Consider the following 72089-nt stretch of genomic DNA (forward strand, 5'->3'; position numbering starts at 1 on the left):
GGTTGTAGTGAAGGTTGAGAATGAGGATGAAGTTGAGGATGTAAGTGAAGAAGCATTGGAAGTGGATAATGAGGCTGAGATTGAGGTCGAAAGTGAACAAGTAGTTGACGTGGACATTCAGGATGGAGGGGAGGTTGATAGTGAAGAAGAAGTGGAAGTGGAAGTGAACAGTGATGATGAAGCAGGAACGAATGATCTGAGTGATGATGAATACGTGGATGAAGACAGTGAAAAAGAAACCCAACAATGTAGGGGTTTGTCAGATGATGATTGAGAGTTTGATAAGCTTTTAATTCATGAAAATAGTGCAAGTGAGGAGGATGACAATGATGATACAATATATGTAGGTCCTTTCTCAAAATATGCAAAGCAAAAGTCCATGGCAGATTACAAGTAGGAAGTGGGCACTATTTTTACTGATAGGAAAGAGTTTAAGGATGCTATTAGAAGGTATGTTGTTCATGTTGGGAGGGATCTAAAATTTATCAAAAATGATAACCGTAGGGTGAGGGTGACATGCATGGATGGCCAAGGTAAGTGCCCATGGCTAGCTTATTGTGGTTATTTGTCGTCATGAAAAATTTGGCAATTGAGGAAGATAATTGATACTCATAGTTGTAGTAGGCAACTTAATATTAAACTGATGAATGCTAAGTGGTTAAGTCAGGAAATACATAGATCTTTAGTTGAGAATCCTAGTTTAAAGGTGAATGATATTCGTACTAAAGCATTAAGAAAATGGAATACAAATGTTTCAATATCCAAGGCAAGAAGGGAAAAGTTAATTGCCACAAGACAGGTTGAAGGAGATTTCAAAGAACAATATAAAAGGGTGTACGACTATGGATATGAGCTGTTGAGGTGTAATCCAGGGTCAACAGTGCAGATTAAAGTTGACTCTCATAATGGTGACCCAATCTTTCAAAGAATGTATGTTTGTCTCAAAGCTTGTAAAGATAGTTTCATAAGTTGTAGGCCCATTATATGTTTAGACGGATGTTTTTTGAAAGGTGTTTACAAGGGGGAGCTGCTGACTGCTGTTGGTAGGGACCCAAACGATCAAATGCTACCCCTTGCCTATGCAGTAGTAGAAGTGGAGAACAAAGACAGCTGGACATGGTTTTTGCAATTGTTAATTGAAGACCTCGGGGCCACTGAAGTATGTAGAGGGTGCACATGGATGTCAGACCAGTAGAAGGTATAATATGCAGCTTATATTCCTTTTTAGTTAATGCTTTTGTATAGGATATGGTTTTATTACTAAATTTAATCGGGCAGAACAAAGATACTGTTTAAGGCACCTCTATGCAAACTTTAGGAAAAGGTTTGGTGGACAGGTATTAAAAAATCTGATGTGGAGTGCTGCAACCCGCACATATCCCCAGGCTTGGGAGAGAGAAATGCTGAAAATTAAAGAAGTCAATGTTGAAGCATATAAATACCTCATAGGCATTCCCCCAAGGTAACCCATTAGCCATTATATACACTTTAGTGTCACAGATGCATTGTAACCCATTTGAGAATTCTTTTGTGCAACAGGTTTTGGTCAAGGTCTCGCTTCACAGGTCAACCAATGTGTGATACCCTTGATAACAACATCACTGAAGCTTTCTCCCAGCATTCTTCGTAGTTCTGGCCACTTTGATTACTGCAATATCACCACAGTAACAAGTAGGGATTAACCCACCTCCCCTACAAGCACCACCATGGGACGAATGAGAAGATCCTTTGGCCCAGCTTTTCGAAAACGAAGAACACCCTTGGGAACCCATTCATATGTCTCCTCAAACACTTCCCAATCCTCAAAGACCAATTCGGAGGAAACCAAACCCTAAGTCTTTATTTAATGAAAATCACTGCCACTACCACGTGAACTTTAATGAAAAACACTATCACTGCCACGTTATGAAGCTAAACAGCCACGTTGCACAGATCACTCCATGCTGTCAGCTGGATCGTTAAATATTTAACGCCGTGACCAAAAAGGATTTAATTGTACACTTTTTTCATAAGTTGGGACCACATTGAACTTTTTAAAAAAGGTAGGACGAACTTGAACATTTCCCTTATAAAGAGAGACCAAAACAGGTATTAAGCCTTATTTTTTTTTATTTTTTTTATTTCTCTTACTTCTTTTATTTGCTTTCTTCTTTTTTTTCTTCTAAAATTTTATGGGGTTTTTCTCCCTCCACCACCACCCCTTTCTCCCTCTACCATTCCATTCGTGTTTTACCCCTCTCTATATTTTCTCATTCCTATTTTACCATTAGTAAAATTTTAGGGTTAATATTTTTTAACCTTTACCCACTCCAATCTTCTTTCTCTTTATCGTTCATCCCCTCATTGTTTCATTGTGCTCTTCTTCCTCTTTTTCACGTTTCACTTCTTCCTCTCATTCTTTAATTGTGATAGGACTTTCATTAGCTGGTGTGTTTAGTGAGAGATTGCAAGTGATGGTGGAAGCAATTAATCAGCCGTGTCAAGATCGGTGTGTGGTGGTGGTGCTTGAAAGATTCGTCGTGAAGGTGCGTAATAAACCCTAAAAAAATAAACATATCATCTTTAAGGGAAAACGGATGTCGATATCCGTTTTGCCTTAAACGAATGTTGACATCCGTTGACGGATGCTCACATCTGTTTAAAGTTACATGTTTATTTTCCAGTTTATTTTTATTAGTTTATTTTTTATATTAATTTTGGAGATATTTTAATAATGTAATTTATGTTTTGATGTATTATTTTTTAGGCTTAATATCCTATTTTGTCCCCAGTTTCGCTCGAAAATGTCAAATTAGTCCATCCTTTAAAAAATGCGTCAATTACGTCCTCACTTAATAAAATTTGCATCAATGAGATCCCTTCCGTTAAATCCGTACAAACGGCGTTAATTATCTAAGTAGAAAAAAGAGAAAAATAATTAACGCCGTTTGTACGGATTTAACGGAAGGGATTTCATTGATGCAAATTTTATTAAGTTAGGACGTAATTGACACATTTTTTAAAGGATGGACTAATTTGACATTTTCGAACGAAACTAGGGACAAAATAGGGTATTAAGCCTATTTTTTAATATATTTTTGATGTATTTTAATAATGTATTTTTGAAGATCTTTATTGTTATTAGTTTATATTTATATTTTTTTGTATTTTGCAATTATATATAATTAGTTTTTTGTTTTGATGTTTTTGTATAATATATATTTTTTATATATGGTTTTTGTATTTTTTAACAATTTTATAATTATATAAAAAATTATTTATTAGTTTAATTATATGAAATATATAATTTTATTATATTAATATTTTTGTAATTAAAACACACGGATGTGGTGGAGTTTCAGAGGTGGAAATCTAAAAAGAAAGAGAAGGAGAGTTGAGAGGTGAGACTGAGTGAAAAGTAAAAATGGATAAAAAGATAGGGTTTGAGTTTAAAGTAAATAAATAGATTAGTAAAAAATGTTAATTTTGTAATTAAAATTCTTTTTCACAGTGGGGAGGTGGAATGGGGAGGTGGAGGGAGAAGTGATGGTGTGAGGGAGCAACAACCAATTTCATGTGCTGGTACACAGAAGCTTCTTCTACGGGCCTGGGTAAGGGTTTATCATGGGTCTTACTATGGCCTCGAAAGCCCAGAACACTGAGGTCCAGATGAGATGTTAGGAATTAAAACTTAATAACGTATGCAAAAAAAGTAATACATTTTTCTTAAAAAGGCAATTTTAGTTTCTGTAAAACGACTGAGTTTCTATTTTAATCACTGTAAGAAATGTTATATTTTATTCTTTAAAGATTTAATTTATTTGGATGCCGTGAATTAAGGAAAAGGAAATTTGAAGATAAATTAGAGGATTAATACAATTTGTATGCGTGAATTCTTCAAAAGTCAGATCCTTCTTCGAGATCAGCGAAATTGAATGGAAATTATTGATAATTTTATTTTTGATTTTGATTTTAAATTTTAAGAATCAAATAATTAGGCCGTAGAACAATGTCCGTCATTCTGGACCTGAGAGAGAAGACGGAGATGCCCAGAGGGAAGGAGGGAAGGAGGGTGGTCATGGTGACGGTGTTGGATGTCAGCCTGTGATAATTTATTAATGTTAATTTAATATAATATTTTTTTATTAATTTTATTTAAAAAATATATGAAATCATACGAGTAAAAATGTGATAGGAGAAATTCCTTCGTATTTCTAAATATTTATACTGTATAAGTTATTAATATATATAAATTGATTAAGTTAATATATAAAATAAAAACAATAAAAATAGTAAAAAGTAATTGAATGTTAATGTATCATCCCAAAAATACAGTATAAATTATATAATAGAATAATTACATTTACTAATAATTCAGATCAGTCTTACACTAGAGTTGAGCGAACGCTTATGGCCGAACGACCTTACCTAAAAGAGTTACAAAATTAACTAAACAGGTTAAGGAAGTTTAACCGAACGGTTTACAAAACTTATACCAAACGGTCAAATAAAATCAAAATGGGAGGTGATCGAACGACCACCTTACTATACTAGACTACTGACCGAACGTTCTATTGTTCGGTCTTCACTTCTACCTCTACCAAATTTTCTTCTTCCAGCACATCTTCCAGCAGCTCGTCTCCTTCTGCTCACATCCACACGGATGATCATTGCAATGACAAAGACGGACGTACAAAATCAGACAACACAGGAAAAACACAGGGTAAGCTTATGTAATTTAATTCAGTTACAAACATACAATTAATACCATCAACACACAGAATAGTTTAGTCATACTTTCATACAAAGCCTAATACTAGACTGACTGTCCAGACTGTATGAAATTTGTGTAGCTACGACGTTCGTGCACCCGGGTGATGTAGTAACTGGAATGTTCTCATCAGCTGCCACCTGAGGTTAGTCCTATCTGTCTAGAGTACCCTTAAGGACTAGGACCTCCTGCCATTCCCACACATGACCTACCCTCCTCTACGTGAGGACGAGTACTCACGGAACACCAGGATGAACCGCCAGCTTAGCATAACCACATTCATACTTTACCCAATTACAACATTCATTCATGAGTCGTTCCTCCCCGGAACGCTCGTTCAAAATTCACAACATTTCATCCATCTCATAATTTTCTTCTTTCATTATCAATCTTCTCAATTTCATTTTTCATTACTAATCATTTCAATTTCCTCTTTGTTCAAAGATTATTAAGAATACCCGATACCGAACGTTCAATCCTCACTCAGAACGAGGACGAACACTTGGAACGAGACAGAGAGGTCTCCAGTTCCATAGTAGAATAAGATCAAGGGGATTACTATCGATTTGAGAAAGAAATCGAGTACAATTATATAACATAAGAACGAACGTTACTTACAACATGAATCAGTTAAATGAACTGACTCTTGTGAGCTCAAACCAACACTTCAAAGAACATGTCAAGTACTAAGGCTCTAGGCTGGAACCAATGAATGTAGACACGTCAAAACATTTAAAGAACCATACCTAGAAGAATTCACATACAAAAACCTAATGCCAGTCAATGACCAAACACGATAGAGGGAAATTCTACTGAAGTTGGACGAACGTTATTTTCATCAAGATAGATCAAACCATAAACGAGTACAAGCGCTTGGTATAAGACCGAGCACTACTCATTTCGAGAGCTTGGTGTGAGACCGAGCACTACTAAACTTATAATAGAAAGCTTAATAAATATAATAAGATACTATTGGAATTGTGTTTAAAAATGACTAAAATATACAAATACATATATTTACAAAATTTAAGTTTATCACCGATACTCAGATGCAACTTTGCTTGGTCGAACGCTCAAGCATAGTATTACCTCACGAAGACGCTCGTCCTCAACTAGGATTCTTTCCAAATGTAAGAATCCAATTTTAACTAAGGTTACTAACATTACCGAACGGTCAATGACCGTTCAATGACGAACATACACTATCATAGGAAAATTTCATATCAAATCATTTATATTCAAACTCATTTCTCAGCTTATAACTTCATAACTTTATACATTCATATCCTAATAATTTTCATAAGATTAAACACCCATAACATAATTAATCATACTTCATATAATCAAACATATCAACAATCTTCATATCATTCATCAACTCAACACACGTACATGCCATTCAAACATCATACAAATTAAATCATATAAGCTTCCCTTACCTCTGAGCGTGAACGAACGTCCTAAAGACAAAAATTCAGTTCGCCGAACTACGATTCCTTCTACCCTCAACGACTCTTTGAACCAAAATCAAACAACAAACCAAAATGGTTCAGAACGAAACTAAGAACTTATGCAACCAGAACTTGGTTTGCATGTGTACAAGAACGAACGACTAAGGACAAGAAGAACTTACCCGTTCAGAACTCGAAACCAATCAGTTCAAACTGAAGCTTGGGACGCCGGAAGTGCTCCTACGGTGCCTGAATGGAGATCGGAGTAGAGAAAGAGTGAGTTTTGGTAGAGAGAAGGGAGGGCTTTTTAGAGAGAAGGCGGAGAATTTGAGAAGTTCAGAGTTTGGAGAAGAAGATGCATGCAGAGAGAGTGTGATTCGAATTTCAGAAAAATCACTTTTGTTAAAACCGAACGTCCGCTCCTTTGCTGACACCTGCATTCCACTATCTGATTTCTTACTCTCCTTAGCTTGACACCTGACATCCGTTCAGAGGAGTTTTTGGTGTGTTTTTAATGATTCTGACAGTTAACAATAAAAACTATAGATATAATAAAAACAGAACTTGTAATATTTTATACAAAATATTTCAAAATAAAAATTTTGTACACATGTCTTCTTTATATATATATAATTTATTCATTTAAAAAATAATTTTAATCAATTATTCTTTATCTATTCAAGTTGAATTGGTCATATATATTACTAAAATAACTGTGTATATAATGCTCTTTCTTTATGTATTAAAAGTAAGAAACATTGAAGGAATAACTATGGTATTTGACACATTGAGAAAAGAATAAAAATTGTAATTTGGATTTTGTTACCTTTAGTCACTGCACCCTTTACACGTTCCACACTCCACCAATGATGTTGCACGCCGTTAGTTGCACGCCGTTAGTTGCACTTGCACATATATTATCATGGAAAAATGTTTTTTAACAACATTTTTTGATAATATTTTGACAAAATAAATGTAGTGACTTATGATTGGTTGATTTCAAATTTTTGACTCTCTCGCAACAGTTTTGATTTAAAATTTTTCCATCTTGGTCTCTCTCATTCTCGTGCTCCCACTCCTTATTCCAATTTCCTCTCTCACAGCAATGTTATTTTAATGATTTTAGACTTTAATTAAGTATACAAACCGAAGTCATTTCTTATAATATAAACTTCAACGGGGAACTGTAGTCTTAAACCCTCTTTTCTACTACCACTAGATATACTACGATTCTCTAATCATAATATATCATTAAAAATAACCAAAGCCCTTCACTGCACGTATACAATACAAGGATAATGTTGTCTATCTCTAAATTAACATAAATATTTATTTTATATAACTGTTATACTAACATTTTTATTAATTTAAAATTATAGCTTATACGTAAGTTAGACTAGGAAGATTAACAGAAAGATAAATTATTGTACTAATTTGTGATAAAGTAACTTTGTAGAGAACATTTAAAATGGAAATGAATGATAAGGTAATGAAATATAAAATTGAGTTGATGAAATATAAAATTGAGTTGAAAAGAAAAACTATAAAGATTATTAAAAGTGTGTTAATGAACCCATCCCCACTTGAGCAGGTGAGTCAGCTTTTAACATCCAGAAAGTTGTCTAGACCATAGATGCCTACTAAATGTTTTGAAGCATTAGACACTGGCATCTTATCCGACATATCATGCTTTTCGATGTAGCTTTTATTAACTCACTCTTTTTTTTTTTTTTTCTTATATCCAATCTTAGAAAGATTAATCCATGTCTAGCTGGATGAAGATTAGAAAAGGAAATAGTCATAACACTTTCACTATTTTAATTCACACATAACTAAGGAACAAGATGTATAACACTTTCACTTTATTAAGGAACAAAGTATTAAGAAAATATGCAGCAATGTATAGTTGAAGTATGAGAAGTGGGGCACAAGTGGGGTTAGGAAAAGCATTCCGGGTTGCTTGGGGGCTGACAAAGATAATGTCTTTGATCTTCCTGTCTCCGATGGCTTCGGATGCTCATCAACTCCTCAAACTACAAATATATCTTTTATTCTATAACATTACCTTACACTCAAACATTACTAACCTCCACTTGTCAATAAGTATGGGAAAACATGTATTACAACTAATTTAAAACTGATAGATTTCTGAATTAAATCTAATATTGGTCACTTGTTGGACACTTTCCAAATGTTCTCTGAGAAAATAATTATAATAAAGGTAAAATAAAATAAGTATGATATTTAATTTGAGTGAAATAAAATATGTGAGCATATTTCAATATCTAAATGAAGGCATTGGTTTTCTACTTATGTTTTTCAGTTTAATATTAGACTTCATCTACTTTATTATAATTAATTGTTATCAAGTTAAGTATAAGTTTAGTTCTTCAAAAAAAAAAAAATAACACTAAAAGGTAAAAACAACATTCAACACTCGTTTAAGAAATTTTAACTTTTCCAATATGGAATATATATTAATGACACATTCTACATTAATTTCAGTAAATTAACGTGGACGACAACAATGATACAATATCTCTCTCAAGATATTCTGCGAGTGATGCAAAATTATTGGCATATTCTCAAGGTTGATGTTAATTCTTTTTTCTCATAAAAATAATGTCAACAATTTTGTCCTATGTACAGTTTAATTCTAGAAGAGTTACGTAACTCATGAACACCTTGACTTTTCACCATTTGAGCACTGCCTGTTGTTTCACTAAATGAATTAAAATTGCACCCTAAGTCATAATAACTAATTAACAAATTCAAAATTTCGTTTGAAAATATGTCATCTATTAACATGAATTACCATATGCAATTATCATTGAAAATTATAAATATTTTATTGATAAATAATTTGAATAACTTCTTCAACAACTTAGAATCTAACATAAGTATACGAATCTCCTTACACAAATGCAAAATCAAAGTCTTGTAACAAATTTATATTTAATGGATTGAAAAAAAAAATTAAAACTATAATATTTATTTTGTAAGGTAAAGTATTTACTTATATACTAGTTTCGGTAATAAGTGAATTTTAAATTTAATTTAATTTTATAAAATTTACTTATAAAGAGAACTTATAAAATGAGTTTATACCAATGTATATGTTCTAAATTAATTTTATTTTTAACTAATATAAGATTTTTGATAAATCAAAACATTAAATTTTATTAATATAAATTTTAGATGGTTCTTGTATTGACCGTCCAGCAAGAAAATAACAACCGATCTGGAAATTAATCTGAGCAATCAATGAAAAGTTAATGAAAATAATTATCATTTATTGATAATTAATAAGAATAATGTCATTTATTGGTGATTAATGAATCAGACATAATGGTAAGCTCATTATAATATTTATAAATAATGAAAAAACAAGTAATTTAACCCTAATTACTAAAAGTAGATTTTAAACAACTTTGAACCTAATTTAACTTTAAAACTAATTTGTTAGAGACATTTAAACCAGTTGCCCCCAACTTGAGATATACTCTCATGACTGTTACATAAATGTTAACCAGGTAAAAGAATTTGGTGGAGATGGTGGAAGAAGGAGGGACAAGAAACGGGAAAAACGGTGAAAAGGAGATGGTTTCTCTGTATCAGTCTTCCCCTACTTTAATTTTAATTAAATGTTATGCACCAAAGTTCCCTAGAACCTCTTACTTCTTTCCTTCTTTGTTTAAACTTTAAACATACATAACCAACGCACTCAACTCAAATTTCTATTCTCACTCCAAACCTCCCCACATGCTTTATTTTCCATCTACTACCACGTATCATCACATAATAGCTTCAACTATTCACTCCACTTTTCTTTTATTCTGCCAGATTATATATATTTATATATATATATATATATATATATATATATATATATATATATATATATATATATATATTTCAATATAAGCTTTTTCATTCATTTTTTTTCTTATTATTATAAGGTTATTACATTTCAGTTTATTACAGGTGTCAGAATCCTTAAAACTTCAACTTAGTGGAGTACATGTCTAAGCAAAAGGGGTGTTTGAAATTCAGAAAGTGGAAAACAGGTGTGTGATGCAGATTAGATGAACGGTTTATATGGTAGGAGTAAAACTTAAACTTTCAAATTTTCGTGCCACTTCTCTGCATGCACCATTCATCTTCAACCTTCTAAATCTTCTCCTTCTCTCTACCATCTCCACCTTCTCTCTAAGAAAATCTCATCTTTTCTTCTTCCAATCACCCTTCAGGCACCGTTTGAACTCTCTCGACGTCAAGGGCTTTCATTTAAACCGATCGAGTTGTGGTTCTAAGCCGGTGAGTTAATTTCTCCTTAGCACGTTCGTTTCATTTCACATGCAAACCTAGATTTCTGGTTGCATGAGTGGACCATCTTATTCTGAGTATTTCTGGTCTTTTGTTTGGTTTAATTTCTTAAAGCATGACTGTCGAACGCTAAGGTCTCTGGTAGTGGTGAGCTATATTCTGCATCTATGAGCGTTCGATTACGTTTAGAGGTAAGGGAAGCTTATATAATTTGATTAAGATTCTTGTTTTGAATGGTTGTATGTGTGTATGATACTTTGTTTGATTATTTGATGAATATGAAATATTCGTGTTACTGCATGTTTGGATGTGTGGATGGATGATTGATAAATTGTGTGAACTAAGTTGAAATAGGGTTTGATCTTCAAACTGCAGTATTCTGAGTAAATTCTGTAATTGTGGTCGAGCGTCATTCGTGATCGTTCGATTCTTCATGGAAGTGTAGGGTCTTAACTGAATTCTCATGCTTTAGGGATATTGTCTGAGAGTCACTCTGTAATACTCTGCAGACTTATGTAAACTATAACCGAGAGTCAGTATTGACCATTCAGTTTTCCTTTGAGTGTCCGTCTAAACCAAGTTCTTATTCTGTAGAGAATTTAGTTAATGACAATCGTTTTATATTATTAGATATATGTAAATGAGCGTTCGGTCTAAGTATAGTTCTTCTTTAGGTTTCCTAAATAGTTTAGTTAATGTTTTCTATACTACTTAAAGTCGTAGATGTTATCGTTATTTTTCATTAAAAAAATAAGTGTGGTGTAATTGCATATATATATATATATATTCCTTCATTTTATTTAAGTTTAGTAGTATTCGGTCTTGGACCAACTCTTGTTCAATAGTGTTCGGTTTCTACAGTGTTCGGTCTTAAACCAAGCGCTCGGTCTCGTCTTAGTAATCTATTATTACCGTTTTATTTTAAATAAGAGCGTTCGACCAAACTCAATAGCGTTCGTTTCTTCATAGTATCTCGTCAGTTATTAGTATTTGGTGTCAAACAATATTGGTCTTTAAATGGTGTTCGACCTAGAGTCTTAGTACACGGCCTAGACTTCGTGGCGTTTGGTTTGAACTCTTAAGGGTCAGCTCATTGAAGCGGATCAATTTATAAATAATGCTCAGTCATGTTAGTTTCTAAGGAGTGTTATTCCATTGGGACTTGTGCTATGATGTGAAAGTGTGATCTTATTTCAGTTGAATATATTGATGATGAATTATAAGGAAATTTGAAATGTGATACGAATGAAATAGTTTGGTTATGAAAGAGTGTTCCAAGGAGGAATATCTCAGAAAGTGGTTATTGAATGGTAAAGTATGAATGTGGGCAAAGCTTAGCGGGCGTTTATCCTGATATTCTGTGATTACTCATTCTCACGTAGAGAGGAGTAAGTCATGTGTGGGAATGACAGGAGATCCTAGTCTATAAGGTTAACTTGGACGAAACGGATTAACCTTGGGTGGCAGCTGTTGAGGGTATCCTAGTTACTACATCACCCGGGTGCACAAACGACGTAGCTGCAAAGGATTCATACAGTCCGGACAGTCAGAGTAAAGTGGTCAGTCCTTGCATGCCATGATGTATGAATTATGATTTGGTTGTTGTTTGATTTAATCACGAACATTGTATGTTTTATTGAATCACTTAAATTACATAAGCTTACCCTATTTATTCTCTTGTCTGTGTTGTATGTTCGGTTGTTTGTCTTGTTGCAATGATCATCCGTGTGGATGTGAGCAGAAGGAGAAGAGTTGCTGGAAGAAGCACTAGAAGAGGTGGAAGTGAAGGTCGAACCTTAGGAACGTTCGATTATTATTGCTACTTATGTTCTGTAGAACCGTTCGTTATTGACGTTTTGGAAACCGTTCGTTTTAGGCGAAAGAATTTGTAAAGTTTTAAATTTTGTAGTATTTTGTAAGGCCGTTCGGTCATAACTGTGCTTCCGATCTTTTGTAAGACTAATCTATCATATTATTAATATGTGATTATTCTCTTATAGGGTTTATACTGTATTTTTGGGATTTTACAATAGGTGGGTTAGGAAAATAATTCATAAAACATTTTCGTATAAAAAACTAAATATAATAAATAAAATTAAGAAAAATTAGAGATTAAAATTATCGATTTCTAACTATAACAATCAAAATTATAATTAAGTTTATTTTTTATACAGTAAGCGTAATTTCTTTTCACAGGCACAAAAACTAAAAATAATATCTTACGAACAAAATGTAACAACATTAGTGTACAATTTTGGTATGATAAACCCTGAATTGCTTTTAATTAGCGTTAGACATAATAGGTTTGTTAGTCAAAAAGCGAGTATAAACCACTATTTAATATATCGTGCAACAACAAGAATATTTTATCATCATTAATTCGTTACATTAAGTATATTTAATGTAATGCATAACCCACACCTACTGTCATAATTATTTGAAAAACAAAACTAATAAAGTTACTTTTGCATACATAAAGTCAAATAAAACCATTTTACTCAATTCATTAGGCAGTATTTTTGACTTTGAAAATTATTTCTGTTCCAAATCTAAATCAGACCAATTCTAACACGCAAAATAAAATTAATTAAGATAGGGAATGTTATGCTCTGAATAATTATTAGTGGTAATGAAAGAATGCAAATTGATTACCTCGTAGAGTAGTTGGAGAAAAGCTTTAGTTCAAAAGCCTTTATAAAAAATAGAAAATATCATATTTAATTTATAGTAATTCATTTTATTTTAACTAAGATTTATCTATGTTATAAACTAGAAGCAAGTATGTTATACATTAGAAGCGTGCTATGGTTAAGAGGACGAAAATGAATAAATATTTTTTTTAAAATATTACTAAATCAAAATTACGAAGAATATTCATTCCGTACAAATATTTTTTCAGGTGATTACTGAGTGGGAAAAATAGTTTTCTTTTAATTATCATTGAATGCATACTATACAATCCATTTATATTAAGAGAAATTAGTTGAAATATAATATGATATTTATTTTGATTTCCTACTAAAAAAACAACTTTTTCCTTGTCCAAACTTACAAAAATAACTAAAAAAACAGAGAAGGGGTAGTGATGTTCATATAATTATTTATATTATTTTTATTTAGAGAATTTATATTACTTTTCAATGACATCTACTCCTTCCAACATTGAACACGAGGCATACAGCTCAGAAAAAAAAGATAATAATAATTTGTATAAGATATTTTATAATTTTGTTGAAACATTAAATGTATATTTTTCTTATTTATTTTTATTAAATATAATAAACATATGGTTTTCTATTAATAAATAATGACAAAAGGTTAGCATTGATGAACAATAAAAACAAATTTAACACATTCATAACCATAGTTGAAAAGTTCATGATAAAAGAAAGTACATTAAGAGATATACGGTGAGGGGGCAATAATTACTGCATGAAAAAAAAAGGAGTGAAGCAATTTCCCAAACTAGTTCGGTGTGTGGAAGTGAGTTAAAAGACGAAAACGACAAGAATGGAATCACAACATGGGAAGAAGAGAGAAAATAGAAAACAATGAAATGGTTGGTTTTAAAAATGGGTTAATATAGATTTTTTACAATATTTTGAAATATTATACATATTATTTATTTATTGAATTTTATGTTAATATAATAATAAATAAATAATAAAGGTATGTATGTTGTAAAAAGAAAAATGGTGATTTTGTTTTAAAAATTGATAGATAGAGGACAAAATGAAAAGGGGATAGAGAGAAGGAAAGGGTGGAGAATGAGACGCAATTAGTAGGAATTCAGCATGTGTTGATTGCAGTGTCACTCACTCTTACAGAACATGACACTGAAAACTGAGAACAACAGAACAGAGTACTGCATAGAAGAAATTGGGGAAGAAAGTTGGAGGAGGGTAGGAGGATCATCATTGCAACACACCAGATTATTCTCTGTCATGGACCACCATCATTCCTATACCCCAACACTCACATGTCACCACTCTCTCCTATTCTTTCATATTCCCCTACCCTAATAATAATAATAATAATAATCATCATCATCATCATTCTTTAATTCCCTTCTATTCTCATTCAATTCACTCTTTCAATCAAACATCTTACTTTAAATTCCTCTTATTAACAATTTATCTTCTTAAACCCTTCAACAAGTAGAAAGATTAGAGAAGCTTAGCACCCACTAATGTCATCATAATCATATTATGCAAGCAATGTTGAGAATCGTTTCCGAGGAAAAAGAAACACGAGGCCGTGTGTGGATCACATCCTTCAAGTTTATTTACACTCTGCCAATGATAGCTGATTGGTATGCGTGTTGTTGCATTGCATCTTGGTACTTTTTATGGTTTGTCTATTTATGGTATCCCTAAGTGTTGTAGTCTTATTTAACTCAACTCTCTTTGTACACACTATGATAATAAACAATAAAGGGTCGAAACAAACATACTATTGCGCATTACAATTTGAATACATTCGATATTTTTCCCAATTTGACAGAGCCACATGTGCTAGCAGCAGATGTTTAGACAATTCTAATTTTTTTCTTTTTTCTTTTCTTTTGTGTGGAACTATGCCATAAGGTCAAATTCTGACTCTATAATGACCTCTATTTTGTACTCAATATGTAGTTAAATGTATTTGCTTTCCTTTTTTTTCCTGTTGTTTCGATCCTGTGCTTGACTACATTTTTTAGTACATTTACAACAAAAAAAGTAAAGTAACGTATGAAGAAAACAAAAAACAAGTCTTTGTCTGTGTATGTCATTGTCCATCTAGCTTAAGCTGAGTAACATGTTTGGGGGGAGAGATCGTTTTATAAACTCAAATTTGTACTATTATTTTTCTTGCCACAACTTTGCCCCGAATTGCTCCAGTGAACAAATTATATAAAGGACTTACATGTCTGTCATTCATGTTAACAGTTTTGTTTTCTGGTTATTTGTCTAAAACTAGTGAAAGACAACCATAATTTTTTTTGTAATAAAATAATGTTAATTCTTAATATCACCCGTTCAGTGTTTTTTTTTTCTTGTTGTGTACCATGCGATCATTTCGAATACAGAAAACTATTTATGAAGGAAGTGACAATTTGTTGATGTCGTTATGTTACGGATTGGAATGGAAATGTATTTGTACAGAAAATTCATATAAAACAATTTTGCAATCATATGAACATGTTCTTTGATAATGAAATTGCCTGATTTTACATGGACGGTTTATGTTTCATATAGATGACATTTTATAATAATATTTTTTATCTTTTGGGAAATTCATATTTCACATGTAAAAGTTATCAGGTGATGATGCAAATATTGTAGGTCTAGAAGTTTCGAAGGGCATAGATGAAATTTTATAATCGTGTTTGGCAGGTAAAAGAAGCCACTAATCTTGCCACCAATTGCTCCACAAGCAAATATCATTCATAGTTGAAAAGTAAGACAAAATACATTAAAATCAAGGAAAGAGTAGTAACGTAAAAACGTACGATGGAATATATCGTCTATTATTATTAATGGAATACTTTTCCTGCGAAATATCTTCCGTTTGTGACGAAATCTGAAAAGTAGCACAAAGCCACCACGTATTGCAAGTCCTGAGAGAGACCGTGAGGAACTAGAAATAAAAAAAAAATTAAGTGTAATATTTTCATCAGTGAAAATTTTGAGTTTTATTTTAATAATTAATTTCAATATTAGTTTTAACTTTTGCTTAATTTCTTGTCGAGGTAAAATTTGAGTTTCAACTTAAAAAACTACATTTAAAACTCTTTATTTAGGTTTTATTGATTAAAGAAACAGAAAAATGCAAAACCAAAAGACACAGACCATACTAGAGTTTGGCCAAATTTATTACCTTCTTCCAAAAGCAATATATATATATATATATATATATATATATATATATATATATATATATATATATATATATATAGTTCAAATGTAGATTCATTGTGATTTATTAAAAATTACAGCACACACTCGGCAAGTTAAATTATATTTTCAGGGGCTAATATCAATAGCAAAAATAAAAAATAAAGTTACTGAGGTTCAAGTTTACTTAAATTTAATCTTAGTATATTATTATATGTCAATAAAGGTTAACATAGTGCAAGAGCTGGGAGGATGACGGAAAGCAAAGTTATGGATATACAGGTCTTATTTGCAGAAATAGAAAAAAGATGAAGACATAGAAAAACATAAATAAGATAATTAACCCAAAAAAAATAATACTATATTCATAACCTAAGAATTATAGAAAAGCAGCAGCCACATACATATCACGTAAGTAACAGTGGTGCAAGAAACTAGACATTTTTGCATTAATTTTCATTACCCTCACGTCAAATAACGACCAGATTGGGATTACGAGGCATTGAACATTCAACAAAACCCGGAAGAGTTCACATTGGAGGGACACGTAAGAGGTAGAAGAAACAGAAGAGAATGAAAGACGAAGACAAAAGTTGAGTACAAACCTTTAGAAAATTTCAGATTTCGACAACAAAGACAAAGAGAGATTGCACCCAACATTTCAACCTTGGGACAGTAACTAGAACCCGAAATACAAGGGAGCGTTCTCAGCAACATCAACCTGAAACTTTGCAAATTGCAAACACAATCTCTCTCTCTCTCTCTCTTTCTTTAATTCTCTCTGCTTTAATCGATGATGCTCCTCAGTTGATGGCAGCACTCGGCCACTCACCGACTTATCTATTCGTGAATAGTGTGCTTCTTAATGTTTTCTTATAGTAAGCACTAGACAAGGGTTCGTACGAGGAACAGTTTTTCTTATTATTGGGGATTTTAGCCGCAGATTCGCTTTAGCATTAAACTATACTAAACTATGGATTCCCAATAATCATAATAATAACCTACTCTACAATATAGTCTTCAAGTATAAAATTATCACCACACCCTTATAATTACCACGATCAGCATCATTATCAAGCACTAATCAAAGTACAATCATATGCTACAACTAGCTACCATTATGTTTCTGCAATGACATTAAACATCATTTGGTCATCATCGATTCTGTATAGATTTATGTAGACATATATATTAAAGGAAGTATATATTTAATTTACACATATATCATACATGATTAAATTAATCTCATACCGGTGGCTACAGAAATTTTTTGACAATATCAACATATTTAAACAAAAGGGAGAGAAAAAAAGAAGAAAGGAAAGAAAAAGGAAAGGTAAGGAAAAGAAAAGAAGAAAGATGTTAGCTGCAAATTCTAACCACCAACACCCACTATCATCAACATCATCATGATCACGATCTTAATTCATTGCAGCATCATATTCTACCGTGTAATGATAACAAGTTTCTGTACCGGGTTTAGTCTAATCAGAAGAACAAATCCAGGAATCCACGGTACCTTCCCCTCTAGTTGTAGGGTTATTATTGTTGTTGTTATTTGGTAAGGTGCTATTCTCGCGGTTCAAGCTAGTGGACGCAGAAGCCACAGCGAAGTTCAACTTGCAGCTACCACCACCATCCAATGACCTTAAAGAAATATCTCTTGTTCCTCCTCCGTCGTCGTTAACACTCCTCAGTGGCACCGATATCCCACTTGCAACAAAATTTGCATTATTATTAACCTGGCCATGGCTCATACCCAGATCCTCAATGGATGGTAACTTTGCACTAAACCCAGCGTGGCCAAAAGGGTGAAGAGCGGGTGGAGGAGGGTTGAATGCAAGGGTGGGGTGGTTCTGCATGCTCAGCATGATGTTCTGTGGATTATGGTGATAGGGTATACCCAAATCAGGAGGAAGTTGTTGTTGATAGTTGATGGGGTTGTTGTTGTTAGATGAAGAATTGTTGTTGTTGTTGGTGGTGGTGGTGGTGGAAGTAATAGCATCAACCATGTTATTATAGGGTGATGATGAGGAAGATAAAAGCAATGGGTTTTGATGATGATTATGATGATTTACCTTTTGGGGCGAAGGACGCAAAGGGTAGAAAGGACCGGTTGTTGCGTCTAAGTGAGAGCTGCTTCTGAGGGAGGAGGAACCGGTGAGAAGATCGAGCCTCCGAGAGTAGGAGGAAGAAGCCGAAAACGGTGGTGCAGGGATTCCAGTGAACTCTTGAACCATGGCTCTGAAATTGGAAGTGTCCGTGGTGAGAACCGTGGTCGGTGCTCTCCTAGAAGCTCTGGTTCGCTTCTTCGAGTTACGTCCTACGTTGTTAACCGTTCGACCGGGTTCAAGCAAGATTGCATCTTGCGATCTGGCATTGTCAGTGGCGAGGCTTGGTTGAGGACCCAACAAGCATTGGCTTATGTGTGTAGTGGTTTGAGGGGAGGAGGTAACGTTAATGTTAACGTTAACTCCGGAAGGGTGGGTGCAATCGGGTTGAGATCTTGGAGGGTGGGAGGAGGAGGAGGTGGCGGTGTCCAAGTGTAGGAAGGAGTTTGGGTTGGAGGAGTTGGGTTGAGAGAGGGCGTGGAGGTAGGTTGAAGAGAGATCAAACAAAGAAGGATGAGGGTGGTGGTGGTGGTAATGAGAAGAAGAAGAAGAAGAAAGAAGAGGGTGTGAGATGGAGCCGAATTGGGAAGGGTGATTGTTGAGGAAGGTTGGAGGGAGCAGTGTGTGATGAGGTCGTGAATCGTATTCTTCATCGCCACTTGAAGAGATACTTCCACTATTGGCAGAATTCATAGCTTGGAAATTAAGCAAAAAGTGGGGAAGAAAGAGAAAAAGAGGAGAAAGGTTGGGAAGCTAGGTGGTGTCCATGAACGAAGGAATGAGTGAGAGAGAGTGGGAAATAAGAAAGGGTTTTTGAAAAAGGGAAGAAGCGTATCTTTGGATGGAATCCCTGATCTGAACTGCAATGGAAGGAAATCTTTTCTCGGTTGTCTTTCAGTGGGGTTATTGTGTTGTATAAAAAGAAGAGAAAAAAACGCATAGGCACATGACATGTAGATCTCGCAGGTCGGAGGGGAAGGAGGGAGAGGAAAATTACAAAAAGGGGAAACCTCGAAGGAGGAGCAAAGGAGAGAGAGAATGATGATTTAGGGTTTTGGAAATGGAAAAAGGGGAAAGGAGTTGGTTATTTAAGGTTTGTGATGGAAGATGAAGATGGTGTGTGTGTGTGTGTGTGTTGTGTAGAGAGAGTGAAGAGTGGATGGTGGGGTAGGGAGTGAGAGAGGTGGTGGCGGTGGCTGGCAACGGGTCAAACTCAAAGTGAATGGTGAGAGGGACAGTGTGAGAGGCAGGGGGTTGTGAATATGAAAGCCCGAAAAGGATGTCTATGTGTTATGTGTTGTGTGGATGCAACTATGCAAACTTTTACCCAGACAAGGCTAAAAAGCTATCCTCACATCAATTATTTTCCTCTTTAATTAACCATTATTTTTAATAATAATAACCTCATTCAAATTTATCACCCTAAAATTGAAAGGAAACCAGAACCAAACAACAACCCGTATCAATATACTCTTCTTTTTAAACATACATATTCCTTTCCACAACTATTTATTATTACTTTATTTCACACTCCCATTTCTTTTCAAGATCTTCATGCAACACTCCAACGTCCTTAAATCTAACCTCCGTAACATGTGTTTCCGGGAAAACATACGCCTATCTATCTATTTATTATCTGCACATTTTCATTTTCTAAAATACTATTTAATTTGTTTTTCTTTCAATATTTGTCTTTTTAGTCATTTAGTATCATTAGTGTGACATTTGAGTCTCAAAGAAAATAATGAAATCAGTGGGTGGCTTTAAACCTATTAAAAGATAAACTTGTCTCATGAAATGTGCACACTTTATTATTTTTATTCATTTTATTCACAAATAAATATTGTAATGGTTGGATTCATTGAACCTTTTATTTAGTAAATATTGTAATGGTTTGCTTTCATTTATAAAAAAGAACGGGGCTGAAAAATATGAGGAAACGAGAAGAGAGACCCAAATGAAAAAACAAAAGTAGCCCAATATTTTCTGCCCAAAAGTATGATTAATTATATTTGTGACAACCATCTACGTTCATTACATAATCAAATATTAATGATTATATAATACTAATAAGTAATTATAAAAATAATAATAAAAATCATTATTAATAAATATAATCATTTTATTATACTCATTTTCACTTTTCTTCCTTTTTTTCTCACTCTCATATCGCTATCCAACATGTATATGTAATTTTAAACATTTATGATTATTGAAATATTGTTAGATTGAACTACTCAACTTATATTTTAAGTAATTAGTTGCTTTTCTAGTTTGGAATAAGTAATTAACGTAAAATTGGGTAGAGTTGTTTGATAAAAAATTTACTCTAACTCAATTTAATCGAATCATATTTCACTAAGTTGAATATTAAATTAGATCAAGTCCATTCAAACTCTGCATATTTCATAAACACGATTTTATGTAATTTAAAAAATAAAACAAAACTCACAGAATAGTAACGATATTTCATACTCTCATCTCATAATAAGTGTATGATTTATTAGTGGAGTTTTAGAATCTTTAATTAGTTTAAAAACTATAAAAATATTTTTTTTTATTTTTGGATATAAGCACTTTTATACTGACCATCAAACATATATTATAACTTTATAAGAATTCAATTATTTAATTAATGAAAAACAGCATTTAAAAAAATTGATTAACGGTAAGTCTTTTTAAAATATATAATGTGTTCATAAAATTTTATTAAGCACGTGCATTAAGTGTGGGTTACTTTTTCTTTTTCAAAACTAATAATTTTCTTACATTTTTCTAACTAAGTGTTTGTTGCAAAATTAATTACTTTTCTTAATATTTAATAAAATAAATAAAATGAATAACTATATAATAATAATAAAAAAGAAAAAGAAAAAGAAAAAACAACAACTAGACCAAAAATATAATTCCTCGGTTAATCAAAACTTATATTCAAATTAATTGACAAGGATTTTAATGTGGAGTCTGTGTGGGCCCCAATCAAATTTATTTATACATTAATTAACATCAGTAATAGAACTTTAATGATTAGAATAGCTATCTAATTAATTAATCATTTAACTGATTTACACATAATAAATATATAGTAACTGATTAATATAAAATGTTTACATATTAACGATGGAACAAAATTAAAATCATGAAACAATTTAATAATATATATTGCGTAAAGGCATAGGAACGTTGGAAAATTTTGCTTAAAGGCTTATGGTAAATTATATTTCAACCTTGAAGAAACCGCTTGACTAAACATATGATATGTTAGTTTGATAATTTGTGAATGAATTATTACAAAAATTCCAATCTTGCTGCCAATTGAAGTCACTAACTTTGCATAATTAAAATATTTTGAGGTAATCAATATGCAATAAGTTGCATCATTTTAGGTCTAAATAGTTAAATGTTTGATAGGACCGTTTGGAAACGGAAGTTCCCAATCTATATCAAATTAAGGGTCATTTTGATGATGTTTTGAAAAGGAAAAAAAAAGCATTTATATTTTCAATTTCCAAGAGAAAAAGAGTTTATTTAACTTAGCCTTTGTTCTATATAGTGTCTTGTTATTCGACCGTTAGTGATACCAAAAGACAATAATAGAAGTTGCGTTTGGATCAAATTAAAAACATATATATGCGAACTTCAAATACATTCTCAAATTTGAAGACATAATAAAGATAAAAATAAAAAACTGTATTTACAAGTAAAAGTATTTTTAAATTCCACAATTGATATTCAAAACATACACAATGTAATGGAAAAGTAGCCAATGCCATCTGTTCTTTTCCCTTAAGCCAATGCCAAATAGTTAACCTAATGCACAAAGAAAAATTTTATGTTTTACCCTTTGAACCTTGAGCCTGAATATGAAAACCTTTTGAAATCCTTGCCTTGAGTTGAGTTGAATATGTTGTGTGGTAGAGGAGAATGGTTCAATTTTGGGGTTGATGGGAAATTAGAATTTTTTTAAAAATAAATAGAAAATAAAAAGAAAAGAAAAGGAAAAGAGCATTGAGCAAAGCGAAAGAAAAGAAAAAAAAAAGAGAAGAATAGAAAGGATATGCTCAATGAATAGAAGTTGGGAATAGGTTGAGAAGTCGTTTCTCATATGAAGAAGGAGAAAGAGAGATTAGTGTTGAATTATGAAGAAATTGTTCACTCTCTTAACTCAAGAAATTTTGTTGTCTAGAAAAACCAATTCTCTTCTTAGCCCAACCACATTACAAGCCTTGAAAAGTCCTTGAGATGATAACTTGCTTGTGAATATGTTTTGATGTGTTTAAATGAGAGGAAAAGTTGATTTATGAGACATTGTGATAGTAGAGTGAAAGAGACATTGACACCTCATTGTACACCTGTGAGCTTGAGTGAAACACTTTCTTTGGTGAGGAATGGTTCCATGCATTACAGTGACATTCTGCTTGGTTGTTGATCACTCATAAGGTTTTTGCATCTGTTGTATGTATTCCTTGTTATGCGAGCACCATAGTTGAGGCTTGATTGGCTAAGACATCATTATATCTTGATTGATCTTTTTATGATGAGCATACATGAGTGATTTACTTGTCTAAGAAGAAAATTCTTTTTGATTTGCTTGACCATTGTAGTATGATTATTTTATTTAAGCCAAGTTGCATTTTGCTTGAGGACAAGCAAAATTTCAAGTTTGGGGTTGTGATAACGGTTGAATATACCATTATCTGTGAGGCAATTTTGATACTAAATCAACTCTTTTTGACTTAGAAGCTTGCTTGAACTCTTGTTTTTAGTTTAGTTTTGTGAATAAGTGAATCGAGGCTATACTTTATGATTTTATCACTAAATTCCCTTAATTTTGTAGGTTATGGGTATATTTTGGAAGGGAAGCAAAAGTATCAAGGAGTCAGAACACAGGAGGGACAACAAAAGCATCAGAGAAGAAGGATAAAGAAGGCGTAGGGCGTCTGGTTGCCCTTTTGGGGGCGCTATGCGCCAGTTTGCTGCACCGTTGAACGTCTGCTTGCCCTCTGAGGGGCGTTGAGCGCTAGTCTCCATGTAGTAACGCCTGCTTGCCCTTAGTTAGGGCGTTGAGTGCCAGCGAGGCTTATAGGCCAATTTTTATTTATCTATTTAAGGATTTGATCGTTCTAGGGTTTGTATCTTTGGAAGGATAAAGCGCAGAAACACACTTTTCGACCCTTTGGAGGCAGATTTAGATGCGGGAGCTCTCCTCTTCATTTTCTAGGGTTTTTATCTCACTTTCGTTCCATTGTAAACCAAGGTTCTGCATGACGATGGAGAACTAAACTCATTTGTTGTTGGGGAAGATGTAACCTCTAAACTTTCATGTATTTGAATATGATTTGAATTATTTTATGCTTCTTTCATTAATTGTTAGTGATTTCTTGATTAAATGGTAAGACTCCGGCAAGTGTACCAAATCGTATCAAGTAATAAACATGGTAAGACCAAGTATCGTTTCCCTAGAGACTCACGACCTAAACAGTTATGTGATTTCTTGATAAAATAAGACTTGAAAACAAGATCTTTTGGTTAAAAATGCAAATACGAAAAAGTAAATATGCATGCAACTTGATCAATTGGACAAAAGTGCAGAGATGAACAAATTTGAGATTATGGGATGAATATGTTGTTGGGGTTAGATTTCACCTAGTTTACTCTCATGTATATATGAATTCTAGTTCTTCATTAATGTCAATGTCACTATCTAAAATACTTAAAACCCGATTCCTCGGCGAAGAAAGCCTATCCTTAATTATAGATCATAGCATCTTTCGTCATCCCTAATAATTAATTCTTACGAACAGAAGCTTAAGACATCCAGAACCCCATACCCCCACTCCTGAGCAAAACTGCTTCTGCAAATAATTCTCCAGAACTTGAATTGTAAGATACCTTCCAGAATCAAGAATCAATTCAATACATGAGAGTTTACAAAGGTTTACATTATTCCCCAACAACAAATAGAGTTTAGTTCACCATTGACATGGTGAAACTAGATGAATAATAGAAAAAGAATGAAAGATAAAACCTTAGAAGTTGAAGATAGGAGCTTCTGCATCCAAATCCGCCTTCGAGGGATCAAAAAGTGTGTTTCTATGCCTATTCCGTCCAAAGATCCAGTCCCTAAGACGTCAAAGTCCTTAAATAGAACATAAAAATAACAGAAAACAGGTCCAAGCCCACGAAACTAACGCTCAGCGCCCCACTTAGGGTGCCCAGGCGGCATACGAGATCATATGACGCTCAGGGTCAGCTTAGAAGGCAAGAAGGCGTGGCACGACTCGAGGAAGTGGCGCTCAGCGCCCCTAAAAAGGGCGCTCAGGCACGAGACAGAGACTTCCTGCGCTGAGGGCTCCAGAAAAAGGGCAGCCAAGCGTGAGACAGTGTAATCTGGTTCCAGCTCTTCCTGAGTTCCTGATGCTTTTCCAGCTCTTCCTGAGTTCCAACTCCTTACTACTTCAACTCTTCTTCCAAATCATCTCAATTCCTGTTGAAAACAAGGAAATCTAGCATAAAATCATTAAATTCACCTTCAACTCTCTTATTCACACAAACTTATGATTTCAAGCTAGTTTCTAAGGCAAAAAGGTTGTTTTTAGTACAAAAGTTAAGTATCAAATAACGGTAAATTCAACCGTTATCAATACACTTGCTGGAGTCTTAACAAATTTTTGGCGTCGTTGCCGAGGACTCGTGGTTTAACTATTCTATTTGTGTGATTATTGATTAGCTTTGACTTAATTTTTTTTATTATTTTGTTTTTGTTTTGTACTAATAATTATTTTTTAGGGTTTTGTTTTCTTGTGTATGTAGGATACGATTCGTACTAGAAGTAAGAAAAACTTTGAACCTCTTCTTGAAGGATTGAACAAGACTAGAAGGAGAAGGAGAAATAGAACGTCCAGATAATTTTTTCCTTCTCCAGAGACACTTTTACAACCTTCACCTCAAGGATCTGACCAGAGCACTGAAAAGATGGCTGGAGAGAATAATGGCAGACACACCCTGGCAGATTACACAACAGTTGTTGGCCCTCATCATTTTAATAGCATTGTAAGGCCTAGGGTCAATGCTACAAACATGGAAGTAAAACCAACATTGATACAATTGGTGAAGAGCAACCAATTCAATGGATTGTCTCATGAAAGTCCATATGAGCATCTGACCACATTCAACGAGATTTGCAACACTGTGACGATCAATGGAGTGTTGGATGACGTTATAAAGCTTAGTTTGTTTCCTTTCACATTGGGAGGCAATTCTAAGTTATGGTTGAATTCTTTCTCGGAGGATAACTTTACTGAATGAGAAGCCGTGGTTGCAAAATTTCTGAACAAATACTTCCCACAATCGAAAATCAACAAAGGTAAACAAGAAATTTCTTCTTTCAGGCAGGGCATGGAAGAAAGTTTAGGTCAAGCATGAGATAGATACAAGAGTTTGTTGAGGAAGACGCCCATGCATGGTTTTGACGAAGCAATGATAGTCATTCTTTTCCTTGGAGGTCTTGGCTCACAAACCAAATTGATGCTAGATGCCTCAGTTGGAGGTAATATCAAGTGCAAGACTTCAGATGAAGCCTATGAATTGATTGACAACATGGCTACCAATGACAATGAGATGCATAGTGAAAGAGGAGCTCCACCTCAATAGAAGGGAGTCCTACAATTACAATCTCATGATGCTTTGCTTGCACAAAGTAAAATTATTACTCAACAATTAGAGAATTTGACGAAGAAACTCTCTCAATGGCCACAAGAGATACAAAATGTTTCGCAGGTTCAGCAACAACAACAATAATGGCAGCAACAACCTTTTTCCATTTGAGAAGACTACAAAGCTTAAGGAAACTTTCCAGCAATTTATGTAAATGAGCATTTCTTAATATAAAAATACGGAGGCTACATTTAAAAGTATGGAGATGCAAGTTGGGCAGTTGGTCAAAAAGATGGAGGTTTTTGAGATGAGTGCTAAAGGTAATAAGAGGGAAAAGTGTAAGACCATTGTTACTAGAAGTGGCAAGGTGTTAGATGAGAGAAAAGTAAAGAGAAAAGAGACAGAGAATTTGAGTGAAAAAGAAGAAGTTGAGCGGAAAAAGAGAGAGGAGGAAGAAAGTGGGATAGAAGAAAAGGAGAGAATTGAGGGAGAAAAAAAAAGAAAGAAGAAGAGGACGACAGAAAAAAAGAGAAATTTTTTGAAAAACCCCTTTCTTATCCAAAGATTTATTCATGGAAGGAGAAAGAAAAACAATTCGAGCGTTTCATGGAAATCTTTAAGAAGTTAGAAATCAACATACCTTTCTCTGAAGCATTACAACAAATGCCTTCATATGAAAAGTTTTTAAAGGAGCTCCTCACGAAGAAAAGAAAATACATTGAAAAGGAGATCATTGAAGTGCAAGGAAACTGCAGTGCAATCATACATAAATTATTACCTCCTAAGTTTAAAGATCCAGGAAGCTTCACCATTCCTTGTACCATAGGAGAGTTAGTAGTTGGAAGAGCATTAATTGATTTGGGAGCTAGCATTAACTTAATGCCTTTCTCTATGTTTAAGAAGATTGAGGGTGTGGAACTCAAGCCTACTAGAATGACACTCCAATTGGTGGACATGTATCTTAAATACCCTAATGGGGTGGTTGAAGATGTGCTTGTGAAAGAGGAAAAAATTTTATTTCTGGTGGATTTTTTTACAATGAAGATGGAGGAGGATGGAGATGTGCCTCTCATTCTTGGAGACCGTTTATGAAGACTGCAAGAGTCTTAATTGATGTGGAGAATGACAAGCTTAAAGTAAGAGTGCAAGATGAAGAAGTGAATTTTGATGTGTTTGAACCCATGTCACATCCCAAGGATGATAAAGCATGTTTCCAGTTGGACACGCTTGATGAAGTTTGTATGGTGTAAGAGAAGATGGTACATTGTTCTTCCCCTTTAGAGAAGATGCTCATTGATGCATGTGAAGATTTGAATGAAGAGGAAGAAGGACTGATTGATGAGTGCTTGACTGACTTGGAGGTGTTAAAAGAACTCCCATTGCATGAGGCGAATTTTGAGAAGATTGATACCAAGGAAGAGGTCAAGGAAAAGAAATTGGAGTTGAAAATATTACTACCACATTTAAAGTATGTTTTATTAGAAGAAGGTAGAAAGAAACCGATCATCATTAGTAATTCTTTATCTTCCATAGAAGAAGAAAAGTTGGTAGAAGTATTGAAAGCCAACAAAGGAGCTATTGAATGGTCAGTTTCAGATCTTAAAGGTATAAGCCCAACTTATTGCATGCACAAAATATTTATGGAGGATGATTATAAACTAGTTGCTCAACCACAGAGAAGACTAAATCCTGTGATGAAGGAGGAGGTTAGAAAAGAAGTTATGAAGCTTCTAGAGGCTGGCATTATATCCTATCTCTGACAGTGCATGGGTAAGTCCATTACAGGTAGTGCCAAAGAAAGGTGGAATGACAGTAATTTATAATGAGAAAAATGAGTTCATTCCTACTAGGACAATTACTGGGTGGCGGATGTGCATTGATTATAGAAAGCTGAATAAGGCCACAAGGAAGGATAATTTTCCTCTTCCTTTTATGGATCAGATGTTGGAAAGATTGACAGATCAGACTTTTTATTGTTTTTTGGATGGATATTCTGGGTACAATCAGATTGTGGTAGATCCAAAGGACCAGGAGAAGATGACATTTACACGTCCATTTGGAATATTTGCTTACAGAAAAATGCCATTCGGATATATAAATCTTTTAGTTATTTGGAAGATATGAGATAAAATATTCTTTCAACTGAATATTCAGAGTCCAAGCCCAAGCAAGCCCTATATTAAGAGACCCAGGGGACTTGACTTAATGCATTCATTCTCTCATACTCCTCTCACTTTTCTTTCATCTTGTATTCAACTCCATTCATGGAGAGCTAAGCATCTAGGGCTATTCTGTTGTAATTCCATGACGGATTCTGAGGTTACGTTCAGCTAATGCAATTGTTTACTTTGATTATTGATTTAAGTTGTTCTCTCTATGTCTTTCATCTCTCTATCTTGTTAAAAGCAAAGATTTTTGCATCATAATATGTTTGAATCTACATGCATATTGATTATATGAGTTTTAGGGTTTCTAGGTTTAAATTGAGAATCTACTTTGATTTAATTTAGGAACTTTCATATGATTAAATGGTTTTTACTATCAATTGAGAATGTACTTTGATTGATTAGTAATAATTTCAACTATAATCAATTGAGAATTTACTTTGATTGATTGGCTTTTAATTTGGTTAGGAGATTTAAGAATAGACATGCTTAAACACAATAGAATTTGATTGAGAATGTACTTTGGTTGAATTTATTGTGAATAATCTAGAAAGGTTTTGCATTTGATTGAGAATTTACTTTGGTTAAATGCATGATCGCCCTCAAATTAATTAAGAATGTACTTTAATTAATTTGAAACTTAAACAATAATCAATTGAACAATTATCCGTGAATAACCGATGATGAATCTATCTTGGAAAAGCAGTGGAATTAGCCTATTTCATCGTAACTGTTTTTAAGTTTCTTATTCTTTAAACACTTTTCAACCATTACTTTTATTCATAAGCATTGCATAACATTCGTAAGAGTCACAGATATTCAAAAGCAATTCCGTGTTCGTTGGGAGACGACTCAAGGTTACTTCAACCCTGTCTACTTTCTTGAATATTACTTGGCAATACTGAAGTTGCCTTGAAAAGTAGTATTAATTTGATAGCTTCAACGACAACCTATCAAATTTGGCGCCGTTGCTGGGGAATACGGTTAGTATTTTAAATATTTTGATTCTTATTTTATTTTATTTTATTTTATTATTTTTTTTTTATTTTTTTTTATTTTTTGTTTTTATCTTTATTTAGTTTTTTTTAACACACATACATTTAATTTAATTTGAGTTATTTTGTAGCCTTTAGTCATTCTTGTTTTATCAAAAATATTTGTTCTTGTTTCTATTAAGAATTTCTCTTGAGAAATACTTGAGGCTAGTTTGAATACACTCTGGCTAGGAAAAACTTGGTACTTAAGTTGTCCATTGTGACGCACCTCTCTTTCTTGGGAGTGGACCCAACAAGTCTCTCTTATCTCTTATTTGAAATCTTTATCTAAAGCAAGAACAAAAGAAAAAGAGAAGTAACAGAGAAACAACTTCAAGCAAATTGCGTAATGCATGACCAGAGCTAACCCGGGAGAATTTTATCAAATTAACCCGGAAGTCGAAAGGAATTTGCGTAAGCTACGGAGAAGATTTAAATTTGGGTGTTCTACTGAGGGAACACTTCCTACATCCGAAGTCATATCACCTTCATTATCTCCCATCACAAACATACCATCCAATCCTTTGCCTGATCCTAACCCAAACAATATGGCACAAAGAACCATCAGACAGTTAGCCACCTCCCACAATACAGTTATCCGAAGTAACATTGAATACCCTAATGAGGAGTGGGAGTTGAGACCTGATCTGTTAAATGCGTTACCAAAGTTCAATGGGTTATCAAGGGAGAATCCACACAAGCACTTAAGACAATTTCACATGTTGTGTGAAAATTTTAGATCTCCCAGGATCACAATAGATTGCCTTAAAATGAGAGTTTTTCCATTTACTCTTCAAGGAGCAGCTCAAGATTGGTGGTATTATCTCTCTGCACAAATTACAAATTGGGAAACTATTGAAAGACTCTTTCTTGAGAAGTATTTTCCTGCATCTAGATTATCAGCTATCCACAGAGAAATTCAAGATATAAGACAAAGAGATAGAGAGAATCTTAGTGAATATTGGGAAAGATTCAAGAAACTATGCTCTTCATGCCCTCAACTCCAAATGGAAGATTTTATTCTAAGCTTTTATGAAGGCTTAAGTCCTACTGATAGGTCATGGGCAGATGCTGCAAGCGGAGGATCTTTTCTTTGACAGGTCACCAGAAGATGGTATAGATCTAATAGAACGAAAGGCAGTAGACAATCAACAGTATGGCATAAGAGAAAATTCAATGACTTTGCTGAATGAAGGGAGTGCATGAAATTGAAAATTGTGCAGTTGATGGGAAAAAGATAGATGAAAGATTAAATAAGCTAGAAAGCAAACTCGATCACATTGCAAGCTTGTTCAAAACCTCAACTCCACAAATTGTTAAGAAGTGTGGAATTTGCATTTCAACTGACCATTATACTGATGAATGTCCTAGCTTGGTGGAAACCACTGTGGAAAATCCATCTCAAGTTTTTGCTGCAAACATGATTGGAGGAAATAGACCATACCAGAATTATCATGACTCATCCTCCAATAGGTATCAGCAGAACATGCAACCTTATGTTCCACCTCAACAAAGGCAGCAATTTCAACCTGAAATGTCACTACAAGATTTCATGAAAACAATACTTGAGCAAAATTCAGAAATCAAGAAATCAATTGTAGATTTGACTTAGAGGGTGGAAAAATTAGAGGCTAAGGAATCAAACAAACTACCTGCACAAACAGTGATCAACCCGCAAAATGTAAGTGCTATTACTTTGAGAACGGGTAAGCAAGTAGAAAGCCCTGAAGGAGCCCAAGAGGATAAAGATAAGGAGAAAGAAGGACCGCAAATTGATGACAATGGAGGACCGAGTGAACCATCACCTGAGACTACCACTGATAAATCCAGGTTAGTATCTTCTAACTCTTCTTCTAAAAATTCTTCTTCATCTTATTCTCCACCTCCTCCATATCCAAATTGGTTGAAGCCGAGAAACAAAAAAATGGAGGAATTAGATCAAGAGATCTTAAATACTTTCAAAAAGGTGGAGATCAATATTCCCTTGCTAGATGCTGTTCAACAAATCCCTAAATACGCCAAGTTTTTGAAAGAAATTTGTACAAATAGAAGGCGTTTTAGGGATAATGAGGTTGTGAATTTGGGAAGGAATGTGTCAAGCTTGATTAAGAAGCATATTGAAATACCGCGAAAATGAAAAGATCCAGGTATGTTTTCTGTTCCATGTGTTATTGGAAATTCAAAGTTTGACAATGCCATGCTAGATTTAGGGGTTTCCATAAATGTAATGCCTTTATCAGTGTTTACTTCTCTATCTCTGGGACCTCTTAAGACTACTGGTGTGGTCATTCAACTGGTCAACCGTAGCACAGTTAACCCTACAGGTGTGCTTGAGGACGTCCTTGTCCAAGTAGACAAATTAATTTTTCCTGCAGATTTTTATATCTTGGACATGAAGGATGATGAAGGAATCAGTCCAACAACCATTATCTTGGGAAGACCCTTCATGATGACAGCACGAACCAATATAGATGTGCATGCAGGATCATTGACAATGGAGATAGGAGACGAGAAGGTGCAGTTCAACGTGTTGGAAGCTGGGAAGCACCCGATTAAAGAACATTCTTTGTTTTGTATTGACTTATCAAGTGATGTTGTAAACAATTTTTCTTTTTCAAATATGTCGTCCCTAATTTTGGACGAAAAAGGAAACTGTAAAGCAGGTGATATTGAGGATGCGGTATTAATAGATGATACCTCTGTGGCGTCCGAGTGTGATGTTGATGTAGCTGAGAATACCTTAAGCAGTAAGATGTTGCCATCTGTGGTACAACCACCCGTTTTGGATAAGGATGCTAAACCAGTGAGACAACCTCAAGGAAGACTAAATCCTCAACTGATGGGGGTTGTAAAAAAGAAGGACACCAAGTTGCTACAAAAAGATCTTATATATTCAAATTCTGACAGCACTTGGATGGGCCCTATACATGTGGTTTCCAAGAAATATGGAATCACAATGGTCAAGAACAAGAAGGACAAGTTGACTCCTATTCAAGACAGAAGTGGGTCACATAATGTAGTAGTTGACCATCTTAGTAGGATTGAAAAGGGAAAAGATAACATTCCTATCCAGGATGATTTTTCCAATGAAGTCCTAATAGCATTCCTTCCACCATGAAGGAGGTAAGTTCCCTCATACTTTTTCTTTGCATTTTATATATAAGGCATACATTGAGGACAATGCATAGTTTAAGTGTGGGGGTGTGGGGAAACAATTAATTTTGTTCCCTATTTTGTTTTTTTTTTAAAAATAAATATTTGCATTGGATTTGAGAGTTTGAATCAATAACTAGAATGATCATGAATTCAAGAAAAAAAAAATGAGTCATGTTGATATGAGTGGATTGCTTTTATGGTTTGCTGATTGAGTTGACTTGAGAATTTCCTGATTAAATCTTTTGTGAAAGAAATTTGAACCATGTAAGTTTTGAACTTAATGTTAAGGATGGACCACCATGTGCCATACTTATTTTTCTTGAGTGAATTGCCCATGTTTTGTTGATACTCTAATAGTTAGCTTGATTCTGTGTTGTGCAACTAAGGAGAATATGCATGATTTGATATGATTGAGGCATTTCTTGTTTTATCTACTTGGCCAAATAAACTTGTCCTAACATTAATCCATTGGAACCCCCTTTGACCCTTAAGCCTATTTTTCTTGTTTCCAGTCATTGTCAAATGAGAAAAGAAGAATCATATGTTCCTTACCTTAGGAAAGAAGAAGGAGTAATGGATTCTGTTAGAAGTAAAGTGATGAATAAGTGTGTGGGTGAGTACCTCACCCACAAAACAATAAAAAGGGTAAAAATGAAGATGAAAAGTTGAAGTTTTAAAACAAAAGAGAAAAAAAAAATCTTCCTTAAAAGAGCAAGAAATAGAGTTGTTTTTGAAATCAAGTGTCATTACTCTTTCTATATCAATTTCAAAAACTCAGAAATTCCAGAAAAATTCCCTACCTTTACCTTGGCCTCAATAAAACCTTAAAAAGCCCTCATGATCAATAATTGCATGTTTACTGAAGTGTGTGAATGTTAGAGTCTTGCTAAATATCAAGGGTGTCTACTTACATGGGTATTTTGAGTGTAAACACAAGCCAAAAACACTGGAGAGAAATAGATACATGTTGACTTGAGTGTTGTCTTTCATATTTGATTTTCTTGGGAATTCAAAAAGGTTAACTCATGTGTGAAGAATAAAGTGATTCCATTTGCATGTCCATGACAAAGTAATGCCTAAATGATTGATCTATGTCTAGTGCTACTCATTCTTTTGATCCAAATGCAAATATGAAATAAAATGATTCCGAACAAAGTCTTGGAATTAATCAATTTTGCCCAGGAGTGCAAAAGGATAAGTGTGGGGGTGTGATGAGTGCATATTTATGCCCACATTTATGCTTCAAAATTCAAATTTTTGATAGAATAATTGTGCTTAAATGATTGATTTTAAGTGAATTTGTGATGATTGGAATTGTTGGGTTTGGGAATTAAAGAGACGTAAAAAGTGAGTTTTAGCGCATAAAATATTCTTGGATGTTCTTACGTTTATTTGTGCAGCTGAAATTATAAGTTCTATTGGTCCAAATGGCAATTCAAGGCCCAAAATCAGATTTTATTTGGAAAATAATGTACAGATGGGCCAAAAGGCAACTTTTACCCTTGCACCTCCCAATTTCCCTACATACACCCATCTTCTCTTAAACAGGCCCAATACTAAGCCAAACAGTAACCCTATTCTAAATACACCTCCTAAATTTCCCTACCCATACCCCTCCTAAGCCAGAGTCCACCAGATCATGCCACGTGTCCAAATCCTACCCACACAGACCTAGCCAACCACATGCCGCCACATCACCTCTCTTGCCACATCATCATCTTCTCTAACAGAGAAACCTTAATTCCCAACCCTAGCCGTCAACTGTCGCCGCGCCGCTCCGCCGTCAGCAGCACCACCATGACCACCACGAGAGCACTTTCTCCTTCATCGCGCAACCTTTCTTCTTCCTCGCGAGAGGCAACCACCATGTCGCACCGCCTTCCCCAGACCGCGAGCACCTCCTCCACGCCAGCCGCCGTGACACCACTCTTCTCACGTGCAAACCATCGAACACGCACCAGCCACCGCAATCTTCATCGCGCCTCTCCTCCATTGACGCAAGCTCGGCACAACCATCTTCATCTTCTCATCCAAACTTCGTGGACGCCGTGCCTCATTCTCAAACCTGCATAAAAACCAGACCTGCAAAGAAGAACCCAGCAATCGCAAATCGCGCACAGAGAAATCCTCCATCAGCGCCGGCGTTCTTCTCCACAGTGGCGAAAGCGGGAACGTAGGGGAAGCCCTTTCCCCAATTCTGAACCCTAATTTTGGGTAGGGAGGAACCTGACACGTGTCGGTCCTTATTTGGCCACGACCTCTCTGGTCAAAACTGGTCAACTGAGGGGTTTTCTTGCAATTTAAGGAATTCTGAAGGGGCAAAAGTGCAGATAGAGGAAGTTTAAGGGCATTTGTGCAATTTTGAAAAGTCAGAAAAAAACTAAAAAATAAAATTCAGTTGTTAAATTAATTTAATTTGTGAATATCAACAGAAAATATCTTTCAAATAATCCAAAAATGGATAGTGTACTTTCGGGTCGGGTGAATTCAAAATATAGACGCCTATTGGCATTCCAACCTTTCTTCTCCTTTCAGGGCGTATCCGAAAAAAAAATAAAATTCAATTCTTCTTGGTTGTGAATATCTGAATAGGACAAACCGCCCCGTGGATCTCTTTGCTTCGGAACAAAACAATTCGAATTAGGCTCGGTCAACTGGAATGTGTATTATCGATATAGGGGATCTTTCAAGTGAGAAGATCCATCGACCTGAGACGAAGAGAAAGAAAGGTCTATCTATTTTTTTTTAGTTATTCAGTTAAACCAATGATTCGTTATTGGAACAGCTAGCAACAACTAGCTCATGTTATAATTATCTAAATCTTTTAGTTATTTGGAAGATATGAGATAAAATATTCTTTCAACTGAATATTCAGAGTCCAAGCCCAAGCAAGCCCTATATTAAGAGACCCAGGGGACTTGACTTAATGCATTCATTCTCTCATACTCCTCTCACTTTTCTTTCATCTTGTATTCAACTCCATTCATGGAGAGCTAAGCATCTAGGGCTATTCTGTTGTAATTCCATGACGGATTCTGAGGTTACGTTCAGCTAATGCAATTGTTTACTTTGATTATTGATTTAAGTTGTTCTCTCTATGTCTTTCATCTCTCTATCTTGTTAAAAGCAAAGATTTTTGCATCATAATATGTTTGAATCTACATGCATATTGATTATATGAGTTTTAGGGTTTCTAGGTTTAAATTGAGAATCTACTTTGATTTAATTTAGGAACTTTCATATGATTAAATGGTTTTTACTATCAATTGAGAATGTACTTTGATTGATTAGTAATAATTTCAACTATAATCAATTGAGAATTTACTTTGATTGATTGGCTTTTAATTTGGTTAGGAGATTTAAGAATAGACATGATTAAACACAATAGAATTTGATTGAGAATGTACTTTGGTTGAATTTATTGTGAATAATTTAGAAAGGTTTTGCATTTGATTGAGAATTTACTTTGGTTAAATGCATGATCGCCCTCAAATTAATTAAGAATGTACTTTAATTAATTTGAAACTTAAACAATAATCAATTGAACAATTATCCATGAATAACCGATGATGAACCTATCTTGGAAAAGCAGTGGAATTAGCCTATTTCATCGTAACTGTTTTTAAGTTTCTTATTCTTTAAACACTTTTCAACCATTACTTTTATTCATAAGCATTGCATAGCATTCGTAAGAGTCACAGATATTCAAAAGCAATTCCGTGTTCGTTGGGAGACGACTCAAGGTTACTTCAACCCTGTCTACTTTCTTGAATACTGCTTGGCAATACTGAAGTTGCCTTGAAAAGTAGTATTAATTTGATAGCTTCAATGACAGCCTATCACTATAGGTGCTATAATTGGACAGAGAAGAGAGAAGGTGTTTCACACTATTTATTATGCTAGCAAAGTTTTGAATGAAGCCTAGTTGAATTATGCAACTATTGAGAAGGAATTTCTGGTTATAGTTTATGCCCTGGAGAAATTTAGATCTTACCTTATCGGGTCTAAAGTGATCATCTACACGGATCATGCGACTATAAAGTATTTTCTAACAAAGCTGTACTCTAAACCATGTTTGATTAGATGGGTGCTCTTGCTACAAGCATTTGATGTGGAAATCCGTGACAAGAAGGGGAGTGAAAATTTGATTGCTGATCATTTATCTTGGTTAGTTAATGGTGAGGTTACAAGTAAGGAAAAAGAAATCTGGGAGTCTTTCCCAGATGAAACACTTCTGTATATTCAACAAAGGCCATGGTTTGCTTATATGGCTAATTTTAAAGCTGCAAGAGTAATCCGAGAAGATTTTAATTGGCAACAGAGGAAAAAGTTTCTGCATGATGCAAAATAGTTTATCTGGGATGATCCTTTCTTATTTAAAATTGGAGCAGATAATCTGCTAAGGCGTTGTGTGACAAATGAAGAAGCGGAAAGAATTCTCTTGCATTGTCATGATTCACCTTATGGGGGTCATTTTAATGGAGAAAGAACAACTGCAAAAATTCTCCAGTGAGGATTTTATTGGTCTACCCTGTTTAAAGATGCTCATAATCATGCCTGAAATTGTGATAAATGTCAAAGGACGGGAACCATCTCAAGACGTCATGAGATGCCTTTACAAGACATTTTAGAGGTTGAAGTTTTTGATTGTTGGGGCATAGATTTTGTTGGACCTTTTCCACCATCTTTCAATAATGAATATATATAGGTAGTAGTAGATTATGTGAGTAAATGGGTAGAAGCCATGGCGTGTCCCAAGAATGATGCTAGCACTGTTATTAAATTTTTGATAAGTCAATGTTTTTCCAGGTTTGGAACTCCCAAGATTCTCATTAGTGATGGAGGATCTCATTTTTGCAACTCTCAGCTTGCAAAAGTACTCAAGCACTATGGCGTGAAACATAAGGTGGCTACACCTTATCATGCACAGACAAATGGACAAGCAGAGGTGTCTAACAGGGAAATAAAGAGGATTCTGGAAAAAACAGTTGCTTCATCAAGGAAGGATTGGTCTCAAAAGCTAGATTATGCTCTTTGGGCATAAAGGACGACAATGAGGACAACTATAGGGCTATCTCCTTTTCAGTTAGTTTATGGAAAAACATGCCATCTACCAGTGGAGATGGAACATCGAGCTTTGTGGGCTTTGAAGTTCTTAAATTTTGATCCATTTGATACTAATGATAGGAGAAGAAGGCAAATTCTTGAGCTTGAAGAGATGCAGTTGCATGCCTATGATTCGTCTAGGAATTACAAAGAAAAGGTAAAATTTTATCATGACAGGAAGCTGGTAAAGAAGGTTTTCCATCCAGGAGAGCGGGTGTTATTGTTCAATTCACGCTTAAAGCTTTTTCCTGGGAAGTTGAAGTTTAAGTGGTTTGGTTCATTTATAGTTAAGAATGTTCATCCACATGGAGCAATTGAGTTGACAAATCCGGCTGTTGAAGATCCACAAAAAAGTTGGGTGGTGAATGGGCAACGTCTTAAGCATTATTTGGGTGGTGAGGTTGAACGCCTTTCCACAGTCATGGAGTTGGTTGATCGTTGAGCTTATTGGGTCAAGCTAATGACGTTAAAGAAGTGCTTGTTGGGAAAGGCGTTCACTTGAATTAGCCTGTGTGAGGATTGAACTCCAGAGTTTTTTTGAATGATTGCTATTACTGTGAAAACATTAATGATTTTGCCCAGGTTTCTATGATTGAATCACTTGCTTGCTTGTGCCTGATAACGGTTTAAAATACCGTTATCTGTGATGTAATTTTGATACTAAATACACCCTTTTTTGCTTAGAAACTTGCTTGGACTCATGCTTTTTCATTAATCTTGTGAATAAGAGAGTTGAGGTTGAATTTGATGATTTTATGACTAATTCCCTTTGTTTTGATAGAAAAAGAGTTAATACAGGAAGCAGAGATGAAGTGCTAAGGATATAGAGCTCAGAAAAGCCTAGAAAAGCACCAGAAGAGGGAACCGCATGAAGCTTGGGCGACCTGTAGGAGGCTTGAGCGTGGAAAAAACGACGCTCGCCACCAGTGTCGGATCCCCGAAGCTTGGGCGAAGTTGGAGGCTCAAGCCTTCCGGAAATCGACGTCCACTGCCCGGGCGTTCTAATCCGACCCAATTTTTGCTCTGTTTCGACTCTTTAGGACTGAGCCCTATTTCTACTCTGTTTCCTCTTCTACTCTTAGGGTTTTACTATCTCATGCTTTTCCATTGTACATCTAGTTTCTCCATGTCTATGAGAAACTAAACTCTATTTGTTGTTGGGGAATGATGTAACCTTGTGAACTCTCATGTATTTGAATTGATTCCTAATCATATTTGCTTTATTCATTAATTGTTAGGGAATTCATTTGTTTTAATGCTTGCTCTATTTAACTCATTTAGTTGCATGATTTATGAATTGCATGAGTGCCGGGAGGTTCCTTACTTTTCAGGTTCTTGTTGAATTCTCCCAAGGGTAATATTTCTCAGCGATGAGGGTATGAGTACTTGGTCGTCTTAAGCTCTTGATCTTCAGACTTAATTTTTTAGGAACGCTAAGAATTGCACGAACTAGGAATTAAGGCAGGCTTATTGCGCCTAGGGATTGGGTTCTAAGTACTTTAATGAGTGACGTTAACATTAATGCATAAAGAGGAATTCTTATATACATGAGAGGGAATTTGGTGAAATCTAACCCCAACAACATATTCATCTCATATTAAAAAACATTCGTTCATCTCTGTGTTACTCTACTATTGATCAATTTGCATTCATATTTTATTTTATGTTTTTGCATCTCAAACCAATGATCTTGTTTATTTTAAGTCTTAATTAATTAATTTATCACACGACTGTTTAGTGCCGAGAGTCCTCTAGGATACGATACTTGGTCTTACCATTTTATATTACTTGTGCGATTTGGTACACAAGCCAATCCATCAACAAGTTTTTGGCGCCGTTGTCGGGGACTCACGGTTTAAACTATTCTATTTGTGTGATTCTTAATTACTTTTGGCTTTATTCTATTTTACTTTATTTGATTTGATTTGATTTGATTTTGTTTTATTTTAGTTTGTTATCTTTAATTTTATTTTTTATTTTTGCTAACAATATTTTTAGAATTTTTAGCTTGTAGGATGGAATTCAGACAAGCTATCGGTCAACAATAATGGCAGCAACTACCTTCTCTATCAGAAAGATGGGCTAAGATGAATGACACCATTCAACAGTTACTACAGGTGTCTGATTCTCATCATAAAAGCAATCAAGTAGCATTCAAGAGGATAGAGAAGCTGCTCTGTCACATGATTCAAAAGTTGGATGATATGGGGAATAACCTGAAAGCCAACTCCTGAGAAGAAAGCAACGCTATTGCTACTAGAAGTGGCAAAATTTTAGAATAAAGGCTGAGTGAAGAAAAAGAGATAGAAAAAAGAGAAAAAGAAGAGAGAGAAAAAAAGAGAGAGAAAAAAAAGAAAAAGAAGAGAGAGAAAAAAGAAAAAGAAGAGAGAGAAAAAAAAGAAAAAGATGAGAGAAAGAAAAAATAATCTTATGAAAAGCCCCTTCCTTATCCAAAGAATTATTCCAGGAAGGAAAAAGAAAAACAGTTTGAGCGTTCCATGGAAATCTTCAAGAAATTGGAGATGAATATACCCTTCTCTGAAGCTCTGCAACAAATGCCTTCATATGCTAAATTTTTGAAGGAGCTCCTCACAAAGAAAAGGAAGTACATTGTAGAAGAAACTATTGAAGTTCAAGGAAACTGTAGTGCTATCATACAAAAGCTCCTTCCCCCCAAGTATAAAGATCCAGGAAGTTTCACCATTCCCTGCACTATAGGGAATATCTCTGTTGGAAAAGCACTTATTGATCTAGGAGCCAGTATTAATCTCGTGCCGCTATCCATGCCGCTATACAAAAAGATTAAGGGGTTAGAACTCAAGCCTACTCGGATGACTCTTCCACTTGCAGACAGATCTCTGAAATATCCTTATGGGGTGGCTGAAGATGTGCTTGTGAAAGTAGATAAATTTCTTCTTCCTATGGACTTTGTCATCATGGACATGGAGGAGGATGTGAATGTACCTCTTATTCTTGGGAGACCTTTTATGAACACAGCAAGAGTTTTGATTGATGTGGAAAATGGAAAATTAAAGGTTAAAGTGCAAAATGAAGAAGTAAATTTTGATGTCTTTAAAGCCATGTCGCACTTGATGAAATTTGCATGATCCATGAAAACAACGCAAGTGATACTCTTTCTTTGGAGGAAATATTAGTTGACACTTTTGAAGAGCTGAATGAAACAGAAGAGGAATTAACTAATGAGTGCTTGACTGATTTGAAAGAATTAAAAAAGGATCCTTTGCAAAATACAGATGAAAAAGCCAAGGAAAGCAAAAAGGAGTTGAAGATGTTACCACCACACCTGAAATATGTGTTTCTAGAAGAAAGTGGAAACAAACCAGTCATCATTAGCAACTCTCTGTCTCCCAAAGAAGAAGAAAAGTTGGTAGAAATACTCAAAGTCAACAAAGGAGCAATTGGATGGTCAATCTCAAATCTCAAAGGTGTAAGTCCAAATTTTCTGTGATTGAACTACTTGTTTGCAGGTTTCATATGATCAAAGCCATCTTTTGTTTTTCCTTATTTTTTAGCCTACTCATGAATTTTTCCAAATAAAAAGAGAACAATTTGTTCCATCCTTTGAACCTTTAGCCTTATGCATGTTTTCAAAACTCTGTTTTAAATTCTTTACCTTGCGTTGAGTTGAGAATATTTGTGAGGTATTGAAAAAGGTTCAAGTTTGGGGTTGCTGGTATGCAACCCCACTTTTCTAAGCAGTGAGCAATTGAAAATCAACAGAAAAAAAAAATCAAAAGGAAAGAAAATGAAAGGAAAAAGGAAAAATAAAAAGAAAAGAAAATAGAGCTCACTGCAAGGGAAAAAAGGTTGGGAAAGATCTTCTTGAAAAGAGAACCTGTGTGTAGTTGTTAAATTCATAAATATCTCTCTTAACTCAAGGATTTTGCATTCCTGAAAAACCATGTTTCTTCTTAGCCCTACCAAGTTACAAGCCAAGAAAAGCCCTTGTGATGAAAACCTGCTTGTGAGTATGTTTGATTGTGGTTAAATGAAAGGCAAAAATTAATTTATGTGATATTGTGATAGCAGAGTGATTGAGAGATCTCACTATACACCTGTGAGTTCAGTGATACACTTTTGAGTGCTTGAGTAATATACTTTTGAGTGGTTAAGTGAAACACTTTCTTTGGTGAGGAATAATTCTTTGAATTTCTGATTACATCTCTGCTTGGTTGATTGATTGCTCTTAAGGATAACATCTGTTGAACTGTTTGAGTACCACTTTAAGTTATTTGGGAGAAAGCATCTGTGCATCTTGACTCATATTCCTATGATGAGATGATTTGAGTAATTACTTGTCTTAGAAAAAGATTTTGAAAAACTGCTGAACCACTGCAATATTTGTTGAGAGCTAAGTTACATTTTGTGTTGCTTGAGGATAAGCAAAGTTCTAAGTTTGAGGTTGTGATAATGGTTTAAAATACCGTTATCTGTGATGTAATTTTGATACTAAATAACCCTTTTTGGCTTAGAAACTTGCTTGGACTCATGTTTTTTCATTAAGTTAGGTGAGCACCACAATGAGTTAATTGAATCAAGGCATTTATTCATCTTGACTGATATTCTTTATAATAAGCTGATATTAGCGATTACTTGTCTTGAAAGAAAATGTTTTGAAATGCGTTGAAACCATTGTATTGATTGTTTGAAAGCTAAGTTACATTTTGTTTGCTTGAGAACAAGCAAATTTCTAAGTTTGGGGTTGTGATAGGCTGTCGTTGAAGCTATCAAATTAATACTACTTTTCTAGGCAACTTTAGTATTGCCAAGTAGTATTCAAGTACGTAGATAGAGTTAAAGTAACCCTGAGTCGTCTCCCAACGAATACGAAATTGCTTTTTAATATTTGAATCTTATGAATGTAATGCAATGTTCAAGAATAAAAATGATGTTTGATGAAGGTTTAAAGAACAAATAAGAAATTTAAAAACAGTTACGATGAAATAGGCTAATTCCACTACTTTTCCAAGATAGATTCATCATCGGTTATTCACAGATAATTGTTCAATTGATTATTATTCAAGTTTCAAATTAATTAAAGTACATTCTTAATTAATTTGAGGGCGATCATGCATTTAACCAATGTAAATTCTCAATCAAATGCAAAACCTTTCTAGATTATTCACAATAAATTCAACCAAAGTACATTCTCAATCAAATTTTATTGTGTTTAATCATGTCTATTCTTAAATCTCCTAACCAAATTAAAAGTTAATCAATCGAAGTAAATTCTCAATTGATTATAGTTGAAATTATTACTAATCAACCAAAGTACATTCTCAATTGATAGTAAAAACCATTTAATCATATGAAAGTTCCTAAATTAAATCAAAGTAAATTATCAATTAAACCTAGAAACCCTAGAACTCATATAATCATTATGCATGTAGATTCAAACATTATGATGCAAAAATCTTTACTTTTAACAAGATAGAGAGATGAAAGACATAGAGAAAGAACAACTTAAATCAATAATCAAAATAAACAATCATATTACATCAATCTAACCTCAGAATCCATAATGGAATTACAGCAGAATAGTCCTAGATGCTTAGCTCTCCATGAATGGAGTTGAATACAAGATGAAAGAAAAGTGAGAGGAGTATGAGAGAATGAATTAAGTGAAGTCCCCTGGGTCTCTTTAAATAGGCTTGATTGGGCTTGGACTCTGAATATTCAGTTGATAGAATCTTTTATCTCATATCTTCCAAATAACTAAAAGATTTAGATAATTATAATATTATTTGGAAGATATTTTCTGTTGATATTCACAAATTAAATTAATTTAACAAATGAATTTTATCTTTTAGCTTTTTCTGACTTTCCAAAATTAAACAAATGCCCTGAAATTGTCTCTATCTGCACTTTAGCCCCTTCTGAATTTCCCAAAATTGGAACTGAACCCCTTAGTTGACCAAAATCAATTCTGTTTGACCAATTTTTCGCAGTCAATGGGAGACTGACACATGTCAGCCCCTTTCCCACCCAAAATTAGGGTTTCAGATTGGGGGAAAGGGAGCTCCTGTGCCTCTTCCTGCGTTTTCGCTTCTGCCGCTGTGGTTTTTCTGAGTTTGTTGTTTGCAGGTGCATGTCGATGGTGGGGAGGAGCGGTTTCGCGGTTGATGGCGAGGAAGATGAAGATCGTGGCGGCCTGATGAAGAACTCGCGATGAAGGAGGGGGATTGCGCGACGACTTCACGGCGGAATGGAGATAGAGGTGTTGAACGTTGATGGAGGCGCGATTGGGTTCCGAGAATGGAGAAGATGAAGATGGTCGAGATGCGAAACCGTGGTGGTGATGGCGAGACCGAGGCGGTGCTGTGGAGATGGTGGCACGGCAGTGACGGCAGCTGTTGATGGTTGCGTCAATGGTGCGCGAGAAGCGTGGCGTCGCGGCGGCCATGGATGTCGCGCTTTGGTGGCCTGAAGATTGTCCGGTCATGGCAGCGGCGTGATGGTGATGATTTCAGAGGAGGAGAGGCGCTGTGGTGGCGGGAGTGGTGGTCGCGGCAACGGCGCGGCGGCTTCGAACTCTTGCGTGAAGGAGAGAGTACTCTCGTGGTGGTGCTGCTGGCGGCGCTTGGTTACCGCAAGATGGTTACCGACGGCGGTTGTGTGTGACGGCTCGACGACGCTGAGGTTGGCGGCGGAGCGGCACGGCGGCAGTTGACGATGGTACGGCGGAAGCGGAACGGCGGCTTACGGCATTGGCGGCTAGGGTTTCTGTGGAGAAGGTGGAAGATGATGCTCATGGGTTAGGGCTGACGTGGTGACACATGGTTGGCTAAAGCTGTGTAGGGAGGATTTGGACGCGTGGCATGATCTGGTGGAGTCTAGCTTAGGAGGGGTGTGTATAGAAAACTTAGGGAGGTGTAGTAGAAATGGCTTAGTGTTTGGGCTTGGTCTTTGGCCTGTTTCAGAAATAGGAGTGTATGTAGGAATTTTAGGGGGTGCAAGGGTAAAGTCTGCCTATTTGGCCCATCTGTACATTATTTTCCAAATAAAACCTGATTTTGGGCCTTGAATTGCCATTTGAACCAATAGAACTTATAATTTCAGCTGCACAAATAAACGTAAGAATTTCCAAGAATAATTTATTCAATTAAAATCACTTTTTAAGTCCCTTTTAATTCCAAAAATAATATATCAAATCATCACAAATCCTCTTTAAATCAATCATTCAAGCACAATTATCCCATAAAAAATTAGAATTTTAAAGCATAAATGTGGGCATAAATATGCACTCATCAGGTTGTGATAACGGTTGAATTTACCATTATTTGATACTTAATTTTGATACTAAAAACACCCTTTTTGATTTAGAAACTACCTTGAAATCATATTTTTGTGTGAATAAGAGAGTTGAAGGTGAATTTAATGATTTTATGCTAGATTTCCTTGTTTTCAACAAGAATTGAGATTATTTGGAAGAAGAGTTGAAGTAGTAAGGAGTTGGAACTCAGGAAAAGCTGGAAAAGCATGAGAAAGGAGGATCGCAGCAATGCTGAGCGCCATTTCAAGGGCCCTGCGCCGGAGTACACTGTCTCACACTTGACTGCCCTTTTTCTGAAGCCCTCAGCGCAGGAAGTCTTTGGCTCGCACCTAGGCGCCCTTTTTGGGGCGCTGAGCGCAATTTCTTCGAGTTACACCACGCCTACTTGCCTTTTGAGCTGACCCTGAGCGTCATATGATTCGGCACGCGGCCCGAGCACCCTAAGTGGGGCGCTGAGCGTTGGTGATTGGGCTTGGGTTGTGTTTTCTGTTATTATTTTGAACTATTTAATGATTTGGACGACCTAGGGAAGGTATCTTTGGACATAAGAGGTGCAAAAACACACCCTTTGACCCCTCAGAGGCGGATTTGGATGCGGAAGCTCTTATCTTCAACTTCTAGGGTTTTATCTTTCATTATTTTCCATTATTCATCTAGTTTCACTATGCCAATGGTGAACTAAATTCTATTTGTTGTTGGGGAATGATGTAAACCTTTGTAAACTCTCATGTATTGAATTGATTCTTAATTATTTTATGCTTCCTTCATTAATTGTTAGGGTAATTCTCCTTCACTCAATGCTTGCTTTGTTTAACTCATTCATTAGCATGATGTATGATTTGCATGAGTACCGTAAGGTATCTTACAATTCAGGTTCTGGAGAATTATTCCCAGAAGCAGTATTGCTCAGGAATGAGGGTATGAGTTCTGGTTGTCTTAAGCTACTAATCATAATGCATAGTTAATTGTTAGGGATGCAAGGAATTATGACCTAGTAATTAAGGATAGGCTTTCTTCGCCGAGGAATCGGGTTTTAAGTACTTTAGATAGTGACATTGAAATTAATGAAGAAGTAGAATTCGTATATACATGAGAGTAAACTAGGTGAAATCTAACCCCAACAACATATTCATCCCATAATATCAAATTCATCCGTTCATCTCTGCACTTTTGTCTAATTGATCAAGTTGCATGCATATTTACATTTCTGTATTTGCATTTTAAACCAAAAGATTTTGTTTTCAAGTCTTATTTAATCAAGAAATCACATAATTGTTTAGGCCGTGATTCTCTTGGAAAACGATACTTGGTCTTACCATGTTTATTACTTGATACGATTCGGTACACTTGCAGGAGTCTTAACAAGCACCTTCTCCAGAGGTTTGAGAAACAGAGGCCATCAGGATCAAATTAATTGACTACACAAACAATCTAATCAATTATTTTTCGAGTAATTTTTGAAAAACCTGCTCTGGTGCCAATTGTAAGAAATGTTAGGCCTATTTCTCTTACCAAGATGGGGGTGAATTGGTTTTTAATCAAAATACATTCTTTTATTATCTTTTTGAAATCTTTAGAATGATCTTTAACACACACGACAATAAAAACAACAATGCAGTAAAGAGTTTAAGGGATAGAAAAAAACCAAAACAAATTTTTATTCTGGTTCGGCCAAGCCTACATCCAGTCTTCTTCAACAACCTTAGTTGAAGGATACCACTATAATGATTGAGTTTACACGCGAGAATACAAAGACTATCTCTCAATGAACTCTCCTTCCCCAGTCAAAATCAATTACAGCAAACAAGAGGTGAACACCCTCACACTCTTACAACCCAGAAAGCAATACCAACTCCCTGTAACCTTAGAGCAATCCTAACTCTAAGAAACCTTGAGAGCAATCCCGACTCTCAACCCAAAAAGCAATACCAACTCCTTGTAACCTTAGAGCAATCCCAACTCTCAAAGAGAACAAATACAATCCTCTCCTCTAGCACAACATGCACAGAAAATCAATCTACATATTGAAAAAGATAAATCTGATCTTCACAGTAAACACTCTAGTAGTGCAAATATGATCAGAAACCTTTGAGCACACTTCTTGACAAAATCTTGATGTATCAACCCAGATTTAATCTTTGATTCTTTAAGATGGTTCTTGGACGCTTTCTACAATCAAAAGTCAGTTATGAAATTGTATTTTTTCATAACTTTTTTGAAACAACGCGCAAGATATCTATTTATAAGATTTTCACAATAGTGACGCATTTTAATCGAATACGAAATTAATGTAATCGGTTACGTATTTAACAGTGTTATGTCACATTTAAATTAAAACATATTTAATTGATTAAGCATGTAATGTAATCGATTACACATTTATGGTAAGTCAAAACATTTGAAAATATGATCGTTATTACATTTAAGACTTAATTTGGAAACAATTTTAGATATCTACCAGATTTAACCAATTAAGTAAATTGTGTAATCTGTTAAGTATTAAACTTAAGTAAATTTTGAAAACTTTTTCTTCTCAAAACTCATCATAGCACTCAGCAAACAGATGTTAGCAAAGACACGAGTTTTAATCGATTATGTATATAATGTAATCGATTAAAACTTGCAGTTTGCTACAGTTAAGCATTTTTGTGATAACTGATGATACTAATTGATTACATAAACACTGTAATCGATTACTTCATATAGATATGGTTTGTGCAAGTGGTTTTTGTCATATAAATCATAAGTATGCATACAATAGATGTAAACACATGTATGATCATAGTAAGTATGCAAACCAATTTGTTCAAGTACACGCAAATATATAAATGCAATTATGCATATCAAAAAACGTTTCAATGTTGTGAAAGAATCATATAGAAACATTTCTGTTGTTGTCATCATAAAAAACAAAACACACAAGGATTGGGTTTACATTGCTCCCCCTATCAACATACTTTGGTAATGAGATAACATAGATGGAAATTATGTTCTCAAATAGTGAAGACCAGTGAAGGATGGTGAATATGTCATCAGAATGGTTGTGTTTAAAGGTGATCAAGAGTGTTGACAATTAGTAATAAACCAGAAGTCGTGAGTGATTAAGTCAGTAGTAGGGTGTTGTATGAAGGAAGCAAGAGAAAGAGAAGTGATATCAGTCAGGTGTTGATCTAAAGTCAAGGCTAGTCGAAGTTTTAGAAGAGATTCACAAGAGGAAATGGAAGACAGATAGGTGGTGTTTTCAGTTTGGCGATCAAGAGGTGCTAATCGACTCTGCAACGAGGTCTACATTCCTATTTGATCGGTTTCTACAATAGAGCAAGTAAGTTTCAGTTCCTCTTTGTTCTTCGCTCTTTAATCGAGTCAATGCATAGAGATTTCCATTGCATGTGTGCGTTAAGTTTTTCTTTGAGCTTCTTGGTCAATGTAAGGTCTTAAGGACTATTTCCTTTTTCAATTTGATGTTTTGAAGCTACTTCTAGACTTTCCTTGTGTTTCAAATAATCGATGAGACGTTCGTAGAGTTTTATAGTTCCTTGTGAGGTAAGAGAAGCTAGTGTTTCTATTTCTATTATGTTGATGTGTAAATTTAGTGCTTGTGTGTATGATAATTTCATTTTTGATCGCAATCTGAATATTTTGATTAGTGTTAGCTCCTTTAAATTATGATGAATGATTATATGTTTGTTGAATATTTGGTATAGTATGGTTGTAGAGGTTCTGTTGTTAAAATCATGTATAATGAAGTGTACTAATGCTTGATATTGAATTCAAAGTGGTTGGATTGAAGATTAACCAAATTCTTCAGTCTTAAGGTAAAAAGGAGAGGTTTTAAGAGGTGAGTTTGGGAGATAGGTATTGGAATGAGAAAATATCTGGTTTAATATTTTCATTGGGTCATTTGAGACTTCTTAGAGGTGTTAGTTGAATTGGAAACTGATATAGAATGAATGAGTAGTCTATAGTGAATGTTTTAGAGTGCTTTTAGTGCAAAAAAGGGGTTTTGAGTAGTGAGATCTTGAAATAAGGGGTATGAACTATTTTTGGGAGTTGGGAATCTGTTATTAGATCAACTAGGACTTGTATGGATGCTGAAATAAGTATAATCTGTCTTGGAGGTGATAATTGCTTCATAGGTTGCGTTTTTAGTGCATTTTGGAGGTTTTAAGTACTAGAATGTGAAAGTAGGATGGATGGGAGGAAACTGAAGTGTTGGGGTGTCTTATCTACTGTGTTATGACTTGTTTGTGTAGCTAGATGACATAAATGAGAATTTGATAGTGTAGAATTGGTTTTGGATGGCTTATAGAAGTGATTTTGGGTTTGGAGTAGAAAATTGGAGTTAGAAATGTGTTTTCTAAGGTTTCTCAATATCTAGAGGGTCTTCGGGATCTTTGCTGATAGAGCTGAGTGCTGGTTTCTAGAGGCGCCAAAACTGAGACCAACCCATAGGTGCTGAACACCATAGGAATCTAATGCACTATAATGATCAAGGTTTTTACAACAAGGTTTTTATAGCGACCTCACATCAAAAATATAAAATATCTCTCTAACCCTCTAATCAAAATATAGGCATATACAAAACAGACTAGCAGCAAGAATCCCCTCTCCTGCAGTGCAACCCTTTGAGCCACCCTCAAAGTCAAGAACGCAGCACACTCTTCTTCCTGTAATCACAACAGGGAAACAACAAACCAATCTTTACAAGATTGTAGCCTATGATCTTTCAGTAACACCCAAATATACAGATATGATTAGCCTTTTGTAAATGCAGTTAACTTGCTCTTCAACAATCCACAAGTAGATGAATACCACGGTCACTTCTTGTTTCTTGGAGCGTTTTCCCTTTCTCTGTAAGAATGCACTTTCTACAAAATATCATAAAACTGTTAGAATCACAAAAGTTCTTACAAAGATCAAGTTCGCGTCAATTTATAGATTTTCACAATTCAGACGCATTTTAATCGACTTAACTACTAATGCAGTCGAATGTAACAATTTAGTCAAAGTAGTTAGCAACAATTAATGCAGTTAATTGAATGTACAATTAATGCAATCGATCCATAATAAATTCTTGGTTAACATATATAAAAATATAACCGTTGTAACATTTAACAGAAGCAATAACAGAATTTCAAAACACTAACAGACTTAGTCGAATGAATGCTGCATATAATCGACTATGTAACACAGTTAAACAGAGTTTTGAAAAACTTCTTCTTTGAAAATCCTCACAGCACACTTTGAACAAGTTTGTGCAAATCCATGAGTTTTAATCGACTCACTCAATAATGAAGTCGAATTAAAACTGTTGTTTTGCCACACAATAAAAAGTTCAGCAAAAGTGCTCTTGGTTTTCTTTCTATTAAACATCAGACATGCATTCACCAATAAAATCAATTATATAGCAGAGTGAAATGCAATTTATCAACACAATCATGTTCTCCATGCTGTAAACAGATTTATACATTGATTAAAACATGTAGCATGTAAGCAATAGAACATGTAACAAATAAACATCACATGTGTTATTAATTATGTTGTTATCATAAAAAACCAGAAGCTCTGAGATTGTAGGTTCAACTAAACCAGTGCTCTTCCTATCAACAATCTCAACAATATGAAATGGAAATAAAGTGATGAATATGATTATGAGAAGGATATGATGATGTTGAATATGTGGTTGATTATGTGAATGGTAATGATGAACGTAATTCCATGAACCTCGTGGATAGGTTACATGGTGGTGCTTTGTGTTGTTGTATGAATTTACGGAACTTTGTACTAGAAGTTTATCCTGACGCTCTCAATAACCCTACCTAAGTAGAGGTGGTTTGTTATGTTGTGGAGAGTAGCAGGAGGTCCAATCTAGGGTCTTTACCCTTGCTAAAGACATTTACCCTTGTATTGTAGTTTGGGGTGGGCTAGTTGTGTTACCATTACAAGTACATAAACTACCTTAGTTTCACATTCATATTATATTTGGATGAGTCAAGTCTTAGTATGTGATATGTTTATGATGAATGTTTTATTATGAGTGTTGTACAATGTATGATGAATTTCACTTTATTATGATGAATTGTTTTACCACTAGCTTACCCTTGGTTTTGTGTTGTCTGTCTTTGTGTATATTTTCTCTTTTGCGGTGATCACCTAAATGGTATGAGCTTAGGGATGACGTCTTTTCAGTCGTTTCAATGTGTGGTTGAGAGTGAAGCAACAACTTAGATAGGGTGTTGTTTTCTAAGTGTAAGATCTTTCTCATCAGTACAAACCCAATAACCTATACTACTTAAACCAAACACAAGCCCAAGATCCCATACTACTTAACTTGAATATTTATTCCTATTTTATACAAATAAGAGGTCCAATACTTTAGCCTAGTTAGATCCATATAGTAGTATTTTGGCTTCCTTATATTCAATAATGACAAGGTTTCTGTATTCTTCTTGCCATAGCTCTTGTACTTAGTCTGTTACTTATTATTCTTCCATCATCTTGTTTCTTATTCAATGTGACTATATGGTTTTCTCTCTCTGAATGGTTTCCTTTAGTGACAAGAATGTGGTTTCATTGACTTTCCTTCCTTTGAAGTCAAATACCAACCTATAATAATCACCAGGTAATAGAAAGACAAATTGTATATCCACAAGGAGTCTAACGAGAATACCTTCAAAGACATAAGTAAAGGGGATTGTTTATTAATATGGATTTTTTTCACCTATAACATAATTTTTTTTTATTTATCCAAATAGCACATTTGTATGAGGTTAGAATTCAATTTTCAAGAAAAAAAATTCTAACTTCGTATTTAAATAATTTTCGTCAAAAGATATATTAAAATTCGATTTTGAGGACGAATTCTGATTTTGCTTTTTAATGATTTTTGCGAATATATTTGTTAAAAATCTTCAACAATTTTTGAAAACCGTTTAATATCTAAACGGTTTAAACGGTTTTCAAAAACCATTTAACATATTTTTTAAAATTTTATATTTTAATTTAAATTTTAAGAAATAATTCGTTTATTTTAATATTTTAATAATTTTTTAATTTAATTTTTTTAAAATTACTTTTATAATAAAATTTAAAAAGTATTTAATTTAATTTAATATAAATTAATAATATTAAAATAATTTATTAATTTTAAATTATAAAATAAAATTTAAAGAAATGTATTAAATGTTTTCAAAACATTAACATATGTTATTTTTTAAATTTATTTTTTAAATTTATTTTTTAAATTTATTTTTTAATTTAAAATTAGTGAATAATTAAATTATTTTGATATTTTAATATAATTTAGTTGGTTAAAATTTATTAAATTAGATTTTATGTTTTTATATTTATTATTATTATTTTTAGTTCTATTATTATTGTAACATCTCATTTTAATAGTATAAAACTATTAAAATAAAAAGTTACAAGATGATAACTTACAATGAAACTTGAGAGTTATAGAAAAGTACTTCTACACTTGAAGGATAAAACTTATCTACTTTGCTGCTTCTCCTTCAACCTTACGCTGAATAACTTGAAGAACGCCTCCCTAAGCTCACACCATTAAGGTGATCATTGCAAAAAAGAAAACACACAGACAAACAGAGACAAAAGCAAGGGTAACCTAGAGTACAAATGAAACAACATATGATAATTTATGGACTTTGATGCACCTAAGACTTATCCAATTGATAAAAAGGGTTTCTTACACACTAGAATTGATATGAAACCTTTATAACTAAAACAAGGTACCTCTTTGATCATTAGACCCAAACTAAGTGCATTAAACCCATATGAGAACTCCAAAAGTACCCAAACTCAAATCTATACTTTCTAACTCAAAACTCTATAAACTAAAGGTATAAACATTCCTTTTAACCCAGACACTCTAATTTAGAATCTCACTAGTCAAAATCCTTAAAACTAGCTCCAAGCCAAGCTAAAATCAACCTATCAATTATCAAATATCCTTGCATCAGATTCCTACCATTCTCAAAGTTCAAAACAATTTTAAATCACCCAAAGATAGTCCTAAACATTCAGTTTCATAATAAACTTGCTTCCTTTATATTTTCACCTATCAAAACCTTTGAGATTGAACCTAAAACCTACCAAAACCACTATACAATTTACCTATCATATTTTTATTAACTGAAGGTTCTAACAAGTCACAATTAACACGTAACCAAGCACGAAACATCAGATTTCCCAATCCACCCTCTATCTCACAAACTTGCCTATTAAAACCCCTTTTTTTCAACCACAAAATTTAGGTATTTAATAACTACTCATCCAATAAACATTCCTTCCAAAAACAATCATTAATTGAGTTTCAATCCATGCAATTATGACAACACCAAATATTAAAATTATATCATTCAAAATATACATATATGATATTATCAGTAATTATTATCCAAACACAAAGAGTACTAAAACAATAGTTAAAATTACATTTAATTCATATAGATATTAAATTCATACCACAAACATAATTTAAAGCAAAGTCAAACATTTATTTTCCCTTACCTTTTAGAAACTCCAACCAGCTCTAGAGACCCCTACTATGCTCCCTCAGCTCCAAGAAACCAAATAACATCTATAGACAATGAAAACATGATCAGGGGATGCCATTAGAGCCACTGATCAGTAGAGAAGAAAAAGCTCAGACCATACATATGCGATAGAGAAAACCCCCACATGCATTGAAAAATGTGAAACTAAAGAAAAGAGTAGAAAACTAACTTATTCTTTTTGAGAAACTAATCGAGTAGACTTAAAGATCTCACCACGAGGATCACACGGACGATCTTCGATCTTCAAACAGATGAACATGATGTAAAAACCCTTAGAGAAAAGGCAAAAGACTCTAGCAAAAGTAGTTTTTAGAGAGATTGTGTGTTTCAAAATAATGAAACTCGTTTATCATAATTCCTTTTATATTCAAAATTTTTAAAATTAAAACATCACTTTTAAAATACCATTTTCTATGTTTTCACAATTATAATTATCATAATAATTATTAAAATGATAAAATATATTAAATTATATTAAAATAAAGTAAATATTTTTAAAATTTATAAAAAAATTTAATTGTTAACTTCAAAAAATTATATTAAAATATTAAAAATGAATTATCTATTAAAATTTAAATTAAAAACTGTAATTTAAAAACTTATGTTACACGGTTTTTGAGAACCGTTATATCTTTTAAATTTTAATTTTATTATATATTTAATTTATTTTAATATTTTAACACAATTTTTTAAATTAAATGTTTAACATATTTTTCCGTTTTAATATATAATTGTTTTATTATAATATATTAGTATAAGTATTTTGGAATTTAACAAATCTTTGAAATTATTTTTAATATAAAATTTAAGAAATATTTAGGTTATTTTAATATAGTTTCATAAATTTTATTATTTTAATAGTTATTATGAAAACAATGATAATAATAATTAAATTTAAAATATTAATAATAATATAAAATTTGATTTAATATATTATAAGATATTAATTCATATTAGAATACTGAAATAAGTTTTTTATTTATTAATTTTAATTTAAAAATAAAATTTTAAAACAATGTTAAAGAGTTTTCGAAACTCTTTAACATATCTGTTTAAATTTGTTTTTTAATTGAAAATTTAATAAATAATTAACTTATGGTAATATAATTTTTTAAAATTTAATAAAAATTTAAATTATTTTTATTGTAAAATTTAAAAAATATTTAGTTTATTTCAATATTATTATGATATTATTTTAATATTATTATATTATATTAAAATAAATTAAATATTTTTTAAATTTTATAATAAAATTAATTTAATTTGGTTTTATTTAAAATATTATATTAAAATATTAAAATAAATGAATTATTTATTAGTATTGAAATTAAAAAATAAAATTAAAAAAATATTTTAACAGTTTTTGAAAACCATTGACACAGTCTTCAACGGTTTTCAAATATCGTTTTGGCCTTCAAAAACTTTTAAATCTTTTTTAACCTTCAATAGTTTTCGAAAATCGTGTAGATCTTCAATGGTTATAAAATACCGTGAATGAAGTTCAACACATTTTCGAAAAAATCATTAAAAAACAAAAACAAAACTCGAGTTTTTGGAATTCGAATTCTAATATATTTTTTGACAAAAATTATTGAAATAAAAAGTCAGAATTCAATTTTTCAAAAACCAAATTCTAACCTCTTACAAAATTGTGTTATTCATGTAAATATTGGCTATTGAAACATCCCAATATATACTATTAAACTATATAAGAGTTATAACATAATTAATAAAATAGAACAATCGACAAAACGAGAAAAAGAAGTTTCATCATAGTTATACAAAAAGATAACTATAAAGTTAACTTCGTACAGTCCAACTTAGAACCAAACTATATTTCTAGAAATTAGTCTATAGAAGACTAAACATTCATCGTCCCTCCGTCCAACACCTACTCCACAAATATCTCATCACCCTCTGCTCACACCCATAAGATGATTATCACCAAGATCACAGAGCACGAGAACATACAATGAGACACAAACAAAAGTGTAAGCTAGTGGAAACAAAAATACCTTAGAATAACTAATACATCAATACCAATAATGAAATTCCAAGCAAAATTAAGCACACATGTTATACACCTAATCCACCTAAACTTGACTCATTAGGATATTGTATGAATGTCGAACTATGATAGTTTATACACTTGTAGTGGTAATACAACTAGCCTACCCGATGCTACCACGCACAATGTTAGTCCCTTAGCAGATGTCTTTGGCTAAAAAAAGACCACTAGACAAGGACATCCTGCTACTCTCACCACATGTCTCACCCCTCTCTACTTGAGAATGAATGATCATTAGAGTGTCAGGATAAACTTCAGTGCAAAGCTCCATAAGTTTATACACACAACACATAATAACCATCAATAAGAAGTTCCTCCTTGAGACTCTTTTTCCACAAATTTCCATTCACAAAGATAATTATAAACGTCACATACTCAAAGTATTTCAAGAATAAAAATTCATTTATAATAATGTGGAAATAATAATCACACAATAACACAGTTTTCTTCAGAGTTGTTTGATGCCCATACTGGACACAGAAAATAACCTTAAACCTTCACCAACAACTCCGAAAGGGTGAAAAAACCCCAAAACAACCTAAAGAACGTCTAAAACGGATGTTCGAAACCTTAAATTCGAGATTCCCCACAACTTAGTTTCTGCTAGACAACTCCTCACCAGACTATTCTTTCAAGACGATCTTTTTCTAAACGACCCTTACCAGATGATCCCTTACCAGACGATCTCTTACTAGATGACTCCTCACCAGACGATCTTTTACCAAATGACCCCTTACTAGACGATCTCTTACCCAGATGATCTACTAGACTTTCGTACAATAAGAGACTGACCAGGCCCTAAATGGCCCCAAGACAGTTCCTAAAAACTGCAAACTTTCCCTATAACCATGATCTTAAAATCTTACCTGTTAAAACTCTCAATTTTATGCCCAAAACTCACTCTTCTTCTATCTTATTCCATACCCAAGTTCTGTAACAACACATCAGCTCAAACTCACTAAATGAACATTTACAAATTCATTAATAAACGAACTTTAACAGCAAACCAAACACCTACATGCATCAGTTTTCAATTCAACATACCACTATTTTCAAGCACCCAACATAACTAGTATCACGATTCAATTAAAGTTCTTAAATCAATCATAACATCATCATACAAACATCAAGTATCACATGCATACCAAATCCATACCCAACAAACTAGTTTCCCCTTACTTGGTTGACGCTCTGAAAATTTTAAGAACTCTAAAATTCCTCCTACGGTTTAGAGATTTGTAATTTTTCCTACAAGTCATGACAACTTAATCAAAGTATACCCTCCATACCACTGATCAATAGAGACTCTTAGGAAATACTCAAACTCCAAAAGAGTAAAGAAAACCCTACATGCAAAGATACCCAAAATTTAAGGAAGAAGGGTAGAAACAAACTTACCCTATAGTTGAAACCAATCGGCTAGAAATGAAGATCTCGTCTCAAGGATCCCTCAGGCGGTCTCTAATCTTCCTATAGATGAGTAGGGAGTTAGGGTTTCTAGAGAAAAGGGAGAGGAAATTTTAAGAAAGAAGTTTTAAAGAGAAAAAGTTTCTTAGATAATGAAACTCTTGATTAATAAATTCCATTTATACTATTGATATTTTTGAAATAAAATAATGGAGTATCATTATTTAAAACCCTATACTATATCCAATACTTGAATTTTGAGGGTCTTACGCTACAATGTGTTATTAAGGTAAATAAAAAAATGAATTATGCTATAAGAGAAAAAGAATCCTTTTAATGTACATGATACTTTTATCAGACGAAGAAAACTAAGCATTGTTATTAAGAATATTTTTTATGATTTTTAACTCTCAATTCAATTATTGTAATGGTTTCTTGATAATTATAGTTTTTCTAGGCAAAAAAATAAAAAGTTCAATTTAGAAGAAGTGTTTGATTTATTTGAAATAGAAAAAAAGAATTCAAAGTTTGGTTATTTTTTTCTAATGATTCTTTCTCAATTATTTATGAGAAGATTTTATGATTAATTCTCTTCTTACAATTATATTTTTTCCTTTTTTTTAATTTAATTTTCTTTGTTTTGTCTTTCTTCTCTTTCTATCTTTTTCTTCTCCTATTTTTCTTTGTTTTTTATTGATCCTTTCTTTAAATTTTCTGTCTAAGTCTTCTCCTTCTTCTTTAACAACCCATGTTCTTCTTCCAAGATAGCAAGATTAACTACTCTTATAATGATAGAACTGTAAAAATGTTGTGATTGCTCTCTTTGCGCGTTCATACTACCTAGAAAAACGAATTTCCTTTCTTGCCTTGTCCCAACATCAAATAAGCCCTTGTTGTGTTTGTATGCTTTGATAATTCTTGGCTCTCGAAATGAAAAGCAAAGTCAAATTGTGTGCTATTAGAGGTAGATGAGAGAATGACACACCCTTATACTCTAGTGTGCTTAAGTGAAAACACTTTCTCTAGTGAGGATTGGTTCCTTTGGTTGATCAATGAAAACATGTTTGCCATGGTTGTTAATCTCTCATAAAGCATGTACATTTATTCATTTAATATTTGCATTGTGAGCACCAAAGCTAAGGATTTACAATGTTACACATATTCTCTTTGGATTGATGATGAAAGAAGAACATTCACGAATGTTATTCGATTTAATTGTGTGAACTTGCTTTCTAGTTATTTGACCATTGTTGAGTAGATGTTTTTCTTGGCAAGTTACCTTTTGCCTGAGGACAAGCAAGGTTTTAAGTGCGGGGGAGCGATAACGGTTAATTTTACGTGTTTTTGTGTATATATTATGTGAATAAATCAACTCCTTCATAACTTTTACCTTGTTTTATCCTCAAGTTTAGTGTGTTTTCTAGTTTTCTTGTATTTTATTTAGTATATGCTTGTTTTTACCTTTAATCTCTTTATTTGAGTGTGTGAAATAAATGAATAGGAAGAAATTCTAGTGGAGGAAAATAAGCAAGAACTCAAGAGAACATTTTGGGACAATAAAAGATCAATTTGAAGCAAATACCCATGTTGGATGCCTTTGGAGCAATCAAATCTGCAGAAAAAGTGAAAAAGATGTAGTGCAGAAAAATCAGGTCGGACCTCCTTGGTTTAGAGGGGCTGAGCGTCACCTGCACAGAAGCTGATTTCTGGTGTGCTCGAGCCGGGTGCCCCAGGAAGGGCGCTGGGCATCAGTCTTCGCGCAACTCTCGTGCCGGGCGCCCCAGGAAGGGGGTTGAGTGCGGACAGTGCTGATGTGTCAAAATGGGTTATTTAAACATGGGTCTTGCGATTTTTTGAGCATTCTTCTCCTCCTACACTTCATTCTTCACCTAGAGAGATTGGGAAAGGCCCTTGGAGGGTGTTTGGGGTTTTAGGAAGCTCTCCCACTCCTCCTTGGGTCTTCAAGCTTCATCAATGGTGATTTTGCCCGTTTTGGGTTGAGGAAGAAGATGGGTCACAAATTGGAGATGGAGATGCGAAGGGGAGGCGCAAATGGAGCATGGAGCAGCTGCCAAAAACCTTGGGAAAGGCTGTGCATCCTCTCTTTGGTTCCAATTTCTTCCCTATCTCTTCAATTTTGTAGAACCCTAAGTTCTCCACCATGGAGGGCTTTTCCTATTTGTTGAGATTAGTTGTAAAACATGGAATTCTTATGTATTTTGTGATGTTAATGCTATATGATTTTCCAATCCATGTTAGTATTTGATTTATATGCTTGCTTTGGATTGATCATCCATGCATGAATTTTGGTTCTTGATGTATTGAGAAATATGAATTAAACCTAGAATTGAAATTGAACACTTATTGGATGGAATGTACATGTTTGTGAATGCATGAGAATGAAATGGATGAATTCTAGTCTTAACAAATTGTAAATACTGTATGTTAAATTCCTTGCACACCAAGTGTTTGATAAAAATACCTAAAAGAGTTTCTTGTGTTTTTTGTACACTTTGATGTCTAATTGAGTTATGGAAGGAAGAGTTGTCAAGTCTTGCATAAGTCCCTTGGGAGAGAACGATATTTATCACTTGCTACGCTTCGACCGGTGCACTTGTCGTTGGTTTTGTAGCTAACAATGCGCTATGCTAGAAGTTACCCAAGAGGAAGTCAATTTTATGGGTCAAGGTAATCAATTTCGTCCAGGTAATTACAACCAAGGATGGAAACCTTACCCAAGTATGAGTCAAGGGCAAGCTGGACAATTCAATAGATCATAACAACAACAATGGCAACAACAACCCTCATTATATGAAAGAACTGCAAAACTAGAAGAGATACTCCAATAGTTCATGCAAGTGTCTATCTTCAATCATAAAAGCACTGAAGCTGCTATAAGGAATTTGGAGATACAGGTGGCCAACTAGCTAAAAATTTGGAGGTGAAATCAGAAAAGCAGTTTGGGGCTAATACTGAAGTTAACCCTAAAGAGGAGTATAATTCTATTATGAGCATAAGTGAGAGGTTGGAAGAGCGAAAAATTGAGAGAAAAGAAAAAATTGAGTTGAGTGAAAAAGAAGAAGAAGAGAGAAAAAGTGAGGTTAAGAAGAAAGAAAAGGGAGAAAGAAAAGAAGAAAAAGAGGGCGAGAGAAAAGAGAGAACAATTGAGAAAGCTCTTCCTTACCCTAAAGATTTCTCTAGAAAGGAAAAAGAGAGACAATTAGGGTGTTTTAAGGAGATGTTCAAAAAATTGGGGATTACTATTCCATTGACTAAGGCATTGCACCAAATCCTTACGTATGCAAAATTTTTGAAGAAGTCCCTAAAAAAGAAGAAATATTTAGATGAAGGAACAATTGAAGTACAGGGAAATTGTAGTGTGATTTTGCAGAAGACACTTCCTCCTAAAGTCAAAGATCCGAAAAGTTTTAATATCCCTTGCACTATTGGGGATTGTGATGTAGGAAAAGCTTTAATTGATTTAGGGGCTAGCATCAAATTGATGCCCTTATCTGTGCTAAAGAAGATTGGTGATCTTGAGGTTAAACCTACCAAGATGATGTTGCAAATGGCGGATAGATCTACCAAGAATCCCTATGGTGTAGTGGAAGATGTTGTGGTTCAAGTTGACAAACTTAAATTCCCGGTGGATTTTGTAGTGATGGAGATGGGGGAAGATTTGAAGATTCCTATCATTCTTGGAAGGCCATTCATGAAAACAGCTAAGGTTTTCATCAATTTAGATGATGGAGTTCTAATGCTTAAAGACCAAGATGAAAAGGTGACTTTCAATGTCTTTATTGATGAGCAACTGATTCAAGTGAAGAAGACTAGTCCAACAGCTACAGATGAAAATTTGATAAAGACTAGTGTATCTGAGCAAGCTGTTGACTCAGTCAAGGGAGGTAAGAATTGTTTCTTGTCACAAGTAGAGGAAAAGGAGAAGGAGATTAAAGAGAAGATAGTTCACCAAGACTTGAAGTGTGAAGATGAAGAATTCAAATCCGACAAACCAGTCAAGTACAGGAACATGTTATGGGTTATGAAGAAGGTTAAAGTGAATGGAGTTATTGAGATTGAAGCTCCATATTCTAGAAGAGTCAAGAAGGTGGACCGAAAGTTGTTGAAGATAAGTTGGTGTGATGAAAGCAAGAGGAACACCAACATCAAAGTTTCAAAGTGAGCATTATGGCGTCACGCTCGTGACGTTAAACAAGCACTTGCTGGGAGCCAACCCAGTGTTTATGAAAACTTTTATTTTTGTTTGGTTTGGTGTGTTTGTTATTGTGTGATAAGATTTAGTGCATTAGGGATGTTTTTGTGAATGTATGGTTATGATGTGCATCGAGAGTTAATTATTTTAAGTGTGAGATGTTAAGCTTGAGTTGGAAAGTGGAAAGTTTTGAAGGGGCAAATATTTAAAAAAAATTAGGGGTTGAAACTAAGGGCCTCTACCAAAAAACACTTAGGGCAAGCAAGAAAAGAGGTTAGAATAACCACCGCATCGCGCCCAGCGCCTTTCTGAGGGGCGCTCAACGCCAATGACGCTGTTTGGACACTTTGGGCTTTTAAAGCTTAGTGTCATTAGGCCCAACCCATTCTTTTAACCCTAAAGGGCGTGATTTTACCCTCATTTCTCACTCCCACACTTTCCAGCCACCTAAGACATTTGCCTAGGGTTCTCTATCACTTTCCCCTTTCATCCCATCACTCAAAATCACCATTTCCACTCTCTTTACTTCATTTCATCCATCAAGTTTGGGGTTTTTGATGTCCTGTTGCTAATGTCCATAAAAGCCCTAAGTTTTCACAAGTTCTTTGGGTATCTTTTGAAAGCTTTGATTTCCACTCAAGTAAACATCTTGGATTTTCAATTTTTACTCTTGAAAGCTTTGATTTTTTATGTTTATGCATGATGTGTTGTTGAATCTGCTGGTTAAACTGTTGGAGAGGGTATATTGTAGAAAATAAATGGTGGAAAGCCCTGCATTGAAGGAGAAAAATGCCAAATGGTCATGTTTCATTTTTTGGTATGGCGCTGAGGGCCCTCTAGGGGGCGCTCAGCGCGAGTGTGGCTGGTGCATGGTGTTTGTTTTTTGTTTTGGTGGTTTGATTGTGTGCAGGTGCCGCTGAGGGCCCCCTGATTGGCCCTCCGCGTTGGAGAAAAGGTTTTGATGTTGATTAGTGCTTTAAATTTAAGATGCTTATGTTTGATGTGTTATGTTGAGAGTATGAATTATGTTATGAGCAATAGAAAGCATGGTTGTATGCATTAGTGAGTATGTGTTGAATGGATTGATATTATATATGACTCATTAATGGAATGTATTGTGTTTGATTGTGGTGCAGATATGGCTTCATCCTCTGGTAAGCGTATTAAGACCAGTGCCTCCAAGACAAACAAAGGACAGAAGAGGAAAGATCAAATATATTCTAACAAGTTCCTCTCGCACATGCATGAGAGGCATTTTCAGAAAGTGCAAAATAGGAGGCTGTTGATGGAGAGAAAGGTGGAATTAATACCTACCATGGCACCTGAGTTTGAGAGGGAGCTTGAAAGAAGGAAGTTGGAGAACATAACTTCTTATCCATCACCTGCCAACATAACTGTGGTGAAGGAGTTTTATACGAATGCAAGGACATTCGGTGGTGCTACTCATGAGGCACATATAAGCTATGTGAGGGGAAAAAGAATACCCTATGGTGTTGTCACAATCAATAGGTTTCTTGGTAATGAATGGACAGGGGATCAGTGTTAGTTTGCTCTAGCATTAGATGAGGATGTTAATTATGCTGATGTGAAGGGGAATTTATGCATGTCAGGTGGCCAGTTTCAAAGGAATAGGAATGCCACGCGAATTCATATTAGGAGGTCCTAGTTAACTCCTTTGGCAAAATATTGGATGACATCCACTCATGCCAATATCCAACCTTGTTCACATGTATCAAACATCACCACAAACAAAGCAATCTTCCTCTACTGTGTCCTAAGAGGTTTAAATATTAATGTGGAGCAGGTAATAGCAGATGAGATCAAGCAGTGTGCCCATGCTATGAGCAATAAATCACCTTTGGGGCACCCTTCTCTTATTACTCACTTGTGTGAGCTTACAGGGGTGAATACCTCCACACCTCCATTTGAATGTCCAAGGAAGGAGATTGATGCCTCCTATTACACCTAATATTGCATGCTTGAGGAGGCAGGAATCCCTATGTCAGCACCACAACCTCCTAGGCCTCATAGGAGAGCACCACAGCAGGCTCAGTAGGATCAGGCCTAGGATGCTACTCTTTTCTAGATGAGAGACATGTATATGTCTCTAATGAAGTCTAGGATTGAGGCATTGTATAGAGGAGAACAAGCGTTACTAATGACCCTGACTTCTGCCTTTCTCGAGAGACAATTCATCTCTTAGGAGGACTTCATGGCCCATGTTGCATGGTCTATAGATCCAACTCAGGCTAGTGGAAGAGCTGGAGCATTTGGAGCAGTTGCTATGGAGGAGGATGCTGAAGATGAGGAGGAGGAGGAAGATGAAGATGAAGAGGAAGAAGAAGAAGAGGAAGACGATGATGATCATGATTATGATGACAGTAGAGGTTGATTTGCTGGAGAGCATCTACTGATGGATGCTAGATATGAAGGAAAGCATCTACTGATGGATGCTGGATAGCATCTGCTGATGGATACTATTCTAAAAGGATTTTTTTCTTTCTTTTTCTTTATTATTATGAAATTGTGAACTTTGAAAGTGGTTAATATGTACTATACTTGGCCTAATGAGTTGTGCTTGAATGGTTTGACTAATGTGTTTGTGATGAGTAATGTATCTTGTGCTGCTTTATTGTGTTGATTGATGTTGAGATGATGCATGGTCTAGTCTTACATACAGGTGGTTACTCATGATTATTAGAAACTGATGCATGATTTCAATTGTGATTAATTTGTTGGGTAGGATGTTATTGCATTGTGGAACTTGATTGAACCTGTGAGAGTTTGGACTACAGAGTCTCTGATTGATTGAATGCTATTACTTTGGAAGCATGATTGATTTTGCCTAATTTTCTATGATTGAACCACTTGCTTGCTTGTTACACATGATCAAGGCCATGTTTTCTTCTCCCTTTGAGCCAATGTAAATAGGTGAACCTCACAAAGAACAATGTTTCTCTTTACCCTTTGAACTTTGAGCCTATATTTGAAATTTGAAAAAAACCTTTTTGGAATCCTTGCCTTGAGTTAAGTAGAGTGTGTTTATGTGGTAATGGAGAATGGTTCAAGTTTGGGGTTGTGAGAAACCGGAAAGAACTTTTTCAAATTCATTAAAGAGCATTGAGCGAAAGCAAAAAGCAAAAGAAAAAGAAAAGAGAAGAGAAGAAAAGGTTAAGCTCAATGAAAGGAAAGTTGGGAATGAATTGAAGATTGGTTTCTCACATAAAAGAAGAAAGAGAGTTGATTGTTATGTGAATAAATGAATTGTGCACTCTCTTAACTCAAGGAACTTTGTTGTCTAGAAAAACCAATTTTCTTCTTAGCCCAGCCTCAATACAAGCCACAAAAAGTCCTTGTGATGATAATTTGCTTGTGAGCATGTTTGATATGTGGTTAAATGAAAGGCAAAAATTGATTCATGTGACATTGTGATGGTAGAGTGTAAGAGTGTCACCTCACTATACACTTGTAAGTTTGAGGGAAATACTTTTGAGTACTTGAGTGAAACACTTTTGAGTGCTTGAGTGAAACACTGTCTTTTGGTGAGGAATAGTTCCATGCACTATAGGATAACATTCTTTCTTGGTTGTTGATCATTTATAAGTTTTCATCTGTTATATATTGTGAATATGTGAGCACCATAGTTGAGCTTGTTTGGCTAAAGCATCAATGCATCTTGACTGATATTTTTATGATAAGCAGTTATGAGTGATTACTTGTCTTAGAAGAAAGTGCTATGTGATATGTTGAACCATTCAACTGTTGTTTAGGCTGAGTCACATGTTGTTTTGCTTGAGGACAAGCAAAGTTTCAAGTTTGGGGTTGTGATAACGGTTGATTTCACCATTATTTGGGATTAAATTTTGATAATAAAAGAACCCTTTTTGACTTAGGAACTTGCTTGTTCTTTTGTTTTTAGCTTATTTTGTTGAATAAGAGAGTTGAGGTTGTACTTGAAGATTTTATCACTAAATTCCCTTGATTTTGTAGGAAACTGGGATGAATTGGACGAGGAGTTAAATTGTCAAGAAGTTTGAACTCAAAAAGGACAGAAAGAGCACCAAAAGAGAAGGCTGCAGAAGGTCGCAAGACACTTGGGCGCCCTTTTCTAGCGCCCTCAGCCCAAGAGTCTCGTAATCATGCCTGAGCACTAGGGATGGCAACGGGTCGGGTTGGACACGGATAGTGCCTACCCGCAACCCGACCCAACAAAAAAAAATCCACCCGCTACCTGCACGGATAACCGCTTAAAAAATACCCGCAGATATTTTAAAACCCGCGGATATCCATGGATACCCGCGGATACCCGCAATTATTTAAAAAAATATATTTTTATAAAATATTATAATAAAACTTAAATAAAATTACAAAAAATATATAAAATATAATATATATTAAATTAAATATAAATTAAAATTTAATTTTAAATATATTTAACCTTATAAAATATAAATTAATGTTAACTTTAATTAAATTTAACTTAATAAAATATAAATTAAAATTTTATTTTTATATTTTGCGGGTAGCGGATATCCGCGGGTACGGACAGTATAATACCCGCACCCGACCCGTTTATAAGCAGGTATTAAAACATCTGCTACCCGCAACTAATAACAGTTGAAAAACTATTATTTTTATACTTAAAATTGACTTCAATTACAACCTTTATGACTTAGAAATTAGCTTGAACTCATGATTTTGTTGAATTGTTGGAAATAACAAGGTTGGACAGGTTTTATGCTTGATTTCCTTGTTTTTGCAGGTTTTTAGATGAAATTGATGAAAGAAGCGAAAAGGGATAGAGATGGAATCAGAAAAGGACACAAAAAGTGCAAAAGAAGATAATCAGCAAGTACAGCTCAGCGCCAATTACCGCTGAGTGGCACTTTTCAGTACCCGTTGGCACCGTTGAGGGGAAGAAGTGTCACGCGCTAGTACCGCTGAGCGGTATTTATCGCTGAGCGGCACTTTTCTGGGCTTAGGCCTACTTTTCTGTATTTTTTAGAATAGTATATAAGCTTTAGGACATTCTAGGGTTTGTATCTTTGGCTGGAACAAAGCATAAACACACTTTTCACCTCTTGGGGGTAGAATTGGAGATGGTGACGGCTCTCCTCTTCTCTTTCTCGGGTTTTTCTATCTCTTTCATTCCTTCATTTTTCCATTGTATTTGATCTAGTTTCACCATGAATATGGTGAACTAAACTTATTTTGTTGTTGGGGAATCAATGTAAATCCTTAGAAACTCTCTTGTATGGAATTTGTTCTTCAAGATCATTTTTATGATACATGCTTTCTTTCATTAATAGTTAGGGTTTTTCCTCTTTTCAAAAAACATGCATTGCTTAACTCATTCAATGTCATGATCATTGGTTTTGTCGATACGGACACATACGGGGAAATCTAGATCTGGGAAATCTCTCCCATCAATATATTACCAACCTAGACATAGGAGTATGATAATTGGTTGCCTTTAAGCTTCTGTTCACTATAATGCATGATTAATTGCTAGGGAGACAAGACATTGTAAACTAGTAATTATGATTAGTCTTTCTTCACCGAGACATCGGGTTTTAAGTAATTTAGAAAGTGGCATTAACATTAATGAAAAGAATGATGAATTCCTAAATACAAGAGAGTGGATAGGATGAAATTGATAAACCCCAACAACATATTCACCCATATATTTCAATTCACGTGTTTTGTTTCTTCTTGCCCATTGATCATCACATGCATACATATTTACTTTTCAGTCTATTGCATTTGAACTTACAATAATTTATTCCCAAGTCTTAATTCATCAATAAATCACATAATTGTCTAGGCCGTGAGTCATTTGGGAGAATGATACTTGGTCTTATCAGGTTTATTACTTGATACGATTCGGTTACACTTGCCGAGGGTTAACAAGTTCTTGACTCCATTTTCGGGGATCTAAGATTTGTTCATCAACAAGCCGTGGGTAGTAAATATCCGCAGGTACAACTATCCGTCGCGGATTTTATCCGTGGATATCTGCGGACGCGAATTCTATTGCCATCCCTACTGAGCGCCCTTTCATGGATGTTGAGCACTAGTCTTCATGTAACGTTTCATGCCTGGGCGCCCTTCCTGGGGCGCTGAGCGTCACTCCTCTAGCAATCTCGCCTAGGGCCCTAAGTTGGGGCGCTGAGCGGTGTCAACGTTGGCCCATGATTCAATTCAGATGTACATAAGGACTTGGACATCCTAGAGGGAGTACCTTTTGACAGAAGTGACACAAATTCAGACTTTTTCAACTCTTTGGAGGAAGAAGTGGATGCGGAAGCTCTCATCTTCAGTTTTTAGGGTATATCTTTCATTCTCATTCCATTGCTCATCTAGTTTCTCCATGACAAGGGGAACTAAATTCAATTTGTTGTTGGGGGATGATGTAACCTTATGAACTCTCATGTATTTGAATTGGTTTTAAATGATATTTGCTTCTTTCACTAATTTTTAGGGTTATTCTTCTTTTCTCTACACTTGTTATATTTAACTCGTTCATGACATGATTATTGGTTTTCGTGATATGGACACATACGGGAAAACCTAGATCTGGAGAATTTCTCCCAAAAGCAGTATTGCTCAGGGATGGGGATGAGTTTTGGTTATCTTAAGCTTCTAATCGTAATGCATAATTAATTATTAGGGATACAAGATATTGTGATCTAGTAATTAACGATAGGCTTTCTTCTCCGAGACATCGGGTTTTAAGTAATTTAGAAAGTGATATTAACATTAATGAAGAAGATGAATTCATATATGCATGAGAGTAAAGTAGTTGAAATCTAAACCCCAACAACATATTCATCTCATATTTTCAATATCATCCATTCATCTTTGTTTTTTTCTTCAATTGATCAAAAGTACATTCATATTTACTTTCTTGTCTTTGCATTCAAAACTTTAATATTGTTCTTCAAAGTCTTAATTAGTTAAGTAATTACATGACTATTTAGTGTTGTAAGTCTCTTGGGAAATGATACTTGGTCTTACCAAATATTATTACTTGATACGATTCGGTACACTTGTCGAGGTCTTAACAACAGGCGAGGCAAAAAGGGGTAGGCTTTTTGCCTCGGTTATGAATAGAGGCAAAAAAGGGTAGGATTTTGCCTCGATTCTTAGGTAACCGAGGTAGTAGCGTGTTTTATTTTTATTTTTATTTCAGTCCTCAATACCTACTGAACCGAACGGTTCATATAGATAACGGAGCGGTTAGAGCCCTCGCCAAGCCCTAGCCGAGGCATCGTCGTTCTTTCGTTGCCATCGCAATATTCTTGTCGCGCCCACACCACACCCTAGCCGCGTTGTCGTCGTTCTTTCCCCTGTCTGCAATACCAACCTAGAAAATCAAGCCCCAAGACGAAATGCAAACTCCAAATCACTACAAGAACAAGAACGGCGCAGTCCCATCACCACTCCTGTAGAGAATCAATCAACACCACCCCTTCTGTAGAGAATCAATCAAACAGAAAACAACTCAATCGAAATCAAAAAAATGGGAAGGAAGGAAGCTTCCTCCTTTGTCGTGAATCAGAACGGAGAGACAATAACCTTAGGTTGTCCGCGCGATGAAGAACCCTAGGCTAGGTTGGATGCACGATTTGAAGCAAGACGAATCGGAACAGAGAAGAGAAAGGAAGCCTCCAGCCGGGTTGGATGCACGACTTGGAGGTGCGAAAGGGAAGAAGAAGAACACTATGCGAGAAAATGCGTTTTCGTTTAGGGTTCTGAATTTGAACTTACACAAGGGCTATTACCTCGGTTAAGTAAAAAACTAAAGCTGAACGGGACTATAAGGCCTCGCTTCACGCCTAAACCGAGGCATATAGGGAGGACATACTGCTTCGATTCATAGTAGAACCGAAGTCGAACGGTCTTATTGCCTCTGTCCCCTAGAAAACTGAGGCATACATTAGTGGACAAAATGTGTTTAGGTCGTCACTACCAAAAAGAAGGGCATTACCGAAGGCCAAAAACCCTCGGAAAATGCCATAAATCGTCGGAAAAGGATATTTACAAACGGCTTATCGACGGCCAATGAGCCCTCGGTAAATCACTTGTCGCTAACAATTACCGAGGGCTTTTACCGAGGGCCAAAAGCCTTCGGTATTTACCGAGGGCCAAAAGCCTTCGGTATTTACCGAGGGCCAAAAGCCTTCGGTAATTTCCGAAGGGCAAAAGCCTTCGGTAATTACCTAACGTGGGTATTTACCGAAGGGCAAAAGCCTTTGGTAATTACTAAAATGCAAAATGCATACCTGAGTTGCCTACTTTTAGTAGCTTGTGCTGTCTTTGTTTCACAATTCTCCAATTCAATTTCTGGTCTGCTATGGTCAATATTGTTTCTGCTCAGTTTTGTTGTGTCTAAAGCTTGAGACAAGTTTCTTTATGATTTTAAGCATGTCTCAAGTGATAGCAACTCCAATCAATCACAGAATTGAAAAATGAATGGTTGAGTTGATTCCAAAATCTGTTTTACATATGTCACTGTTTTAATCCAGCTTTGCACCGTGCTGCTGTCATTGTGTGTCTTAGGCCATGTGCTATTTCCCTAGCTCAATTTCTGAAGCTAAATGTAGTTGCTTAGGACCTTCCTTGCATGTTTGTTGATCCATCCAACTTTGAACTTGCTATTTTCTTCATGCTGCAACAATTTTTAGTATATTTTTCTACATTTTTGGGAACTACCACTATCAATTGTTGCTGCAATGTGTTTCTGTGCTGATTGACTGTTTGTGCAAGTATATTTGGCCATTTGAAAGCTGTTGTTACTGTTCATATGGTAATTTTTCAGCCTTTGTATCAAATTATAGTTTCAGTCATCAAATTTGGTTAAATTTGGAACTAAACCAGTCAAAATTGATATGGACTTTGTTGTGGCTGTTTAAGTGCTTCAACATATTCCATTTGATGATACAAACTTGTTTGAAGTGGCATTTGAACATTTGAATCACTGCTGTTCATTTTCACCACTGCAGTTTCCAATTTTTTTCCTACATTTCTCATTTTGGTGCAGTTTTGGTGCTTTTATTCTGCATAAATAACAACTTGCACTGCCAAATGCTGCCTCCCCTTATTTCTGTGCATTGTGAACATTAGGAACAGTTTATTTGACCATTTAAAACTTCTGCATACTGTTCATTTGGTCATTTTCCAGCCAATGTGCCAAATCACCATTTAAACCATCAATTTTTCTTAAAATTGGAAGTGTACCATTCATTTTCGGATGCAGAATGTTTCTTTGCTGTTTCAGAATTTAAACATGCTCACAATGATGATATACACTTTTTTGATGTCTCACTTAAGCCTTTGCACCACTGCCAATCAATTTTGACACTGAAACCACCAATTTTCAATCATATTTCTGGTGCAGAATTTTTTTTTGTGTTGTTTGGCATTAGCCATATTCTAATTTTCATTTTTGGATTGGCAAAAGTTGGGTTTAAGTTTCCAATTACATTTATATGCTTATCCAAGTGTATAGCAATCATAAAAACCAATTTAAACCCTACAATCCAGATTTGAAAGGTCAAAAACCAGAAACACAAAATCTGCTGTTCTTTGGGGCATTTTGTCAAACAGTTTTGAATTTTATCAAACAGTTTCGAAGCACACAATTTCATCACTGTTTTGAGTCTTTTCTTGCTTGTTTAATCTGTTCTAGTGCCTCTACTAGGTTCCTTTTGTGTCCCTTCTGTTATTCCAAGCTTAAATTCACTTGAATTCAACTTGTTTGCCTTCAAATTTGTGCCAAAAACTGTACTGCGAAAATTAAATCCTGGTGCAGCAGCTGATTTGTTTGTTGACTGGTTAGGTGTTTGCTTTGGTGTTGTGACGTTTTGGTGCAGTGTTTCTACCTCAGATTACTTGCTCCAAGGGGGTAGCATCTTAGGAAGTGGATGAGTTGTTTAAAGGGCTTCAAGCTTGGACTCCAAGAGCACTTTAACATTGCTGGTCCAGCAACCATTTCAGCAGCAAAAACACATCACATTTGGTCTTCAACCAATCTGAACTAGCAGCCACACTTGGCTTTATTTCATTGTACCAACATTGCATTGTAAATTTGGCTTGGTATCACGGAACCTTTGTAATTTCTTTCCATTTTGTGTTCATTTTCAACTTAAAGTGGCTTGGAACAATGCTTTTCAAGCAATTCCAAGTGCACCATCAAACATTGTAATAGCTTAGTTTCCACTTCTTAGTGTGAAAGTGCACCATCAAGCATTGTAATAACTTATAGGGTGGGCTTCTACTTCCAAATAGGCTCATTAACATTCACTTCTATCATTGATCTGGTGCAATCACGACATCTATATTGCAATAATGGGCAATTCCTCTACTCAGTCTTTCCTTATTTCATATGTGGGAGTATTATGCAAGCCAATTTCAGGGGGAAACAGTGAATAACTTTGACAGAAAGTTATTTTGGAAAGGTTGAACGGTAGGGTTACTTAACAAGTAACCTCTCCTCCTATATGCTCATTTTGTACTGTTATTCAGTTTTGTGAGTTATTTTAAGTTTAGGTTTAGGGGAAAATGCTGATTCCCATCAAGGCTTTAGTGTTTTAGATAGATCAATCAACAGCAAACTAAAACAACATCAACATAAGTTTCTATGCTCAAATTAAACAATTTATTTCCCATCAAGGCTATCATCAAAATAGACAATTCATACATGCTCAAATTGCTCAAATTGCAAACTTTACAATCCAAAATCAATTATATAATGAATATACATTAGATAGAATACAACTTAACAAACATTTAGATCAAAGGGTATTTTGCTAGTGAAGATAACCTACTAACTCAATATACATTTCCTATTGAAGCATAAACAAAGTTGAATGAAGTAGTAAATGTGTGTAGCATTTAC

The 72089-nt window shown here is 34.6% G+C and overlaps 4 protein-coding genes across 4 annotated transcripts in view; 3 read left to right on the top strand and 1 right to left on the bottom strand.

Moving 5' to 3' along the window:
* Window positions 1-274, top strand: part of LOC148205208 (uncharacterized) — a 774-nt gene extending 500 nt beyond the window's left edge. Inside the window, exon 1 of the mRNA XM_088103678.1 lies at window positions 1-274. This exon is cut by the window's left edge and continues 500 nt beyond it. Within this exon, the coding sequence (XP_087959804.1) occupies window positions 1-274 (274 nt within the window).
* Window positions 275-17630: 17356 nt separating this feature from the next.
* Window positions 17631-19774, bottom strand: LOC124839552 (uncharacterized). Its single transcript, XM_047315406.2, has one exon. The coding sequence runs from the start codon at window positions 19205-19207 to the stop codon at window positions 17888-17890; it is 1320 nt and encodes a 439-aa protein (XP_047171362.1). The 5' UTR covers window positions 19208-19774; the 3' UTR covers window positions 17631-17887.
* Window positions 19775-37578: 17804 nt separating this feature from the next.
* Window positions 37579-38073, top strand: LOC124846607 (uncharacterized). The gene has a single exon (XM_047323889.1). It carries the CDS (start codon window positions 37579-37581, stop codon window positions 38071-38073), a length of 495 nt encoding a protein of 164 aa, XP_047179845.1.
* Window positions 38074-40129: 2056 nt separating this feature from the next.
* LOC124846608 (uncharacterized) lies at window positions 40130-40738 on the top strand. Its single transcript, XM_047323890.2, has one exon. The coding sequence runs from the start codon at window positions 40130-40132 to the stop codon at window positions 40736-40738; it is 609 nt and encodes a 202-aa protein (XP_047179846.2).
* Window positions 40739-72089: the final 31351 nt, after the last annotated feature.

Source organism: Vigna umbellata, chromosome 1, assembly GCF_029865625.1.
Source record: "Vigna umbellata cultivar VRB3 chromosome 1, Vumbellata_1.0, whole genome shotgun sequence".
Taxonomy (NCBI): domain Eukaryota; kingdom Viridiplantae; phylum Streptophyta; class Magnoliopsida; order Fabales; family Fabaceae; genus Vigna; species Vigna umbellata.

Excerpts from the sequence above, each read along its gene's own strand:
- LOC124839552 (XM_047315406.2), bottom strand. The coding sequence starts at position 19,207 with ATGAATTCTGCCAATAGTGGAAGTATCTCTTCAAGTGGCGATGAAGAA.
- LOC124846607 (XM_047323889.1), top strand. The coding sequence starts at position 37,579 with ATGAGGACAACTATAGGGCTATCTCCTTTTCAGTTAGTTTATGGAAAA.
- LOC124846608 (XM_047323890.2), top strand. The coding sequence starts at position 40,130 with ATGGAAATCTTCAAGAAATTGGAGATGAATATACCCTTCTCTGAAGCT.